Raw genomic sequence first — 70,540 nt, 5'->3', positions numbered from 1 at the left:
ACTCGCTCTAGCGTCTGTCGGGATGTGAAGGGCCTACCATGGCAGAAGGACTTCACTTCTATGAACTTGTGTATGTGAAGCACCAAGGTTGTGGCGAGAAAGTGAACTCGAGCCTCCGCCAGGGGGCGCCGAAGCTAATCGAGAATCTGAAGGATTCCATGTCTCCTTGGTGGGGGACCTTTTGTATTGTTACCGAGGGGTGGGATTATCAAGCGGGGTCGAATGAGGGGGTGCTGACATTCAGGATTAAGTCAGAGTTCTAACCTATCCGAGGTTGTCGCTAGCTTCAGCTGCCCAGAGTTAGCGGTTTTGCTTGTATGATAATTCCTCTATTTTGTTCTAATCATTACCTCATTTTTTTTATGTAGCGGGCTTGCGTTTTAACCTGACGAGCGACGAAGAGTGCAGTGTGGCAAGGATTAGAGGTTGTTGGCGGAATCGCAACCTGCTTGACCTTCGTCTTCTCACCAGTTGGGAGTTGTTGGTCGATCAACAGTTGACGCGCGCCCTTGGTAAGTAACTTCCGCTGATCTGTGCATTAGCTTACTTTGTATCAGGCTAACCCAATGTTTTTGTATAAATTCTCCGCTGGGTAACAAAGCAAGCCGCGACGCTTTTGCTAAAGCCATGGACCACGCAGAGATTAATAATTTTCTAAAGGGTATGTACGCCGTTAGGCTGGCGGCCTAACAAACAGTCGTCAATCCACACACACTGGCGGTGAGCTAGTCTGAGGCTCCTGTGGTGATGCCCATGCCTCACCACTCGCACATCGCTCCCGATGGCGAGACCGTGGTGCAGGCGGAGGTTCGCACCGACCGTGAAGCTGCTGGCAGGAGCCAGGCACCGATTGCGCCTGAGACACTGAAGGAGAGAGTGCCCGCCACTCGGCGTGGGTCCAAAAGGGAGCGGGTGGTTTCGAGGAGGGAAACCGTTACCATTGGAGCCGCAGGTAACCTCAAGGCATGTCACCGCTGTTGCCACACGGGCGGTTATGCAAAGGAAGTGGCGGTAGAATGACGCCGATGAGGCAAAGGAAGCAGCCGATGAGGAGACCATTGGGGCCCGCCAATAGAAAAAGGCCAAGCAAGCTTCGCAGCCGGTGACCGTGGCTGTCGCTGGGGAGGTGCCGCAGGGCGGTCTAGACTCCTTCGCTGCTTATGCGGAGTTTTTGACTGACTCTGAGCTAGAATTTCTATTCCACCTTTGCGAAAGGCTCGGGTTCGGCGGGCTGGATGGGACAGTTTATCCTACAGCTGTTCAGCAGTCGTCATTTAGCTCGGTGTTTGAACATCTGTCTGTCCAGCTGCACGAACTATTCCTGGCGGCGTCGACCCTGCCTCGGGTTGAGCCGCAGCTGAGGGAGGAGGTCCAAGGTCTCCAAAGGGAGTTGCAGGAGGCGAAAGACAAGCTGGCAGATGTTAAGCGGCACCTGACCAAGGCAGAATGCGACGCTCTAGATGCCCACAGCAAGCTGAATGTCTCTATTGAGTGGGACCTCGAGCGGAACGACCACTTATCCTAGCTGGAGCAAGATATATCTCTGCTGAAGGATCAACTGGCTGCCAAGGCTAAGAAAGTGGAGATCCTTCAGCGGGAATCTACCACTAAATCTGCGGGAGGTGACGAGGCTGGAGAGAGAGGTTGCCCAGCTAGAAGCTGAGAGGAGCTGCAAGGAGGTAGCCACTGTGGAGGCGTTCAAGCAGTCTGTGGAGTACAAGCAAGCAATGATGGAGGCGGCGAAAGCTAGCGCCACCGTTAACCTAAAATTGCTGAACCAGAAAGGCGCCATTGACTGGGTCAAAGCGTCCCGGTCTTTCAGCGTATCGAGCCAGCCGCATGTGCCAGTGGGTGGGTCTGCCACTACCCAGACTGGAGGTGCGTGCTCGGGTAGTGGTGAGAGTGACCATGGTCCGGTGGATGATACAAACACTCGGGAGGATGGCACTATGGTGACGCCGAGCCATACCGCTTGCGGCTTGGATCAGACGAGTCGCCTGGTGAATCCACCGCCGCCTGTGGGTGAAGAAAATGCTGCTGCCGTGGCCAACAATCCTTGAAGACTGTACCGTAGCCTTTGTAATGCCGCTGAGGCTCCCTTTTTTTTGTAACGTGACAATATTCTTGGGCGGGCGCCACCGTTAACGTGACAATTTTAATACCACCAGAGTTTTGACTTGTGCTTTTGCTAATCAACGAAACATTAAAGGAATTAAAATTGTTCCAAGTACACGATGTAGCTAACGTGGTCCGCTGAATATTGTTGGCGTTGCTAGTTAACTCTTGTGCTTGGACTTGGTGACAATGGTTTGAATAATTCCTCGTTTCATTGATAGCTGATAGATCAGTGTTTACAAAAGCGGGGTTGTACCCGTTAGGTAGCTTCCCTTAGCTAAATATTGAACAAAAATTTAGCTAAGTCAAGATGCTCTTGGGTAGCGGCATGACTATTTGTAATAGTACCGAAGGTGTTTGGTATTTCAAGGGTGGGTCGTCGTGACGCCATCCTTGTCCATTAAGTAGAAGGTGTCGGGGCTAACGACTTTCACAATTTTGTATGGTCCTTCCCAAGTTGGGCGGAGTACCGTTGGCGGTGGAATGACTTCCTTCATTACCCAGTCCCCTAATTGGAGGTTTCGGGCTTTGACTCTGGCATTGTAGAAACGCGATACCCGTTGCTTGTTTTGCAAGTTGTGCAAATGGGCCTTGTGGCATTTCTCGCCTTGGTTTCGGAGTAGTAGCCCTCAACCCTAGCGGTAGGTTGGGTGACTTTAATGGGTAGGACGGCCTCAGTGCCGAACATCATACAGAATGGTGTTTCACCAATGGCGGAAGTTGGGGTAGTCCTAATGGCCCACAGAACTTCTGGCAGCTTCTCCGTCCATAAAACCTTGGCGTCATCGAGTTTCTTTTTTAGCAGCTTCTTGATTATCTTGTTTGCCACTTCGACTTGGCTGTTGCTTTGAGGGTGAGCGACAGATGCAAAACTCATCTTGATGCCCAGGTTAGCTGTGAAAGATATGAGTTCCTTGTTGTTGAACTATGTACCGTTGTCTGTGATGATTGTGTGGGGGACGCTGTAGTTGCTGTAGATGTTCTTCTAGAGGAAGTGGGTTACCTTGGCGGTAGTTATTGTCGTCAATCGTCAGCGGTTGTAGTCGATGGCAACAATGATGTACTTGAACTGGTCCTTGGCAGTTGGGAATTTGTCAAGCAAGTCCAGGCCCCATGTGGAGTGGATCCATGGGCCAATGATGATTGACAGGGGTTCCGCCGAGGCATGGGGTAGGTCAGCGTATTGTTGGCAAGACCTTGACACCTTTCTAGCGTCGTCACAGAGCGTGGGCCAGAAGTAGCCCTGTCGTATTGTGCGATTGGCCAGTGACCTGGCGCTGGAGTGATTACCTCATTCTCCAGCGTGTATCATTGCTAGCACGACCTTTCCCTCCTCCTGGGTCAGACACTGGAGGTTGGGATGGGTGAATCCTTGGCGGTAAAGTTTGCCATTCTGGATATTATAGCGGGTCGCTCTCCGCTTGAGCTGCCGTGCTTCGATCTTGTCCGCTGGTTGTGTCCATTGCACTTGTATTCGATGATTTCATCCATCCAACTAGGATTGACCTCAATGTTGAAAATCTCCTCTAGGGTTTTGGTGATGCTTGGCTTGTCAAGGCACTCTACCCTTGTGTCCGCTGGACTTTGGTGTGGTTGGGCGGTTGCTAGTCTTGCCAGTGAATCAGCTTTGACGTTCTTTTCCATGGGGATATGTGTGATGGTGTGAAATTTGAATTTTTTTAGTAGTGTCTTAACGTACCCCAAGTATGCCCCTAACTGTTGGTCCTTGGCCTGGAAGCTGTCGTTGACCTGGTTAACGACTAGCTGGGAGTCGCTAAATATGTTGACACTATCAGCCCCTGAGTCTATGGCGAGGAGTAAGCCGGCAATGAGCCCTTCATATTCCGCCATGTTGTTTGAGGCTTTGAAATTAAACTTCAACGCGTATTCCACATTTAATCCCCCTGGGCCAGTCAAGATGACTCCAGCGCCGCAGGCTTTGGCTCAAGTGGAGCCGTCCACATGGAGGTTCCAGTCTGACTGCTTCTGGGGGACTGGTTCCTCAGCGGTTATCATTTCTGTGTTGGCCTCTTGTGCCCCTAGGTTGGGTTCATCCTGACGCTCGGTGAGCTCAGCGATGAAATTTGCGACCGCCTAGCCTTTCATGGCGTCCTTGGCCTGTAGTCAATGTCGAACTCGCTGAGCTCAATGGCCCACTTGCTGAGGAGGCCAGAGTGTTCAGGGTTCTGCATTACCTGCTTCAGCGGCTGGTTTGTTAAGACATGAATTGTGTGGGCCTGGAAGTATTGGTGGAGGCGTCTAGCGGAGACAATGAGTGTGAAAGCAAGCTACTCCAAGAGGGTATATCTTGTCTCTGCCCCATTCATGCCCCGGCCGGCGTAGAATACTGGGAGCTCTTCCTGGCCCTCTCGTCGTACAATGGCGCAACTTACCTCTAATAGGGATACCACCAAGTAGATGTACAGTATCTCCCCTTGCACAGGGATGGAAAAAAGTGGGACTGTTGCCAAGTATTCTTTCAAGTTTTGGAACTCCGCCTCACAGTCTGGGGTTCAGTCGATTTCTTTCTTATGGGTCCTCTTCAGAACTTTGAAAAATGGGAGGCACCTGTCAGTGAGTCTGGAGATGAACCGAGAGAGGGCGGTTAGTTTGCCTTGGAGTCTCTGAACTTGCACCTTCCATTCCGGAGCCTTCATGTTGAGGATGGCCTGCACCTTGTCAGGGTTGGCCTCTATGCCTCGTTCACTGACGATGTAGCCCAGAAATTTGCTAGCGGTGACGCCAAAGAAACATTTTTCTAGGTTGAGGCGCATACCATAAACCAAGATAATGGCGAATATGATTCTGAGATTTGCCACGTGTCTGCTGGCCGTGATGCTCTTGACTAGCATGTCATCTACGTAGACCTCAATGATCTTGCCGAGATGTTCAGCGAACATGGCATTCATCAACCGCTGGTAAGTTGCGCCGGCGTTCTTCAAACCAAAAGGCATGACATTGTAACAGTATAGGCCCTTGTCGGTGGTGAATGTGGTGCATTCCTGGTCGCCGGGGTGCTTCCTGATCTCATTATAGCAGGAGAAGGCGTCCATCATGCTGAGCAGCTTGTGTCCAGCGGTTGCATCAACCAGTTGATCGATGCAGGGTAGCAGGAAGCTATCCTTGGGATATGCCTTGTTAAGACCTTTGAAGTCGACACACATCTGCCACTTTCCACTAGGTTTCTTGACCATGACCAAGTTGGAAATCCACAGGGGATAATTGACCTGGCGGATGAACCCAATGCCCTGAAGCTTAGCGACCTCTTCCCCTATTGCATGATATCTCTCTTCATCAAAGGTCATTCGCCGCTGCTTGACAGGATTGAAGGATGTTTTGATACTCAACTTGTGTGTGATGATCTCAGGGGAGATGCCCGGCATATCAGTGTAGGACCATGCAAAGACGACGGCGTTGTCACGTAGAAATTGAGTGAGTTCAGCGACTATCTCTGGGGCTAGCAGAGCGCCTATGCGGACCGTCCACTCAGGGTGCTCGTTGGAGATGCTGATAACCTTCAAGGATGTCTCCGGGTTGACAGGCTCTTGTTTTACATATTTCTCCTCATCATCCCCAGGGTCCTCAAAAATATTGGCCGCTAGTGCATGGCTTCCTACTGTTAGGATCTCATGGCGGCGCACCGACCGTGCCACCGTTGTTGAGTAACATTCTCATGCCAACTGTTGACTTCCTTTCACACAGCCTGTCCCGTTGGGTGTAGGGAACTTCATGAGAAGCATGTATCCGGCTATGATGCACTTGAGTTTGTTGATTGCCGGTTGACCAATGATGGCATTGTATGAACTGAAACAATTGACCACGATGAACTCCATATGTATTTCTGTTGTACATGGACTAGCTCCAAAAACTAGTCGCATGTAGTCAGAACCCAGTGGTTGCATGACGTCACCGGAGAAGCTGAGCAATGGCTCATGATCCTGGAGTAATTTTCTATTCCGCTGGAGTTGGTTATAACAACCATTGAAGATGACAACAAGGACCCTTCCCATTGACCATTTATCGAGCTTGGCGTCAATCAAGAATGGATCTTCGTGGGGCAGATGTACTCCGCGCTTCTCCTCCTCCAAGAAGGTAATGGGTTCCCAACTAGACTTTGGGAGTTTAGCGGATCTCTCATAACTGATGTTGCAAACTTCTTTGGGGTGGTTAGCGCGTGCATAGCGCTTTCTTGCCCTATGAGACATGTTGGTGATTGGAGCATCGTCGTCAATGGTGTTGATGTGGCGCATGGGTTCGATATTGGCGACCACAAGTGGCGGTTGGCGCACCTTGAATTGTTCCATCTTATCATCACGGTACAAAGTCTCAATAGCTGTTTTGAGAGCGTTGCAATTGTTGGTGTTGTGACCGCTGTCCTCATGGTACTTACACCACTTGCAAATGTTTCTTGGTTTTCCTACTCTTGGGTATTTTCTTAGGGGTGGCGGTGCGATCTGGTCTTTACAATGGTCGTATATCTCTTTATACGAGGCTGTGAGGACTGTAAACACTGCGTACCCCTGGGAGGATTCCGTCTGTTTGTTGTGGTTATCCCCATGGGCTGAGCGGTTTCCTTTGTTGTAATGCTGGCCCTTCTGCCTCTTGCTCTGGTTGTTGCCCTGTTGCTACTCTCTCTCTTCTTATCAGTTGGCGGCGTAGCAGAGGCTTTGTTAGCGATCTCCTAATGGCTGGAGGAGGGCTAAGTGGATTTTGCTGGTGTTGGAGGTGATGGTGGGGTTTCTCCATATGTGATGAACTCTGCCTGTGCATGGATGACGGCTTCGCTCATGACATGCTCATATGCAGCATTTGGATGATTGTAATTAAGATGATAAAGAAATGGTCCTTTTAGGAGTCCTTGCTTGAAGGCTGCTAATGCCATTGTTTTATCTAGATCGCGGCACTGAGATGCTGCCGCTTGCCATCTGGTGACGAATGCCTTTAGTGTTTCCTCTACGCCCTGCTTGACGTTGAACAACTGAGTTGTGTTGTGCTGTCCAAGAAAGGATGAACCGAGAAAGGAAAGCGTTTGATAGTGCGTGGAATGAGTCAATGGATCCCGGTGGGCACTCAAAGAACCAACTCATTGGCTCACTATCCAATGTTTCGCTGAACAAGTGGCAGAGGGTGGCGTCATCAAATCCCTTGTTGTTAGTGACTTTCTTGAAGGTGTCCATATGGACGAAGGGATCAGTCATGCCGCCATAATGTGGTATCTTTGGTGTCTTTGCATGTGCTGGTCTGATGGCCTGCAAGATCCTGGCGGTGAATGGTCCTAGTCTGGACGCAAAGTGCTAATTTGGTGCCCGAATTAGCCTTTGCTCTAATTGCTACATCTTTTCTAGGAATAAGGCAATTGTGTCGCCAGCGGGCCCCACTTGGAGATTCTACTGCTCTAGCTCCCGCCTGGGGACAGGTGGATTACCTTTAGTTCTAGCCCTAGCTACTGAGCGGTTGGTGTGCGGCTGTGACTCTGCTTCCTGTTCCATCATTAGGCGAGGCAGGGGAGGTGGGCCCATTCCCAATAGTTCTGGTGGGTTCAGCAGTACCGGCATCTGTATGATTGGTATGGGTACCAATCAGCCGGTATTGGGTCAACTATGTCTGGTGCTCCGTGATTGCTCTCTCTGTGTTGGGTTAGCGTTTGCCTCCAGCTCCTTTTTTAGTTCGTCGAATTTTGACATTAGTGTGGCCACCTGCTTTTGGGCTTCGGCCTTCTCTCTGCACTCTTGCTCGCGCTCCTTGTTTGCCTTATGGAGGTTCGCCAGTGCCAGCTCATACATAGGGGCGAGATCCTGGCCCGGTGGGTGACTGCTGCCCGGTTAGGCCTCTGCTGCAGTTTGAGTCAGCGGGACCTGGGATGAGCCATAGGGTTCCGCACTAGGGTTGACCGGAGTGTTGAATAATGCACGGTTAACATTAACCGCTGGGTTAATGCTGGCCGTGGGGTTGGTGGGATGGGGGTTGGCAAATTGATCCGCTTGCTCCTCAGCGTTTCCCCCGTTACCGTTAGTCATGGTGATTATTGTGGTGGGATGGCCTTTTGTTTAAGGATTCCCACAGACGGCGCCAATGTTAATGTTTAAGATTGAGCGGTGGCTAAATCTTGGTTAATGCTGGTCCGATGGGCGGACCGCTACTTGTTGTGTGATTGATACTTCCGCTACCTGCCAAGGAATACAAAGGGCATCAGAGGGAGACCGTGTTGGGCGGTCTTCTCTTCTCCAATGCCTAAGTTAGTCAATGTATTCGTGTTGACAGAATAACAGTAGGTAAGTAATAAATGTGTAATTAATGAGGAGAGAGGAGAGGACCTTTTATAGGTGGGGAAGAGGCTGACCTCTTCCATATTTTCAATGTGGGATTAATATGCTTCAGTTCCCAGCTTCTGGAGCTTCTGATGCCATCTTGGCGCAGCACGTGACGGCGCTTCAACGGCGATCCGGGGGTGAGCTGGGGCTTAGGCGGTAGCCTGCTTGGCTGTGTTTCCATAGGTTACTCCATTGGAATTGGTACTGCTGGTGGTAGCATGAGCGTGGTTCATTATAGCTAATTATGCTTGGAAAATGCTCATGTAAGTACAATCTTAAAACATGCACAAAGTATCAAATAACAATATTCATGAGATAGAGGGAATAAAATCATTCATCCATGTACTATTTTGAAAATGTTGCTTTGTAGTTAGTTGTGAGGCCCCAAAATTTTTATTTAATTTTTGAAAGAAAATTTTCGCCAATAAAAATTTGGCAAGGCCACTGAGATCGAAGGAATAAATTTCAAAGATCATTTAGGTAGAAAGACTACCAATTGGTCTATTTAAATGAAGTGTGGGCCGAAGTTCTTTCAGTTGGGCCTAGAGAATTGCTGGAGTGCATTAAGTCAAAAGTTTGCTGAGGTTCCGAGGACGACAAATTGGGTTATAATGAAGTTTCTAGTTTTGGACCAAGTGAAATTGAAAAAATGAAAAAGGAGTTATTGATGAAAAATGAGTCTGAAACCCGAAAGAGGTTAGCTAGGACATTCCGGGTAATTTTGCCACAAGGGCAAATTCATCATTTCGCGCATACTATAAATAAGGAGTTAATAACATGGGAAACCTTAGGAACCTCATACCCTCTCTCTCTCACTCTTTCGGCCGCTTCCCTCTTCTTTCTCTCCCACCACCTTCGCTCTCTGCAGTATCAAAAAACATGGCATCCGATAGCCATTTGGTGACGCCGCCTTCACCAAAAGACAGAATGGAGGACAGTGACCAAGCCCAGGTGATATCAGTGACATGCACCAGGTCTAGCCACCGCACACAACCACCACAGTTCCCTTCGCCTTGCTTAGCCGAAACCTCCACTTCCGGCCATGGATTGAACGAGGATGGAGAGAGCTTCAAAGAGTCTAAACCTCCACTTCCGGCCAGGGATCGAACGAGGATGGAGACAGAATGAAAGAACTTCATGCTTATACTCGCTCATTGAATCAAACAGTGTAAAGCTCACATATACTCATTCTATTATAGTCAGAATGACTTATTGTCTCAATAAGTATTATGACAAGACTAAGAAATCGAATTCGAATCATGTTCATAGTGTTACAACTTATTCTAACTTTCATGAAATTATGAATTAAATAAGAAGCTCCTATTGAGCCTATGTGAAATTATTCAATTGTACAAATTGATATTTATGGTTAAGTATGCCATATTAAAATTTCAATGCTCGGAATATTGTATAAAGGTATATGTGTTCATTGTTGTTCCTTTATATTGTTATTCTTTAGCTAATATCTTTAGGCAAAATAGCAAAATTACCTCCTGACTTTTCCCATGGCAGCCGATTTACCCCCTGGCATTTCAATTTTGATTATCTACACCCTCACCTTTCTAATTGTTGCCGATTTATACCCTATCGTTGTTTTTTAGACTTTCCATCCAATTTTTCGTTAATTTGGTTAGCACGTGAGGGGCTTTTTTGTCTTTTCAACTATCACAAAAAAAAATTAAACAAACCAACACATCGTCAAAGAAATAAATTAAAAAAATACAAAACTGTTCTTCGTTAAAAAAGGAAAAAAAAAAAAACACGCCTTTTGTCGCTTCTTCCTCGTCCATCTCTTCTTCTTCTTCACTCCCTTTATTTCAAGATTGGTCGTTAGCTTGCAACTGATTGCTTAATTAATATTTGCTAGTCACATCAAATGATTGGATGATCATATCACTGAAGGAGAAACGGTCTTTGATCATTTAGGTTTCTGGTTTTCTTTTTCTTTAAAGGTCAGGTTGGTCATTAATATTTCAAACATTCATATGAGAATTTGATCTTCGATGTTTCCAGTTGGAGGGCTTTGTATTGTGTATAAGATTGAGAAGCCATCGAACAAACTAAAATATTTATATGTATGGATATGAAAATTAAAATTACAGCAAGCATGTGAAGGTCATCTTGATTGATTCAAGTTGGGATTGTGTTATATTGATCTCGATAAAAGGAACATAGAGGAAGAGGTCATGTTGAGAAGAAGATAATTGCGAGATAGATAGAGAAGAAGATGAGAGGATGAGGGAAAAAAAACAGTTGTAGGAAACGAATAGCAGTATTTTTTTTATTTTAGGTGAAAATTGCAGAGACGAAAAGGCCCCACACATGCTAACAAAATTAACGGAGAAATTGGATGGAAAGTCTAAAATTTTAACTATAGGGTGTAAATTGGCAACATTTAGAAAAGTGAGGGTGTAAATAATCAAAATTGAAATGTCAGGGGGTAAATCGGCAGTCATGAGAAAAGTTAGGCGGTAATTTGGCTATTTTGCCATATCTTTATCTATAATTTGAGCATATGAAATTAGTTTTATTCTTATCATATGAGGTAAGATTTATTGAGAATATCATGGTTTTGTTGGTATTATCATAATCTTTGCAGGAATGGAAATTTATGATAAGTCCCCTTTATGCAAATCACATATGGTCTCACTTATGTGATCAACACAACCAGGAGCTACTTTATCATAATTTGAATTCAATAGTTTCAGTAAACTCCCGACATTAGTTTGTTTGGGGCGGATATCTTTGCTTCATAACAAAACAATTCAAATTAGTCGGTCAATTGGAATGTGGATTATCCACATAGGGGGTTTCTCGACTCTTCTCCCATATCCACTATAAATGGTACACGTATTTTATCGCATATATGATTGAAACTTACAACTATCAGGAGGAGCATTCAAAATTATGCAACCTAAGACATAGGCGCGTTGCACTTTTTTCCTCATTCGATAAGGGTTATTTTTATTCAACTGAATTTTTGTTACCTAACAAAGTTTTTAACGAGACAACAATAAACGCGTCCTACACCATATCATTAATTGGTGGACATCCATGAGCACAGTCGGGCTTAACGTTCAAGTAAAAAGGCCGGTATGAGTTCGAGCACGATAATAAATAGACCGATCCAAAAATAATATGAAGCATGAATAGATCAGCTTAAAATGGGCCGAATGTGACTCGACCTGGCTTGGTTGCCATCTCTATTCTACTCCCGGTAAATTCGAGAAAAGAAAAATCTGAAAAGAAAATAGAAGGGTCAAACAAATAAGACACACATGCTTGTAGCCTAGTGCATACTATATAGTAAAGTAGCGAACTCAGAATGCCCAACGTTTTGGAAGGGGTAGTACTCCATGGCTCCATCTTTAGCATACTTTATCACCGACCAATCACCTAAAAGCGTACAACGTGCCAATAAGACCATCACTAGAACTGGCCCTTCACTCAGACCGGACGGTCAAAACTACCGGTCTCCCCATCAAACTATCAACCGAAACACTTTCCCTGAAGAGCAATTACACCCTACAATGACCCTTCTCAACCCCATTTTCCCAATTCTGGGTCTTCATTTCCGGACCAACAAACCCAGAGACCCCTCCAACCATGGCACTCGTGGTTTACTGGTACGACTTCGTCTGCTTCGGCATTGTTGGCCTCTCCTTGGTTTGGGCTTTGTGGGTCATCTGGAGGAAGGAAGGAGCTTCGGAGAGAGTCGAAGACAGCACCGTGTATGAGAGCCTTCTGGTGACCCGACCCGATGGCGAGGTGTTCGTGAGTGCATTGCCCAAGGGACATGTTAGTACTTCGCAGCTCTGGACTAGTTGCTGGAAAGGGCTTCACCCTGGTTGGCTCTTGGCCATTCGGTTTGTGTCGTTTCTGGTCTTGGCCGGCTTCTTGGCTTGGGATGTTTTGGCCTGGGATGCTTCCATTTTCATTTACTACACCGAGTAAGATTGATTTCGTTTATGCCCAGCATCTACAGTTTGATGTATGACTAGATATGTTGATCTCGGTAAACGAGTTTGAGTTTGTGTTCCTAATTCTGTGTTTGTTGACAATTGTTTTGCTTCATTACTTTTTGCACATACCCCCATTAGGAAAGTAGATTAATGACTCATCTAGAGTAATCCTAGCTTAAGGATATGATAGTAATAGCAGTTTACGACCTTTGATCAATTTGGTAAGGCAGTTGTGTGAGAGGATGATACTTCAAGCTCACCCAACATTCCGCACCTCATGTGCTTAAGGCACATGACTTTGCAGCTGTTTGATTAAGATACGTTTTGTCTGCATAAAAACATGATAGAACTGGTTACAACTTGTATCAAAATGCTTCTGAAAAGACAAACAAGTTGATAAATTGGTCATAAACTGGTTAATAATAAACATTGAAGAACCTACACACTCAAAGTTCTTAACAATCGTCAGTATTATTCATCATATTCTTGACTTTTCTCATTTTATTTAAACTTTCAAACCATATTCATCCTCAGCACATGTTTTCTCCTTAGATTTGAATCCTTCAAATCTAAATGACTTTCATTTGTTGATGATATTTGACCTTATGTGTTGGTGTTCTGTTAGGAATCTCCTTTATTATTTTTGATGTTGTTAATCTGCAGGTGGACTTTCACATTGGTTATGCTGTATTTTGGGGTATGTCAGACTATTCAACATATCTCATTATTTACTCTTTACCTGTTAGCTGCTGTTCCACAAATTCTCTCTAGTTCTTGTAACCTATTGTCTGCAGAGTTCTACCAAGAGATACATTTATTTTGTATCTATGAACAGTACTTATTTCAAACATAAAATAGAAAAGCCCTACTTATTTCAAACCAGTACCTGCTTTACCCATCGCTAATTTCTCTGTATAGTTGGGGACCATAGTGTCTGGTTATGGATGGTGGTTGTCCTCAAACAAAACCTTCTCTGCAAATGGGACAAGAAGAGATTTGGAAGAGAATAATGCAAGCGTTAATACTTATAGGAAAAATGGAAATAGCGGAACCATCAAATTGCAAAGCCACTATGCTCAGGAGGAGATTCAACTCAGAGCAGGATTTTGGGGATATCTCATGCAAATTGCATTCCAGGTTAGATAATCAAGAAGCCATTTTGTACTCTGTAGCCTATTCCAATAAATGTATATTTCTGTACAGAAATTAACTAATTATTATCTCATCAGAGGTTACTAGAAGTTTATAGTTCCAGTGAAATTTTCATGGGTGCCTTGTGTTTGAGATATTCAGTACGCTAAGAAGCTGATATGTCTTGGTAACAGACTTGTGCAGGAGCAGTTGTGCTCACGGACATTGTCTTTTGGTGTGTCATCGTCCCATTCTTATCAACTTCTCACCTCGGCCTAAATATGGTGTGACTCTACTTTTTTAATATATCCAATTCTTATAGTACATCCATTAACTGTAATTATTATCCATTATCATTTATAACATACAATGCTTCTGCTATTTATTCCATTTTCCCATCACACCTCAATAGATTTATCAGTGACCAACTTGTATATGAGTCTGGCAGTTGATGGGTTGCATGCATACTTTGAACGCGTTTTTTATTCTTCTGGACACCAGTCTTAATAGCCTTGTAAGTTTTCAATCTGGCAGCTTGGAAACTCTTATACACCTGGTTTTTGTATACCATGTCTTTCTCCATATGTTAGTGATATCATTTCCATCTTGTCTTACAGCCATTTCCTTGGTTCCGTCTTTCATATTTTGTTCTTTGGAGCTGCCTCTACGTCATCTTCCAATGGGTCATTCATGCCTTCGGTTTCCCATGGTATGCATAATACTGAAACCTTTTCTCTGTAACAAACTTAACTGATGAGAAAACAATGATTATGAGCCTGTCACTAAAGAGCTAGTAACATTACTTTGAGTATGTTCCAGGTGGCCATATCCGTTCCTCGAGCTTGATACACCATGGGCTACGTTGTGGTATACTAGCTATCCTCTCTTATGCCTTTACCTGCGAGTACTTGTGAGCATAAATAATCTAATGATGTCTTTTCTTTCACAGGTATTTTTGTATGGCCTTGATGCACATCCCTTGTTATGGGATTTTTGCGCTGATTATGAAAGCCAAGTATTCAATTTTCCCCAAATTGTTTCCTCACGCTTTCGTGAGGCCATACTAGCTTAGGTTTTATTCTTGCACCAAGAACTTCATACAATTGGGAGTGGCTTTGATTCTGATTGTTTTCTTGTCTATATAAAGAAGGCAATGCACCGAGCCATCCCCTCTGGAAATTTGTGATTCAGTATTCTACAATACGTTTGTTGGACCTGTGCCATAGCTTTTGTGTCACATTGAAGCTACATCCCATAGATAGTTTTGTTTAAATTATTCGAAATTATATCCGAATTTCAGAATTGGTTTTGTATATCCTGTTTTATAATCTTCGTTTCTGCTTCTTGTTAGAGGTTTGGAATCTTATCAAACCAGCCAGAGATTCCAAATACATAGCTCTATAAGAACTTTGTACTTGTTTATAGATCTCAAGTTCTCAACCATGCTTTCTCTCCTTCCTCACATGGTTTCCGACTAATTAATGGACACATGACCTGTACGCAGGGACATTTTTTTTTTTTGAAATAAAATGTCAAATATATTAATCAATGAAGAAGTTTACAATCAGCTACTAAAGCATCTTGAATAAATAAGGGAGGAATAGTATCCCAAGGCAAACTTAGCTAAAGAATGTGCAACAGCATTCCCATCTCTAGAAATATGCCCAAGCATGGCTCCTAGTATAGATGATAGCCCTTCACTAATATCCTCATAGAGTCTTCCATAAGTAGAAGTAATTGAACCTGAGCTTTGGTTTACAAAACAAGCTAAGTTCAAAGAATCCGTCTCAAAGGATATAGGTGCTAGGTTTTTTGATTGTACCATACGCACAGCCATCCTCCTTGCTACTGCCTCTATCTGTTCCGGGGAGTAAACATTTTCAATATGCTGAAACATGCCCCCCATACAAGAGCCTTATGAGTCTCTAATAATAACTCCAACACCACCCATATGAGTCTGTTTTGAGAATGCACCGTCAAAATTAACTTTGAGCCCACCTGCAGATGGAGGCTTCCACGTTGCTTTCCTGGACACTTGTTCTGGCCCTTTTTTGACCTGATGGAATTGAAAATCATGAAGCCATGCATTGGCTAGAAAGCAGACATCACCAACGGTAGAAAACTTCTCTCTCCAAGTCCTATTATTTCTCTCTTTCCATACAGCCCACACTAGGAATAGAAGCTTATGGAAAGAAGGTTTAGATAAAGAAGCAAAACAAACTTGCAGCCAACCTTTAAAAGAAGAAAATTGTACATTGGGAGAGAAGCATACTTGATGAATCAAGGGATTAGCTACCTCAATTACTGCCTTAGTGAAGGGGCATTCAAAGCATAAGTGTGGCGTAGTCTCAAGTGCATTCGAACACAAAGCACAACTCAAATAAGTTATATTAACATGGCGATGCAATAATCTATCATTCGTTGGTAAAATGGCTTGACAAGCTTTCCATATGCAAACTTTTGCAGAAGCTGGAATATTTGCCTGCCACACCTCTTTCCAAAACTGAACTGAAGACTCATCGTCAGTTGACTCAACTTGTGACTCAATATGAGAAGCTTGAAGAGAAAGAGCTAATTTATAAGCTGATTTCACTGTGAATTGACCTTTTGGATCATAGTGCCATATACATCTATCAACAGCTGGTCTGTCACTCAACGAAATTGAAATAATAGCTTCCACATCTTCAGGTGTAAAAACTTGGTTAAGATACTGAATATCCCAATTAAAAGAAGGAGTAATGAAAGCCTTTACCATAGAATCCAATTCCACATTTAAGCCTCTTCTATCAGGATGAAAAGATGGAACCCTTGGAATCCACGGATCACTCCAAGTGTGAATGGAATTCCCATCCCCTACTTGCCAACGCATTCCTTTAAGTACCAACTCCTTCGAAGCAATAATGCTTTGCCAGGAATATGAAGGAGCTATGGACTCCGGAGCATCCCAAAAAGAATGATGGGGAAAATATCGAGCTTTATAAATTCTTGCGACCAAAGAAGACGGATTTTCCAACACTCGCCACAATTGCTTTGCCAACATAGCAAGATTGTGTGCATATAAATTACGAAAACCCATTCCACCACTCTCCTTTGGTAAACATAAATCAGACCACTTTTTCCAATGAATTTTCTTCTTATCAGTAGAGCTTCCCCACCAAAATTTAGCACACTTCTGCTGTAAATCATCACAAAAGCTCTTGGTAAGAAGAAAACAACTCATTGAATAATTCGGTAATGCTTGGGCCACAACTCTTCTCAATATATCATTTCCTGCTCCACTAAGGAGTTTCCCTTGCCAACCTTGAATTTTCTTATCCAATCTCTCCTTTAAGTACTGAAAAGTCTCTGTTTTAGCTCTTCCCACATAGGTTGGGAGGCCCAAATAACGTTCATGAGAAGGAACAATCTCCACCTCTAAGAAACTGGCAAGATCAGTTTGCACACTTTGCTCCACATTCTTACTAAAAACAATAGAGCTCTTACTAAAATTAACTAATTGACCAGATGCTTCCCCATAAGTAGAAATCACATCACGAATCTGCATACACGCTTCTAAAGAACTTTCTGCATAAAGCATACTATCGTCGGCAAAGAGAAGATGATTCACCGAAAGGGCTCCCTCACAAATTGATAAACCCGGTAACAACCCTAGAGTAGCTTTCTGTGACAAAAGTGCTGAGAAATCTTCTGCTCCAAGTAAGAACAAATAAGGTGACAGAGGATCACCTTGTCTTAGTCCACGTTGAGGAATAACATAACCACAAGGCTTACCTTGGACAAGAAAAGAATAGCGTACAGAAGTCACACACTGCATAACCATATCAATCCATGGAATAGAAAAACCAAATCTCCATAACCTGCCGAAGAAAAGTCCAATCCATTCTATCATATGCTTTGCTCAAGTCCAGCTTTAAAGCCATATATCCATCATCTCCAGATCTTTTATTATGAATAAAGTGAGCAAATTCATTAGCCACCAAAGTATTATCAGTAATTAAGCACCCTGGAACAAATGCACTTTGAAAAGGAGAAATAATATGAGGTAGTATTAGCTTCAATCTATTCGCAATCACTTTGGAATAGATTTTGTAGATCACGTTGCATAAGGCTATAGGCTGTAAATCTGCCATATGTTGAGGGTTCTTGACCTTTGGAATTAGACAAATATGAGTGAAATTTATCTGTTTCAAAAGTTGACCAGAGTGAAGGAAATTCTTAACTGCGAAGGTGAGGTCCTCACCAATAGTTTCCCAATAATGCTGATAGAACAAAGGGGGTAATCCATCAGGCCTTGGAGATTTGGTTGGGAACATCTGAAACAAAGCAATTTGGACTTCCTCAGAAGAAGAAGGACATAGGCATACGTTCTATAAGCAAATACATGTTCATAATTTTCTCAGTGTCTCTACCTTTTGTGGAGCAGTTTTTCAATACGGCAGCTGTGCCGCGTGTATTATGCAGCAGGCTAATAAAAGAGTGAGAGGGGCAATTTTGAAATTTCAGCGTACACTTGCAAGGTTTGTATTGGTACAAAGATTTAAACAAAGAATTATGATTGCTGGAGGCATTGTGCCACGTGGAATGGCAGCTGCACCAAGAATTTCTTCCCTTTTTGTGATTCATGAACTCTACTCAATGTGCCTTGTCTGCTCTAGGTAGGCAGCGGTTATTTTGCTTTGTCAAATGGTTGCTACCGCATAGTGGCAGGGTGAGACTAAGTGTCGTCGGATTTATTTTTCGGCAGCAACATAGTAGGAAAGCTATGCTAAAGCGGGTATTTATGTTATGTTGTAATAGGGTTACATATCGCGTTATCTTTTCACAATGTCACTGCTATGTTAAAGCAAATGGAGTAGCTATTTGTGCACTCTTTGCTAGTTGGTGCTTATTAGAATACAAGTCTCCTGTAGATATTTCTAATATTATTTCAGAACATACTTTAGATGTTTATTGTAATCAGGGGTTTAAGCTCAATGTCCCCCCCCCCCCCCGTATTCGACAGTTTCATTAATTAAGGCTTGAGGGCAGCCGCACCATCCCTTTATTAAAAAAAAAAAAAAAAACCTATAAATGAAGGTGAATTTTCTAAACAGAAGTAAATAACAAAAGATGAACATGCTCCTTTTGTGGCACTTGCAGTTGCTGGAATGAGAAGACTCAAAAAATAGTTATTGTATATGAGGAAATATACAATAATACAAAAAGAAAAATGTTCAAGTCACAACAACATCGGTATAAATTGATAGATTAATTTCACGTCAAAAATTTTGGCTGGCTCTACAACCTTTTCTTTGAAACAATACTGTGTTTGTAACGTCGGTGTTTTCTTTTGTGATAGATACTCAAATTCAAAACCTTAACAAAAATGGGGAGATCTCTAATCTCTTAACGGCAGCGGCCGAGTGGTTGCTAAGCAGAAAGTATATGACATCTTTCCATCTTAACCAATGACCTCTCGATGCTTGAAACAAGTGTGGATTTTGCTTCATATTGCTCATCCTCTCCTATTAGCATCAAAATTTGAGTATCTGGGGGAGTGAATTTAATAATTAAAGTTAGCCATCTTAAATGGTCAATGGTATTATTGTTTTTTTTTTTTTTCGATGACACAATGGTATTATTATTGCTAACGTTAGAAATCTCATGGCCCAGCTGAATGTATCAAGGAAATGTTAGAATGAAAAAAAAAAAAAAAGTTAGAATGAAAAAAGTAATATTTATAGGCGTTGGGAGAATTTTTACAAATGGTCACTCAACTATGACTCATTCGACATTTTGGTCACTGAAGTTTCAAATATATCACTTTGGTCACTCAACTATTACACTGTTAATCACTTAATTCACCCAAAGAGTATTTTTTTATAATTTTTTTAATGAAAAAAATTAACAAAATGACTAAAGTGATTGACAGTGTAATAGTTGAGTGATCAAAGTGATATATTTGAAACTTCAGTGATCAAAGTGTCGAATGAGTTATAATTGAGTGACCATTTGTGAAATTTTCCCTACATGTGTTTGTCTTTTGTTTTTGTATTTCTGTAGTGAAGTACAAGCTAGTTACGACTTCAATTATGACACGTGTGTCTGAACTCGGAACAAAAATATGGAGGCACGAGGTCCGTGAGGTAAGCAGTCAAGTATGAAGAGAGTGAGCAGCAAACCTGGTGGTTTCCTAGACTTTTCAACCTCTGCCTCCTCCAGACACGCGCGTAATTATTGGTTATATTCTATTACTAGTTTCTGTCTACCTTCCCTTGTCTTCCATTTCACCTACCTATCCACAGTCCTGTATTTTAACGTTTCTCATCTTTTCACTTACTCAAGAGAGTTCAGATTCTGCACCATTTCTGGGCCTCTGAGATTTTTCTGGGTTTGTCTTAGCTCTTGCACTTCATTCAGAAATGTCTGCTCAAGGCTTTGGCTACTGGCTTCAATGGCAAGTGGGACTTTGTGCTTTGATTATCACAGGTCCTTCTATTATAGCTCTCAAATATGTCAAGAATTCAAAGCAAGAACCTTTGAATTCTGTTGACTTGTGGAGTACATGTTGGAAATCAGTGGATCCTATTTGGCTTCTGTTCTACAGAGCTTTCGCTTTCCTTTGCTTGGCCAAAATGCTCTACGACTTTTTCGCCATATTCCCAATGTTCACACTCGTTTTCTACACCCAGTAAGTTCCTCAGTGCTTATTGAGAACTTGAGATTGTCAGATTTTGTAATTCCACACTTCATTAAGTAAGTTTTGTGTTCTTTTCGTACAATTTGGCCTGCAGGTGGACTTTTATACTGGTTACTCTCTATTTTGGGGTATGATAAGCTCAATTTAACCTTTTATATCAACAATTTTACTGACTGGATTAGCTAACAGGTGTTCCCTCATTTCAAATTAGGAAGCTGTTAATCTTATGATTTTGATTTGTGTGTGTAGCTGGGGACGATTATATCTGCTCATGGATGTTTTGTTGCAAGGAATGAACTGAAGGGCAAACCCAAGTCAAAAAGCCAACAAAAAGCAGGATTCTTTGGAAATCTAATGCATATTATGTATCTGGTTAGTCCCTTAATTTCTCATCTTTTTGCTAATGGAGTGATGGGTTCTGAGTTTTACAATCCTTGGTATGAATGATCAATAACAAAAGATTAAGTTCCATATTTTGTAGCTGTTCTAGGCTTGGTACTAAAGGGGTACTTAGTATTTGCTTAAATCACCATTATATACATGTGCAGCTTCTGTTTTGAGTATTTTGATGTTTGGTCTGGTAACCGAAAGCTTTCAGCTAATGAACATGTTTTTTGAAACTAAACAGACAAGTGCAGGTGCTTCTATGCTTACAGATATAGTTTTTTGGTGTCTCATACTTCCATTTCTAACCAGTATGGAATTTGAATTGACCCTGGTGAGTCTTTCCAGTCAGATTTTCAAGCACATTAAGTTATTAATAGTCAAAACAAATCTTCTTAACTTGCTGTGATATCTGTTGTTGGCAGTTGATAGGAGCTATGCATGCTGTAAATGCCGGTTTTCTTATTGTGGATACCGCTCTCAATAGACTTGTAAGTTGGAATCCTATCTTACTTGTAGAGTTGTAGAACTTGTATCTTCAACACCAAGTTATTTACCATGTGTAATATATGCTCGATCTTGCCTCATAGTCTCAATCCATCTTGGTTTCAGCCGTTTCCTTCGTTAGGGTTTGTATACTTTGTGCTCTTTGGCTCCCTCTACATCACTTTCCAATGGACCATTCACGCCCTTGGTGTTGACTGGTAAGCATTCCTTTTTGTTCTAGTACCTAATATTATAGAAAAATTATGTTTTGGTTGTGTTAAAATTTCCATTTTGATCCGTCTGTTTGGAATGCCGCAATTTTGGTAGCTTTCATTAAGAGATACTAATATTGTTAAACACACAAGGATAGATAGAGGCTGAGCTCAGAAAGTCAGAAGGAATATGATGAATCGTTAAACACAGAACTAAATTTGCAAAATTCAATACACAGGACCTATTGTTACATAGTTCACCATGGCCGGTATCGCTGGCCTGTAGATAATATCTTAGCTAGTAAATCATACTAACATGTATATTCTCTACCTCTGTATATATCTCTCTCAGGTGGCCATATCCTTTTCTCGAGCTAAATACACCTTGGGCGCCTGTATGGTATGTTGTCAGCACCAACTCTGATATTTATCTGTCAATTTTCATCATCGTCAATTATCGATAAACAAAAAAGAAATCTGAGATTTAACTCTTAATTTTACTCTCTGTATTCATTCCTGCAGTTATTTTGGGTTGGCATTGGTTCATATTCCCTGTTATTGGATATATACCTTGGTCGTGAAGGCAAAAGGTTCAATTCTCCCCAAATTGTTTCCCCGTACATTTGACAGGTTGCATTCATAAGCTCAGACTTTACATACAAAGTGACTGCACAAAATAATTCAAGTGACAGTGTAATGACATTTAAGTCAATGAAGTTATTCATTCCCCTCAAAAAAAAAAAAAAAATTCAAAGTGACAGTGAGAGCTCGTTTTTCATGCTCAGTTTTGTATGTATAATAATTATTGAACTCTCTTCCCCTGTTCTTTTCATTCTTATATCCCATTATCCCCCATCAGAAGGTACAGGGGAAAGCAGGGGAAGAATTTGATATCACTATCTTAAATCATATAAGAATTTAGATGCAATTGTGTTGAAATGCTTGGGCTTTCCATGTATTTTGAGCATTCGAACTTGTTTGAAATTTGTATATTTGATACCAAAAACCCAGCAAATCATTTGTGGCATGCAAATCCACCTACTCTTTGCAGAAGAACTTAAAAGTAATTTGACGAATGAAAGTTCAAAACAGGTAGAAAATACAATATGAGCAATCCTACAGAAATGACAGATATAACCACAGTATATGGGACATAACTTTGGGGAGTAGAGAGTAGAGACTATCCATATAATATTTAGGTGCATTTGCGACAGACCAGAGTAAGAGGCCACAGGTTTGATGCACAGAAAAAGATGTCGAAGATCAAAGTGAAGATTGAAAAGAACGAGCTGATAGAGAAACAAAGAGATCCATCATGTGCTAGACAAGTGAAGGTCAAAGGGAAAGAATGGAAGTACTTTTGATCTATAAACCATTTTGGTTCTTTTCTGGAGCAATCATGAGTATTTGGTCAAGTATGACCAAATGACACAAGTTTTGCTCTTCATAAATGCTATAAGGCATGAAAGTTATCATGATTTAAGCTAAAACAGGAATTTCTTAGCGTCTCTCTCTTATTTTGGGTTAGGGTGGTTCTATTCGGCATTTGTTGAGGAGTGATTCCACTGATAGCTGCTGAGTGAGCAAATCCTTCAACTACTATGTTCACGAAAGACTCTGTTTGCCGGAAGCTACAAAAGAAAATATTGTTAGGGGGAAGTTCGGAGTTATCCAGACTTCTCTCCTCCGACGCTCAAGTCAATAGGGAGTAAAACTGAAGCCATCTTTGAGAGATGTGTGGATGTGAAATGAACAGTACCTCGAGAATGGGGGCAAGGTCCCCTTTTATAGGCGTTGAGGATGACTGGGGTCTAGGCTAGCTGTCAAATCGACTTAACCTGGTTTCATCACATTCGTCTACGTGTACAGACGTGTGCTACTCTTTCCGGGGTTGCTATCCTTTTCATGTGGGGTCCAGTTGAGTTTCCGCACGAGCACAATAAGCCTGAACGCTCGGCAGGTGGACCCACTAGCAAGTCTCCAAAGTCCCCAAGTAAGAGGCTTTTCTTGATTGGGAAGTTTCCCCTGAAGCAAGGTATCTGGGAGTGCGGTGTATATTTGCCAGACACACGCTTCATCCTTTCAAATGGGCCTTCATTGGGCCCACCAAGGAGTCCTTCACTACCTTGTCAACAAAAGTCCTCGTCAGAAAAATATATTGTTTGATGAGGGGGAGGTTGCACTGAAGCAGTCGGCGTCAAGTAGCGATCCTGACATAGTTGCCCAAGCATTGGGGGTTGACATACCGGATCAATGGCGGCATAAAGCTTGTCAACTTGTCCCTTGCATATTCTGAAAGAGTGTTGGTGCTCAGCAGACAACCTGAGTTGTCCGGCGAATGATCGCTAAGCGCATCTAGCTCATTTATGGAGGTTTTGCATGTGGCATAATGCCATACCCATAATCAACATGTGGCGTCATTTGATTCGTCGGGGGTGAGAAGTGGAAAGCGTGCAAAAGTGAAAAGACTTTACCTTGGAAACCGTTCCAATAACCGCTTATTAATGGGACACAAGGCTTGATCTCAAATGTTTCACTCTACGGTCCGGATTCATCCGGAGGATGATATATGAAGGGGCTTGGGCAATCAAATCCTCACTTTTGATCTTCCACTTCTGAGAACCCTACTAGCATAAAACCTTCCAACCTTTGTGTTAATCGGAGAAAGCTCCGTTCCCATCTTCAAAGCTTTCACCTCTTCGAGCCAAACATGTGATTTTATCGTTATGAGGACTTTCTCTTCTATGTTTCAATTCCTGTATTTCTTGATTTCTGCCTTGAATTAATTATCCTGAGCTTTGTGGTTTCTGGTTTTTGAATATTTACATGCTTTATGGGCTTTGATTTTGGTTAATATGTTGTTTCTTGTAAAGATATGGTGCTGTATTTGGATTGGTAATGCAGGTGAAGTGGATCTAGGACTGTGTTTTGTCTTAAATTTGAGGTAAGTGCTGGAATATGGTTTGGATTGCACTCTGGTTATGGGTTTCTGTTCATGTTCCTAGTGTGAAATTTGAAAAGTTTAAGAAGGAAGGGGAATGAGAGACATTAGATCTAACTTAGTGTGGGCTAACTATGTCTAGGTTGTTAGAAGCATGCCTGCAGAGATTATTGATTTGTCGAGTGATACCACCGTAGATATTGCAGAGCTTTTAGCAGATCTTGCCAAACTATTTGCTGAAGTGACCTTTCCTTCTGGTTTAGGTACTCATTTTGCAAAGCTCAAGACAAACCTGAGGACCAAGGAGTCTCGAGCTCTGCGAATAGGGAACCTAACAATGTAGATAAGGAGTCAAGTAGTGTAAAAGGTGCTCCAGACCTTAACCAACCTCTGAACATAACTCTGATTCAACTGATAGGCCCCTTGTTGGAGTTAGAGAATATGCAATCAACTGCCTCTAATAAACCAAAGTCTCCCACAGACGCATACCTTAAGCGACCTGCTAGAGGAGAAGCCTTCCGCGGAAAACAAATGGCAGGATTGAGAACAGGAACACCGTTGATCTGAACAAGCTCGCAATTCGAGGGATAATTTAGATCTAGCTCGATCACTACGATCTTGATGGTCTCGCTTGAGGAATCACTTCGACATCATCAGGCTGGAGGAGAAGCTCTACAGTTGGTAGACCTACCATAAAGGCTTCTACAACAGGTTCAGGCAGATAAGCTGAGTGTTTTGGTATTCGTTAAGGTTAAAATAGTAAAATTGCATTTAAAAGGGCTTAAAAAGAAATCAACTGTAATATCCTGGAAATTCGTTATTCTTTTCCGAGGATTTTTCAGAATTTAATTAGTGGTTATTGGGCGATTTCATGGTTCGTGGATAGAGTGGAAGTGTTTCGGACGAAATTTTATTCGAAAAGTATGGTTTCAGGGAGGGTGCAAAGGTTGACTTTTTATACGTTGGGTTTCTCAGAAAACTTCCTTCATAAAAGTCGTAGAGCGCATCGATACGAGTTTGTGGACATGTGGAACACTGAAATCGGGGTTCGTATGAGAAAGTTATGAGCGACTGAAAATTTGAGAAATTTCTAAAAATAGGAGAAATTCCGGGATTTTTCATTAAATCCCAAATTTTTCCTTTTTTGTCATTTTCTTCCCTAAATTCTCTCTGTTCTCTCTCCTTAGACCCGACGAAGTCCGGCTGACCTGACCCGAACCCATCGCCGTTTTCTGGCAACGTGCGACGGCGGACTCGGCCTAGATCGATTCGCCCGGCCCTCCTCCATCGACCTCTGACGTCAGTTTCACCGATGGAGCAACCTAGAAGAAGATTAGAGACGTGAACAGTAGAGGCGGACCAACCCGGTCAGTTTTTCCATTTTCCGACAACATCTCGGTCGATCCTTCCTGGTTCTGGAATTTCCTCCTTCTCTAGATATTCCCCATACCCGCCTTGAAGGACGATTTTGTGTGTGAAGTAAAAGATCAAGGTTCGAAAATCAGTGGTGCACAACAAATCTAGAGCTTGATCAGACGGCAGAGATTGATCGATCTTGCAAACTTGATCTAGGACGATCTAGGCTTAGCTCCAAGTATGAAAGTTGCTCAAATCTTCATGATGAACATTTCTGGTTGGCTTGATTGTTGTGATTTTGAGTTTGGCTGGTAGGGGTGCGCCACCGCATGTGGCAGCGTTCCAGCCATGTAAGGGACAATTTCTGGTTTTATATATCATCTACTCGTTGATACGAGCGTTTTGATATATAATACATAAGTTTTGGAGATCGAATGAATATGTTATGATTTTTACGGTTTCGAACCATTTCGATTATTCGATATGTGAGGATTTGAGCGTTCAATCGACTTGTGGTTTTGTCATATGGATCGTATAAGTATTCCGGAGACTTTGGGTGGTCTCAGATGTGGTTTCGCCTCGATTAGCATTACTTTTGGGTTGTAGTTTGATTTGGGGATTCGAACTTAAATCGCTTGCTTTGAAATTAGATGTTTTCGTACCACAAGTGGTATTAAGATGTGACCTTGATAAGATTAGGTACGTGGAAAGTGTGTTGAGTGGATTGCAGCAATTAGTGCTTCTCTTGATTTGTGTGTGAAGACGCAACGGGATTCAGAGATGAGTAATCTCACAATGTTCATTTACGAACGGAGTTACCTTTATCGTTTTGAGAGTTATTTATTTAATTGCAAACTATAGTTGGTATTAGCAGGCATTCCTGAGTGAATGACTACGTGTATTGATATGTATATTTATGGGTGATTTTGTTGATTGAGGAAAACAATATGCATGATTGTGCTCTTTTATTGTTTTGTGTGGTGGCTTTTCGGAAAATAAATGTTGGGGAAATGATTGGTTTCTACTGTTTGAAAAGCATGAGATTTGTGTAACATTTTGAGTCTTATGCGACTTCTTTAATGTTTTATTCCGAGGCACTGAGAGGTCCGAGGAAATAAGGTTAGATGGTGACCTTATGCAATATATCGAGTAATCACATCTTTGGCCGGACTAGTGGTTACGATTTCAGTTAAAGCTCTAGTCTGTCTGCCAGTGTATCTCATGAGGTAATGGAGCGAGGTTATATCTAACTCATGAGTATGTGTTTTAAGGAATCAAGGAATGAGTTGTTTTCCTTATTTACGAATTGAAAGAAATCAAGGTGTGAGTTGCTTTCTTTATTTCGTGTTGACAGAAATCAAGGTGTGAGTTGCTTTCTTTTATTATGATTTCAAAGGAAATCAAAGCGTGAGTTGTTCTCTTTTAAGGAATCAAAGTGTGAGTTGTTTTCCTTATCATTTGGGGTGAGTTGCTTCCTTAAGTTGCATTACCATGACTTTGGATATCGTGATTTGGAAATCCGCCTTTGAGAGTCAAATATGATTTCAAACATTACTTGAAGGGTTTTGTTTTGGACTATGATCATGGATTTGAATGCTGAATTGAGACATGAGCATATAGATTTCTTTATGAGTAGTCTTGTTGATGCATGCTATTGAAATAAGTGGAATTGATAGTTGATGTTGTGAAATATGCTTATTGACCGTTAAGTTGAGAGGACTTAAGCATGTTGTTTCTGTTGCTAGATTTTGAGTTTACTCATACAAGCTTGTAAAAGCTTACCGGGTTTATGTTTGTAACCCGGTGCACTATTCCATGATGTAGGGATTTATCCTGCAGGTTAGGGTGAGCGTGGTTAAAGTCGTAGATATTCCTTGCTGTTGCAATGGTAGGTTTATTACCTAATTGTGCTACGCACTTATTAGTCTTCTGCTGTGTAGTGAGCGTTGTGTGTGCAGGTACTTATTGAATTGATGTTTCAGTTTAATTTGTAAACTTTGCCTAATATAATATGTGACTCTAAAGAACGAGTCAATATTTACGTTGTCGGTTCGGGACACCGTTGGTTGCCTTTTTTAAAGGAAAAATTTCTCAGCTAATTTGTATTGGTGTCCGAACCATCACACGCCGGTGCTCTGTATTTGATGAAATTGTTTTATTATTGTGTTTGAAATTCGGGGGGTGACATCAACTAAAAAGATGGGCTTTAATGGATTGTGAATTTAAATAAAGAGGTTCTAATGCATTTCCTCAAATTCTATTGTCCAACCAAATCCTTCAACAAATACCTTTTTTTTTTTTTTTTTAATACAGCAAATTATTTTAGAAGGATGGTGAGATTATAACAAAAACAATTAAAACGAAGACCTCATGAGGACTTTCTTGTGAGACTCACTTTTCAATCATATTTCCGCAAATCAACTGTTAGATGTTTAAATATTCATGTGTAAATATTTACGCAATTTTTTTAACCAAATTGAAAATTGTTAAGGCATTCATAATCGTGATTTATCATTTATGAATATGAATGGTTCAAGTTTGACAGATTTGATTCATCTATTGATTTAGTCTAATTCCTTACCTTAATGATTAGCAATTCAGAAGAAAATTTTTAAAAGAGATCTACTCATGCATATATAAACATTTAAAGCTTGATTTTGGGGTAATGTAATATAAAAATAAGGGAAAAATGCACCAACAGTGTCCGGACACTGTGAGGACTGTCAAAATGATACCCGAACTTACAAAGTTATCAAAGTAATACCCAGACTCAATTTTTCTTATCAACGTAGTACCTGCGGTTGATTTCCGTCACGGAGCCGTTAACTTTACCACGTGCGATGCACGTGAGTCTCAAAATGAGGACAAAAAGACTGATTTACCCTTTATTTGACATTTTACTTATTATTAATAATATATACCTATTTACTTTCTTTCTTTTTATCCTCTCCATCTCTCGTTTTTTTTTTCTCTCTCTCTTTTTAAAGTTTAAAGAGGATCAAAGGATTTCACACCTACCCCCATGGTGACTCGAACCCATGACCTCGATCTTAGGTAGTGGGTGCTCTAACCACTGAGCTAACACCACTTCGTCTCCATCTCTCGTCTTCTTCCTCTGCACTCTCGCCCAATCCCCCCCTTCAACTTTTTCTTTTGATCTAACCAAGAATTTTAGTGACGCACAAATGGATCAAACTAGTAAGATCATTTTCTTGCCTCCTCTCTTTCCCAATTTCTGCTTTCAGCTCTTCAATTCTGACCGAAGATGAGTTAAAGAAAATTGCCGCCTACAAGGTTGTCGAGTCCGATATGATCATCGACCTCGGCTCCGGCTCCACCGTCAAACACGTCGTGGATCTCTTGGGCGAGCTTTTACAATCGGGAAAAGTTCACAACATCATCGGAATTTTTGAGAACACCCACCAACAAGTCATCTCTCTTAGAATTCCATTATCCAACCTCGATGACTACCCGATCCTCGATCTCGCTATCGATGGTGCCGACGAGGTGGACCCCCACCTCAACCTAGTTAAAGGCTGCTGCGGGTACCTCTTGAGAGAGAGAATAGTGGAGGGCGCGTGTTAGAAATTCGTGTTGGGTTCAAGAACATGAACGAATCAAGGATTGCTGAAATTTTCTTCTTTTGCTTTTTAGCCGGGTTCAAGAACATAAATATGATGAATTTCTGGGTTCAAGTGTTGCAATCTAGTTGTTTTCTTGTTCTTTGAATCTCGAATGTTTGTTTTTGTGTCTAACCTTGATGCTGGGGGTGTCTAGCCTTGATAATTTGGATGATAGCCTGAAGGGGAAGGTTTTGGAATTGAAGGAAGAGTTGGACTCTGAATTTGTTAGTGTCCTCAAGTCCTTGGGGTTGGATGTGGAGATAAGATCAAAAAATCAATTGAGCAAACTTTGCCCTCAGAAGTAAAGGCCAAGATTGAAGTCAAGGCCATATTTTTTTCTGCTGGGTTCAAGAACATGAATGAATCAACATTGTTGTGATTCTTTTTTTGCTGGGTTCAAGAACATGAAGATGAAGAATTGTTGGGTTCAAGTGTTACCAACATGAATCTGCTGATGTGGTAGCCTTTAATGGAATTATAGCAGGTCTGTTAATCAAATTTACTTGATTTTGTTGTTTGAGTTTGTACTGTGTTTGAACCAAGGGAAAATGATCATTTACCCGATTTTAGGCTAAAAATTGCCCACTTGCTCCACCAACTGTTTTTTAACCCCATTTACCCAAAACACTCTAAGGGATTATTTCCCCTTTACCCAATTAATTCTTTTTTCTTTTTTTTTGAGACTTTTTTGCCCTCTCCTTCTTTCTCACTTAGAGAGAGAAGTCACCTTCCACCTTGCTGTGCTACGGTGACCAGTGGCCGGCGCGGTCTCCGGCGACCGGTGACCGGACTCCGGCGAACGGTGACCTGATTCCGGCGACCAGTGACCGGACTCCGGCGGACGGTGACCGGACTCCGACGAACGGTGACCGGATTCAGGAATCCGGCTATTATTGCCCCCCAGTAATCATATTACTGCCCCCCAGTAATCATATTATTGCCTCCCAAAAATCATATTATTGACGTCCAGTGAATTGTATGAACTCCCAAAACCAAAATGAATACACTACAGGAACAATTGATCAATTTATAATCATATTACTGCCCCCCAGTAATCATATTATTGCCCCCCAATACAAAGTCTAATGTTTCTACTGCCTCCCAATAGACCACCAAAAATGCACCTTTTTGTAGGATTCACAGATAATTTGACTTTAATACACAGAAAACAACATGTAACTTATCAAAACACCACACTATAGTGATCCATGTCCCTCGTATCAAAGTCTACTGGGGGCCAATAATGTGTCTACTGCCCCCCAATAATTATATTACTCCCCTCCAATAAACATAATTCCGATCAATACAAGTCAAGTTTACATATCCAATTGACCTAAATAGATAATCACAATGTCTGAAATTGCAAGAAGCTGATTAAGGCTTTATTGCCCCCTAGTGATATGGGCACCCAGAAATTGCTCTGGGCACCCACCGGAGTGTGAGGCCGGTGGAGGAGTTGTCGGGGCGTGGGCAAATCGGGTTGGGATCGGTGTCGGATTGGCGGACGGGCCTTGTGGACTACGTGTGGGTCTGGTGCGAGGCCGGGTTCCTCGATTGACATGGTTGTTCCGGTCGAGGAGATCACGGTGGCTGGCTGGAAGGGGAAGATCGAGTTGGTAGTTGGGCTTGGTTTGCTGCCTCGCTGTACTCATCGGTGGAATGGCTTGGAGGTGCAGGTTCGAGGGTTGCCGGGCGACGTCGTATCTGTGGCGACCTGGATCGCATCGGATCGGACTGATCCGATCTGGACTGGGTTTCACAGATCCAAGCTGGGGATCAAATTGCTTGGAGGAGGCGGCGCTTTTATTTGGCGCGGCGGGGATGGCGGAATGACGGCGTTGCCGGAGTCAGTCTCCGGTGAGAGAAGAATTCGGTGAGGGGGAAGGAGAGAGAGAGAGAGAATAAATCGCAGAGGGGAGGGGAGAGAGAGAGAGTCTGTGAGAGAGAGAGAGAGAGAGAGAGAGAGAGAGAGAGAGAGAGAGAGAGAGAGAGAGAGAGAGAGAGAGAGAGAGAGAGAGAGAGAGAGAGAGAGAGAAATATGAGTGTAATTTATAAATTAAAATGAGGGCAATACTGTTGGATTGGGTAAACGAGGTTAAAAAACTCTTGGTGGAGTAAGTGGGCAATTTTTTGCCCAAAATTGGGTAAGTGGTCACAGCCCCTTGAACCAATATTTGGCAAGGCTCACGTGGCAGATAAGTGGGCCCGACCCACAAAGCGTAATGAATATCCGCGGCTAACACATTAAATGTTTATTGTCAAATTAATGAAGAAAAATAACGTGTGCAGAAAGCCATTATTAAATCGGAAGAGATCAAATAAATCACAAGGTTTAATGAATGACAGCAGACCCACAAGTCGTAATGAATGACCGCGGCTAATTAGCTGCGACACATCAAAAAGGTTGATTGTCAGGAGAAACGTTACCGAAGTTTGGGGCAATTAACTTGAATGAGCATCAGGAGGTGTTATTGCCAATCATCAGTTACAAGACCTGATTGATTGCTCATGATAGAATTAATCATTGATAACGATATCACAAACATGAATATTGGTCTATTTGTAATCAATGCGGTCTTAACTCTAAAGACTGAGATTGTTTCTTTTCCTTCATTAAGTAGTTTATCTTCACTATAAAAAGGACCATAGGATTCATTGTTAGAGGTCCTCGACCAAACGCTCTACGCGATTACACAAATTTTATCTCAATACATTTCAACATTTCAGCAACACTTATCAATTTTACGTGTTTATCTTATCGCTTTCTTTACTGGTATTTATCTTTCCTGCACTTTACTTTGTTGCTCTTTACATTCAAGCAGTTTATCTTCCTGCACTTTATTTGCTGCACCTTTACATTCCTGCACTTTACTTTGTCTTTACTTGCACTTTTATTTTCTGTTGTTTACTTTACGTTATTTATTTTATACAAAATACAAAATCACAAAAGAACCATCATCACTTCACTTTCACCTCAATCACCGAGTTACACAGCACTACAGCCAGATAAGGCCGATCGGTGCTAAAGTCCTTACATTCAAGGCAGAGAGAATCCCGCGGCCGAGATCGATCCTTCCTCAGCCCACAATCAACTGATCAGAAGTCAGATCAACGCAAGATCTACAATCTACAACAAAACCTCGCTTGGCCTACCTGCCGCGAGTTGGCACGCCCGCGCACACATCACCACTCCAGAAGGACACGTGTAAGCCAAAGAAGCACTCGGCCCAATGACACGCGGCCGGAACATTTTTTGAGCGAACATACTGTTAATCAAATTTTCTTCTTTTGTTGTTCTTTAAGTTTATATCAATTGATTGGAACTCTAGAGAGAGAAAGATGGCATCATAATGGTTTACTGGGTTTAAGAAGATGAACTTGAATGGGTTCAAGAACATCAATGTTTGCTGGGATTTCTTTTGTTTTTTTTGTTTTTGTTGCTTTTTTGCTGCATTTAAGATGATGAACATGGTTGATCCAAAAAAAAAAAATGATGAAGAGTTTCGGGAAGAGAGAGAAAAATCAGTTATTTTTAATTTTAAATTTATTTATTTAGAGTTTGATGGAGTAAAAAAATCTTTTTTGTCCTTATGTTGCAACTCATGTGGGTCACACGTGGTAAAGTTAACGGTTCCGTGACGGAAATCGACCGCACGTACTACGTTGATAAGAAAAATTGAGTCTGAGTATTACTTTGATAATTTTGTAAGTTCGGGTATCATTTTGACAGTTCTTACAGTGTCCGGACACTGTTTGTGCATTTTTCTCTAAAAATAAATCTTATGAACTATTGATTAAAAAGTTGTTATAAAATTCTCATTTGAATAGTCCTCGTTAAAAGCCCAAGCTCTATGAAGAATACCAAATTGCTATTAAGTTCCATGCCGCTCGCTGCGCAGCCTCCATCCATAAATACGACGCGCGGTTTATTTTAGTCGAGGTAGAAGAAGGGCTCCAGGGAAGAAGACCCACAGAAGGAATAAGAAACAGCGCAGTAATGGAAAACCGCTGCAAGTTTTGGCTCCCTAAAAAGAAGAGATTATGTGCCAATGTTCCCCTCACTGAATCAGTGTAAGCTCAATATCTCTTTTCCTTTTTGATTTGTTGGTTGCTGATCTCTCATATTTTTCTTAACCAAAATCAAATTATGCTAGGTTCTGTGGCAACCACACACCCAGGTCCGACAGCCAGTGGATTCCATGCCCAATAGACCCTTCTCAGTAACCTACTTCTTCTTCTTCCTCTTTATCTGAGCCTTCCACCAAACCATAGTCTCCGTACTCAATTGTTTAACTTGTTCTGTTCTGTTATCAATCTATGTGTTTCTGTAGCTCTGTGCTTGAAGAAAATCTTGAAGGACATCTTAGGAGATGCCCATTGCTCAAACAAGTGGAGTCTCTGACTCACCAGCCCTTTTACCAAAAGGGTATCAATGCTGGCAAAGAAGAAGACCAACAAGAAATAGAAACAGCCAGTAGTACTAGATTGGAGGATTCGGCATTGGCTGATGACCCCAAGTCGGAGGCTTTCGGTTACATTCTTTCAGAGATGAAGAGGACTGTTTATAGTATGTCTGTGCCTGATTTCTATAAATTAATCGAAAAAATTGAGTCTGTTCATAAGTCCATATGCAAGGATATTCAGGAGTCGTATAAGGTACCGGAAGCTTGCGGAATGTGGATCAAAAGAGAGGTAGACAGGTATGTAGAAGCTGGAATGTTTAGTTTATCTTGGTGGGGGTTGTTAGATTTATGTAAGAATAAATTTGTTGTCTGCAGAAAATTGCCATTTCAAGAGAAACATGTTATGCAGCAGGTGTCGATTCTTGGAAACATGGAAGACGTTGGGTTAATAAAGAGTTCCATAGCAAAGGAGAGGGCTGACTGTGATGATAGCAATGGTTTCCCTGTGAGGGATGACTGTGATTATAGCAATGGTGTCCCTGCGGTGGTTGAGTTTGGAGCGGGGAGAGGATACTTGACACAAATGCTGGCAGATTGTTATGGCATTAAAAGGGTCTTTTTGGTTGAAAGGAAGTCATACAAGCTGAAGGTGAGTTTATACAATGTATCCTTTTCCTAAGTCTAGATCACTTGTCTTTTATTATAATTAAATAAATTTGAAGGTGCTGATCACCCTTGTTTTGTTATGACTATGCTACTTGTAGGCTGATCGATCCTTGCGACAGAAAGAGAGCTTGATACTGCAACGTTTGAGAATTGACAGTAAGGTTTTCTGAAACTTTTGTCATGCCCAAAGTTGTTTTGTAGTTCCATTTCTCCACGATAACTTGTACACCAACTGATAATCTCATCAGGGGATATGATAGATAAATGTTTAGGGAGACAACTTATTGCACTTACTTATCTTGCTAAGGATCTTCATTCACGCAAATATGCAGATAAAACTTGCATGCATACAAATGTATGTTACTGTGTTTCATTTCGCATTTGGTTATTCCTATGGTTACTATTTGGAATTAACTCTCTGGCCAACACCAAAGACCATTTGTTCTTCAAACACTAGATTTGTGTCCATAGGTAGAAATCCTAGCGTGCAATTGTGGTTATTTATTAATATATAATATATAAGATGGTTCTATTGCCGTCCAAAAGAAGCTACTCTGCATCTTTAATAGCTTTTAGGTTTTCTTCATTTATATCTGTGGGAATGCATATGTGCTCAGATTGTGATCTACCTAAATGAACTTTGTTTTACTCAAGTACTGGTGACTTTTTGACTTTCTTAACTTTGCAGCTTGAAACTCTGCACCTGCCTGTTTCTTTTCCTTTCCTGCTTTAGGTGTATAGTTGACCCTTATTTTTTCCTCTATTTCTTCTCATCCCTCTAAATTTATGATGATTGCATGTTTTGCATAGAGGAGCAGCCACTCATGTGAACTATATTACTGTTGCGTGACTGAGTAGCAACTTTTGCCTGTTCATCATCTTAGGGCTTGTATAACTTTAGAACTCGGCAAGCAACTTCTCATCTAAAGTGCTGATTGTGCTCATATTTTGTGTTTTACTACTTCTCTCCACTTGTACTGTAGTTCTTGCGTACTTCTCGAACCAAATGTGATTGCATTTATTATGGTTTATGGAAAATTACAATGGAACTATATGGGAACGTCGAGTGTACGAGCTGTTGTTAGTTTTACATCTTGAACCTGCACTTGTTTGTTTAGTTAGTAAGGGTGACAGTGTCTCATTGTATATTCCAGCAAAAAAGAAAAAGAAGGTGTCTATAGTATACCTATCTACAAAGCAAACCTGTCCATAATGCTATGGTTTTAGATGAGAGATTATTAATAAGGCAATAGCAACCCAGGAATTTTGTTTTGCCTTTTTTGTGTTCCCAACTCAATGTGGTAATCCGATATTTTTGAGTCTTTTACATTACTCAAACTAGCATGAGGGAGTAGCTACACCATTTCTTTGGCACCATGTCAATTTGTTCCCCTAGGGACTCTCACAAAGCATATATTCATCTTCTACCACTAGTTCCAATCAGAAGAAGATTGTAAAATCATGATCTTGCTCTGCAAACCAGAAATGAGAATAAGAAACTGAAGATACAAACCAATTTGTCTTAGTTTATAGATCATTCATGTTGCTAAATTGATTTTCTAGCATGATAAAAAACAGTCATTGAATAATGCCTATTACAATGTTTGAATTGGGGACTTAACGGCCTTTCCACCTAACTTTTGCAGTTGAGGATTTAAACCTGAATGCCGTTGAGTCATTGCGGGAAGGTACTTTCATTTCTATCGGTAAACATCTTTGTGGGCCTGCAACAGGTAAACATATTTGTGGTTAGATAAACTTGTGGTCAACACTCAAAGTAACCATTACGCATAGGGAGAACATGAACTTCACTGATAATTATTGTATTTAATGTGAGTAACTATCACATGTGAGAATTTCTGTTTCACCAAACAATTTAAATAAAATATTTTTCTTATGTATTTTGTGTAGATTTGACTCTGAGATGTTGCCTTGGGGAACAATCCAATCAAAGTAATGGTGGAGGGTGTGTTAACCCGAACCTAAGAGGTCTAGCTATTGCCACATGTTGCCATCATCTTTGCCAGTGGAAGCACTACATAAGTAATCAATTGATCTCACCATATAATTTATGAATTAGAAGTTAAACATCGCATACAAATTACTTGCAGATATATTTTCATAGTTGAATGGCTGAATAAAATTGGATTCCTTGCAGATAAGAAGTATCTATTAGAGTTGGGGATCACAAAAGAGGAATTCCATGTCATTATATGGTTCACTAGTTGGGCAGTGGATGCTGATCATGGCACAGATCTTCCTGACGTTACTGATTACAGATCTTCCATGTAATCATGTTGAACTTTTGTTTACTTGAATGCCTAGCATCTAGAATTTCTATTCTTTCACTTTCTCTTCCTTTTGAATGGTTATTTATAAGTTGGCAACAAATCTTGTGCAGCGGAAAGAAGCAATCCCATGGAGATAATGGAGTTGAAGACGTTGTGAGAAATATGAAAGCAGTTGAAAGGGCTGCGTTAGGGTTCATGTGCAAGCAGATTATAGACACGGGTAGGTTAATGTGGATGAAGGAACATGGATTGGAAGCGCAGTTTGTCAAATACGTACCATCTAGTGTCTCCCCTGAAAACCACTTACTAATTGCTAGAAGCACCATTCTTTCTTGAAACAGTTTTGTCTTCACTGGTTTTCTAGAATGAGATTAACGTACTTTTTTGGAGGGAAGTTCTAAATTGAGATTGTAATGTTTACGGAAGCTATTGTTGTACTGATCTACTGAACTCTGTATTGAACTCACATTTCATTTTTCAAAATGGAGTGTTGATACTTGAGAATACCTTTGATAATTTCTACTTCAACTCTCTGCTTGTCCCCAACTTAACCATGAAAACAAGGGTTTGCCCGATTCAAATATTTAGAGATGAGAGATAAGCAGGCCCTTAAAGTCAGGCCAAGTGGCTCCACCGGAGGTTGAAGATTTAGGTTAGAAACTTCAGATTAGACTAGATCAGAAATTCGATTCTCTCCGTGTGATCTATACCTCTCGGGAAGCGCTCCATCTTAGACCTACTTCCCCAAGTTATATATATCAGTGCTGGCAAAGCTTCAGTACAGTCAAATATCTATTTTTTTAAGTGTTGGAAATCAGATATCGTATTCCATTTTGAGAAATTCTTAGGTGAGGGTTTCCCCACCACGTGGCTTTAGGGTCCCCCAATCAGAAGAAATGAAAATTTTCATTTTTTTCGAAACTGCCTCTGCTCCTTCAAGTGCAATACCCAAAACACCCCCCTGCTGGGCACGCAAGACTCTCTCTTCGATTTTTCTTTGTAAATCGTTTAGTCTTACTTACTATTTTCAAAAGTTTCAAACGAAATAATCGTTTTGTCTGCCTGAATGTGAAAATTCGAAGATGCTTCGTGATCTAGTCTGCTGCAAATCGTTTTGTCTGCTGCAAACTACATACGTCATACATATTTCGTTCCAAATCGTTTTGTAGCTGCAGAAATTTTTGATGAACTTCTCGCTGCCGAAGCCAGCTCAATCCCCTGAATATACATTATTATTATATTTGTTTTTGTTGGAAATCGGACATCACATTTGACCAACTCACTCACCATATTCAAACCACAGATTTCGTGCGTGCTCGACAAGACTCGAAATCTTTGTTTTTTTTTTTAGAAGAGTCGCAAGAATCCAAATCATTTTGTCTGCTGCAGTGTGAAAACTCGAAGATGCTTCGGTCATTTTGTATTTATAAAGCCTGGAGAATATCCCAAACAACTACACCGACTCACTCTCTCACTCTCACAAAATCCACTCTATCTATATCCAAAAAAAAAAAAAAAAAAATCTACCCTATCCAAAATGGAGCCCAAGGGCACTCTCATCTTCTCCACCATTGGCCGACCCCACTACTGTTAGAGACAAGATCAAATAAAGCTTTATGAACTCAAAGACACAAACTGGATTGAAAGACCTTGATCTTATTCAATGAAAAACGTCGGGCTTATAAAGCCTTACAAAGCTAACAGAATGAGAAAATACAGCCCACGATAGTTCAACTACTACTACGTGGTAACTTAAGCAAGGAATTTGTCAAACAAACAACCACTATCCTAACAAATAGGACATTATTCTAACAGAAAGCAAGATAATTAAACTAAAAGACTTGAAAAACAGTCCACTTCACTTCATTCCCTCCCTTAAACTAACTACTGTTAGTTTACTCCTGGCAACTTGCACACTCCTAGCTGGTCTCGAAGCCTCAGGAAAGTCTCCAGTTTGAGCGGCTTTGTTTGTCAACAAGTCTGCTGCTTGATCACTGGTTCCACAGTGCACGAGTTCAATAACTCCATCCCGAGTCAGATCTCTCAGAAAATGAAAGCGCACATCTATATGCTTGCTGCGTCCATGCATAACCGGATTCTTTGAGAGCTTTATGGTAGAGGAGTTGTCACACATTACTGTGGTGCAAGAATCTTGTGAATGACTTAGCTTATCTAAAATCCTCCTCATCCATACCGCTTGACATGCACAAGCTGCAGCTGCTACAAACTCAGCCTCGGTTGTAGAAAGCGTAACAATAGGCTGTTTTTTTGAACTCCATGCTACTGCTCCTCCACTCAACATAAAAACATACCCAAATGTGCTTTTTCTATCTTCTAAGTCCCCTGCGTAGTCACTGTCAGTGAAACCAACTAGTTTCTTGTTGCCTCCTTTCTTGTAGCAGATGCCATAGTCTACTGTCCCCTTCAAATATCTCAAGGCTCTTTTTGCAATTTGCAGCTGCAGCTGCGTTGGTCTTGCCATGTATCTACTGATTAGGCTCACAACAAACATCAAATCAGGCCTAGTAGCCGTGATGTACATAAGACTACCTACTATTTGTTTGAAGTAGGTCTCATCAATCTTCACTCCTGCCTTGTCTTTCCCAACTTTGACTCCAGGCACAATCGGGTTCAACACTGCATTGCTCTCTTCCATTCCGAAGCGCTTCAACACTTCCAAAGCATACTTTCTCTGTCCCATATATATCCCATCTTCTGTTTGTAACACTTCTATTCCCAAGAAAAATCTCATTTTCCCCAGATCAGTCATATAAAAAACTTTCATCATGGACACCTTAAACTCTAACATCATTTGCTCATCATCACCAGTATAAATCAAATCATCAACATAAACGCTGACAATTAAAAATGTTACCTCCATTACTTTGCTTGACAAACAGGGTCTGCTCACTATTGCATCTCTGGAAGCCTTCTTGGATGAAATGAGCCTCTATACGACTAAATCAAGCTCTTGGAGCTTGTTTTAATCCGTATAAGGCTTTGTGTAACTTGTAGACCTTGTGCTCACCACCCTTTTCTTCATAACCCTTCGGTTGTTCCACAAAGACATCCTCACTTAAATCTCCATGTAAAAACGCGGACTTCACATCAAGTTGGAAGATACTCCAACTTTTCTGAGCAGCTAAAGCAATGATTAGACGAACCGTATCCATCCTTGCAACTGGAGAAAACACCTCCGTATAATCCACACCTCGTTGTTGAGCATAACCCTTTGCAACTAGCCGGGCATTAAACTTGTCCACCTCACCAAACTCATTTAGTTTGGTCTTATATATCCATTTCACTCCAATTTTCTTGGCCCCAGCTGGTAATTCCATCAAGCTCCATGTTTTATTTTTCTCAATTGCTCTTATTTCAGCATCCATGGCCTGCCTCCATTTGGAACTTGCTACTGCCTCCTCATAAGTTAGCGGATCAGTAGAAGCTACAGGGGCCATGTTCAACTCATTATCACTTCCTGACAGATCTTCACCAGAAACATAATCCCTCATCCAACAAGGAGTATATGTCTCCCTTCTCTCATTTGGATTCTCTTCGTCTGCTGTGCTCGGGGATGAGTTTTCTGAACTTGCAGCTCTTGGTGCAATGCCCTATGTACCTTCATTGTCACCTTCATTTTCATCACCATTTTCTTCGATTTCATTTTCTTCACTACTGCTTTCTTCTTCTCCCCATTGCAGGTTCACGGCCACCTGCTCAGTGTAGCTTGCATCCCAGTTCCATTTGCTTTCTTCTTCAAAAATCACGTCCCTGCTCACCACAATTTGTCTTGCAATTGGATCATACAACCGATAACCCTTGGATTCTTCACTTACACCGAGTAGTACACAACAAAAACTCTTGTCTTCAAGCTTGGATCTTCTTGGATCTTTTTATTAATGGAATTGTAAATCTCAAACAATCCCAATTCTTCTGAGCTCTCTCTCAATCTCTCACGCTTTTTCTCTTCAGTTTTTTTTTTTTTTTTTTTCTCTTTGGTTTTCAGGAAAAGGAAGTATTCCATTCCAATTCAACAGCCACTCTAACAAACGAAGTGTAAGATTATGGCCAATCTAATAGGGATCTTGACCAAAAGCCCCAAAATGAGCCAAAGTTATCTCACTTACCCCAGCAACAGATTTTTATTCCCACATACACAATTTAATAGAAAATGACCATTTTGCCCTCAGCCCAATTAAACAATTACAACCCTTGCCACTCAACACCAATCTCTCACACATCCCGATCTCTCTCTCCTCTCTCTATGCCCCTCCCTCTCTCCCTACTGACCTCCGGCTCCGGCGCACGACCTAGGCTCTCTCCCCCCTCCGGCGCTGGACCCAGGCCGTCTCCCTTTCCTCCAGACTCGGGCCGCCCACCACGGCTTCGTCACCGGAGGAATCGACCTCGACGACTCTGTCCAGATTGGAGTCGACCTCGACGACTGGCTGGTCCTAGTCCAGCACCACTTCACCGTCGATCATAGTAACGACCACAACGCCGAATTCAAAGTCGACAATTTCTCCGTCGACGACGACGGCGGTTCCACTCCCAAGTCCTCCTCTGCCGTGGCGATTCGTCGAACACCTCGAGCTACAGGTCCACCAGTAGCATCCGGAAACTCGATCTCATCCCACTCCAAAGCGGTGACTGACCTCGGTGGATCGGCTGGTCCAGGTGACGTAGAAGAGGTGAGTGAGTGAGTGACGTCGGTCAACGACAAGAGCTTGGCCTTGGAGTCCTCGGCGTTGGAAACGTCGCACTAGATGTACTCAACGGAGGAGAAGAAGAGGAGCGAAGGAGGAAGATAAGGAGTGGAGAGAGTGAGGGGCTGAGAAAGGCCGGTAGATGAGATGAGGGGAATAGTAGGTGTTTTGAATCTTTTGATTTCTGAGCAGCCATCTTTTTTTTCTCCTTTTCTTTTTATTTTTCCTTAATTATCTATTGTATGGACTTGCAACAACTAGTATTAGAGAATCTTTGAAGATTGGAGCCTACTCATCCTGCATATAGTCCATACCTTGACTTGTTTTTTTATGATTGAGCTGCAACCCTCTTGCTTTTTTTATTTTTTTACTTTTTTGGTAAAATAGGGGGCAGAAGGTCGAAAAGGAAAGAAAAAAAAGGGAAAAAACAAGTTTTATTGAGGGACAATAGACGTCTATTGGGGGGCAATAGACGTCTATTGCGGGGCAATAGATATTTTAAATTAATGTAATCTCCTCTTTTTTTTCTTTAATTAAAGTTATATTTGTGTAATTTTAGAAAAATTAGTTCTCATTTCGGTAATCGAAACGTCTATTGGGGGGCAATAGACGTCTATTGGGAGGCAATAGACGTTTTAAAATTGATATAATTTCTTCGTTTTTTCTTTAATCAAAGTTTTATCTGTCAAATTTTAGGAAGATTAGTTCCTATTTCGGCTACCGAAAGTTCTATTGGGGGGCAATAGACGTCTATTGGGGGGCAATACATGGCTGATAGTCGTCTATTGGGGGCAATAGACGTCTATTAGGGGGCAATAGACTATCGGGGCAATAGACGTCTATTGGGGGGCAATAGGAGGCAATAGAGGTCTATTGGGGGGCAATAGATGTCTATTGGGGGCCAAAAAACCTTTCCGGTGAGATTTTCAACAAATTCCGGTGACCGGAATCCGGCGGCCGGTGATCGGAATCCGGCGAAAGTTGGCCGGAATCCGGCGGCCGGTGACCGGAATCCGGCGACCGGTGACCGGATTCCGGCGACCGGTGACGGGCTCCGGCGAAGTCTCCTATGGTTTCTTTCTCTTCTATTTTCTCTCTCTCTCTAAGTAAATAAGGGGTGAGGGGTAAAATGGTATTAAAAAAAAATTAAAAACAAAAAAAAAATCTTAATGGGGTATTAGGGAAGACTCCCTTAGAGTGTATTGGGTAAGAGGGAATTAAAAAAACTCAATGGGGTTAGTGGGAAAAAAATCCCTAGAAATGGGGTAAATGGACAAAAACCCTATGATTTCAATCCAATCCTATTATTATGTATCCCATTCCAATCCAATCCAATATGTGTAATAATCAATTTAGTAGCAAAAATGTCAAAGTTCCCATCTGGGCTTGGTGGTTGCAGCGAGAGAGAGAGAGCCATCTGGGCTTGCTGGTTGCAGCGAGAGAGACAGAGGAAGGGAGGGAGATCTGGGCTTGCTGGTTGCAACGAGAGAGAGAGAGAGAGAGAAGGAGGGAGGGGGGGGGGGGGGGGGAAGATCTGGGCTTGCTGGTTGCAACGAGGAAAAGAGAGAGGGGGGAATACTAAATTGCCCCTTATAAAATAAATAATGGCATATGTGTTAACGGTGTTAGTGACGTCATGTATAAAAATTGGGTCGGGTTTAAAAGTTCATGTACTGAAGTTGGGTTTTATAAATGTTGACCACCTTAATTCGGAGTGACATTTAGTTCATGTACTGTTCTTAAAATTCTCCCTTTAAATTAAATATTTTTCCTATGTATTTTGTGTAGATTTGACTCTGAGATGTTGCCTTGGGGAACAATCCAATCAAAGTAATGGTGGAGGTTGTGTTAACCCCAACATATTGCCACATGTTGCCATCATCTTTGCCAGTGGAAGCACTACATAAGTAATCAATTGATCTCACCATATAATTTATGAATTAGTAGTTAAACATCGCATACAAATTACTTGCAGATATATTTTCATAGTTGAATGGCTGAATAAAATTGGATTCCTTGCAGATAAGAAGTATCTATTAGAGTTGGGGATCACAAAAGAGGAATTCCATGTCATTATATGGTTTACTAGTTGGGTAGTGGATGCTGATCATGGCACAGATCTTCCTGACGTTACTGATTGCGGATTTCATCTTGAATCCATGTAATCATGTTGAACTTTTGTTTACTTGAATGCCTAGCATCTAGAATTTCTATTCTTTCACTTTCTCTTCCTTCTGAATGGTTATTTATAAGTTGGCAACAAATCTTGTGCAGCGGAAAGAAGCAATCCCATGGAGATAATGGAGTTGAAGACGTTGTGAAAAATATGAAAGCAGTTGAAAGGGCTGCGTTAGGGTTCATGTGCAAGCAGATTATAGACACGGGTAGGTTAATGTGGATGAAGGAACATGGATTGGAAGCGCAGTTTCTCAAATACGTAACCATCTAGTGTCTCCCCTGAAAACCACTTACTAATTGCTAGAAGCACCAATCTTTCTTGAAACATTTTTGTCTTCACTGGTTTTCTAGAATGAGATTAACGTACTTTTTCGGAGGGAAGTTCTAAATTGAGATTTTAATCCTTTACTGAAGCTATTATTGTACTGATCCTTCGATAATTTCTATTTCAACTCCCTGCTTGTCCCAACTCAACCATGAAAACAAGGGTATGCTCAATTCAAATATTTAGAGATGAGAGACAATCAATAGGGGTATACCTTCGATAATTTCTACTTCGGATTAGACTAGATCAGAAATTGACTAGTCTCTCCATGTGATCTATACCTCTCGGGTCTTGGACTCTTAGAGCTATCTCCCCGAGTTGGATACACATCTCAGTGCTGACAAAGCTTCAGCACATTCAAATATCTTTTTTTTTCTAGTGTTGGAAATCAGACATCGTATTCGATTTTTCTTTGTAAACAGTTGCTATATTCATAAGTCTCAAACTACATACGTAGTAATCGTTTTGTGACATTTGTCTGCTGCAATGTGAAAACGTAAAGATGCTTCGTCATGTTGCACCTATAAAACCTGGAGAATATCCCAAACAACTGCACCGACTCACCCTCCACTCTCTCGGGAGAAGATGCTTCGTCATTTTGTACCTATAAAATCCACTCTATCCAAAATGGAGCCCAAGGGCACTCTCATCTTCTCCACCGTTGGCCGACCCCACTACGGCTTCGACCTATTCTCCCTCCGCCTCAGCTCCTCCCATCTCCCCCTCGAACACCGCCTCACCGACGGCAAATCTATCAACTTCAACGCCCAATTCTCCCACGACCACCACCAATCCATCGTCTTCATCTCCGAGCGATCCGGGTCGCCCGCCATTTACTTAACCCGACCCGGAATCCCCGACCCCCAACTGCTGCATTCCGTGCCCGGAAGCCTCTTCCACGACCGACCCATCATCAAGAACGGCAAGCTCTACTTCATCTCAGCTCACGAACAGCCCGACCGGCTTTTCAAGAGCTGGTCTGCTCTCTACTCCACTCAGCTTGATGGTGAGAACGAAAGGAAAACCACCCGATTGACTCCGCCCGGGTCTGTCGATTACAGTCCGGCCGTTTCTCTCTCCGGCGAGTTCGTCGCCGTCGCTTCCTACGGCTCTCGTCCCTGGGACGGCGAGTTTCACCAGCTCAATACCGACATCGTCGTCTTCCGAGCCTCACAGCCCGGAGAGCGTGTGGTGGTCTGTGAGCGCGGCGGGTGGCCCACTTGGTCCGGCGACTCCGTCATCTACTTTCACCGCCAAGACGACGACGGGTGGTGGGCCATTTTCCGAATTGACTTCCCCCAGGATTTCGAATCCTCTGCATACCCGTTGACACCCACTCGGGTCACTCCGTCGGGTCTCCACTGCTTCACTCCGGCCGCCATGCACGACGGAAAACGAATCGCCCTCGCCACTCGCCGCCGCGACACGAAGTTCCGACACGTGGAGGTCTTCGACGTCGACACGAAGATGTTCCGTCCGGTCACCTCGACGCTGAACCCGGATTTCCACCACTACAACCCATTTGTTTCCCCGGACTCCGAGTTCCTCGGGTACCACCGATTCCGCGGCGAGTCGACTCAGTGGGGCGGCGAGTCGATCATTCCTCACCTGGAGCCGGTATTGTCTCCTGTCACACATCTCCAAATGCTGAGGCTTCACGGCTTCTTCCCGTCCTTCTCTCCCGACGCCGATCTCGTCGCGTTTAATCCCGATTTCCAAGGAAACACCGGCGTCAAAATCGTCAAGTCCGACGGGTCAAAGTGTTGGACTTTAATCAAAGACCGCACGGCCTTCTACAACTGCTGGAGCCCCACAGAGAGACACGTCATATACACATCCATAGGCCCAATCTTCCAGTCAGCAAAGTACACGGTCCAGATCGCGCGAATCGAGTTTGACCCGTCTGATCTGAACGGTGATAAGGAGGACGTCCCATGCAACGTCAAGATCCTCACTCGCGAAGACACAGGGAATAACGCCTTCGCTTCCTGCTCCCCAGACGGCAAGTCGCTCGTGTTCCGATCCGGTCGGACCGGCCACAAGAACCTCTACATTGTCGACGCCGTTAACGGCGAGTTTAACGGCGGAATCCGTCGGTTGACGGAGGGGCCGTGTATTGATACCATGCCGAGCTGGTCGCCCAGAGGAGACCTCATCGCCTTCTCTTCGAACCGGCACAAACCGAACGATGATGCTGTGTTCAGTATTTACGTCATCAACCCGGACGGCTCGGGGTTACGGAGGATCCACGTGGCGGGAGATGACGTGGACAGGGAGAGGATCAACCACGTGTGCTTTAGTAGGGACGGGGAGTGGCTTCTGTTCACGGCTAACTTGGACGGCGTGACGGCTGAGCCGGTGTCGTTTCCGAACCAGTTTCAGCCGTACGGGGATTTGTACGTGGTGAGACTGGACGGGAGTGGGCTGAGGAGGCTGACGTGGAATGGGTACGAGAATGGCACGCCGACGTGGCACACGGGTGATGAGCTGGACCTGGGGCGGCTGCGTTTGGGTCCTTCCGAAGCTGGAGATAAACTCAAGGGTCAATTTGAAGAACCTCATTGGATTATCTGAGAAGTTCTTCGTTTTTGGCAATAAGGGGATTTGGATCTTATCTAGAGAACATATAAAAATAAAATAAAATTACATTTCAGCTTACATAGATCGAGTCTGTTATGTTATATGATCAATATAAATAACACGTAAATTTTTTTTACACTATCGCTATGGTGAAATATAGGCGTGAAACACAATCTTTCTTGCAAAAGAGTGGAGGCTCATATACTTTTGGAGACATAATTGATATTGGATCAATACATTTATTCTATTTATTCCACATAAAGGATTCAACAATCACTTGCCCAAAAGAATTCCATTTTCTAATATTTAGTAGGTGAACAATTGATTCAATAATTGTTCACCCCAAAAGTACAACACACGAGACTCAATATTTCATGAGACGGTGTGGATTTTGTTGGTTCAAATCCTCTTCTGAGGCATAATTTGAATATTAAAAATAATGAGAAAATAAATGTACTGAGATCGAGAGTTTTGCATAAATTAAGAACAATGTACACGAAAGAAATTGTTGATCATGTCTTTCGATATTAGCTAGCATGACCAAAGGTTTTCTCGGTGCTATAACACATGTACAGAAATCCATCCTCGTCCTTGTAGGAGTCATAGACAAAGTTCATCATACTAGCTGCAAAATCTCACACACAAAAAAACTTACAAGTTACAACATGATTTTATCGAACAAAATTCTCTTGCAGGAAAATTAAAACGTAAATTGAGACACATAATTTAATTTCACTAGTTACCTATTGGGGGTAAAGTATCCTTTACAAATACGAAGAGAGCTTTTCCAGGGGCCAGATGAAGTCTCTCGCTCAAAGTATAAATGAATTGCCCGACAGACATATCCCGGGGGACAAGATATCTATAGATCAAGGAAGAGATAATCAGAGGTCATCTACAGTGATGTTGTTAAACTAAATAAGTTTATTTGTGTGTTAAGTATTCAACCTATCAGTCAAATTAAACAAGCACTCTACCCTCTCCAAACTACCTTGTCACTAACCAATTTTCTAAAATCTAGAATACTTGTTTAGTCAATTCTCAGAAGGTAGCTACTTGTAAACAAAACTTAATGGAAGTCAGTCCCAAAATTTGTCCCTATTCCTTTATTGTCTGGCAGATTAGAAATACAAAGAATCCTATCAGTTACAGGTTAAACAACCATTCTAAAATCTATACCCTAAAAACTACCTTCTTTAACAAATTTGGTAGGCACTAGTTAAGACCAAACACAATTCAAAAACAGTGTCGTGTTGTGAATGATCAGAATTGGTATTTTCTAGGTCACCCTTTAAAGCTTATCTTCTAAAACATCAATTGAATATATGAGATTGTCATCTAAGCCCTCGTTTGGTTCACAGAAAGGAAAGTAATTCCTTTGTCTTTCCCATGAGAAGGGAAATGAAAGGAACCACTTTCCCCCTTATTTTCCCTTCCTTCAGGAAACGATTTCCTTTCCTTTTGCATCCCAAACGCAGGAAAGGTATTCCTTTCCTGATGCTTCATTTCCGCGAACCAAACGTGGCCTAAATGTGTTAAACAAATAATCAGCCATTAGTTTGTTTTTATGAGTATAAACATTCTACCCTCTAAAAGCTACGTCGTCTACTAAATATTTGGATAGACCTGCTGGCAAAGCAATACTACTCTTCCTGAATAAGTAAAACAAACTTGAAAGAAACTACTCTAACCCTAATTATGCATATCTTCATCTGTTTAGACCTGAATATTATCCTGTGATCGATTCTTCTACCCTTTGTTCTGTCAGTTCAATTCCAATTACAAACATATATAGCTATCCCAATTTAGATTTCAGAAAAAATTATATGATGCCATTAAGATGAGAATGAAATACTATGTTTGTGATCTAGTGCCGGAAAGAATTAAAGGGCTGTGAAAACTAACCTTCTCTTTTCCATCTGAGGAAGGTCGCACTTGGCATACTTTTCAACAATCACCTGTAGCCATAGAAGGAACATGTCATGGTTAGTAATCCATGCATGTACGCTTAGTTAATTAATCTTCAGTTGTAATTAGTAACCTTATCAAAGAAAATTGATCAATAAAGCAGTTGGGGTAGTTCTTACCGGAACTCGATCAGGGTATTTGGCCTGAACATCCCGCGATTCTTGCACCCTTTGCTCTGTCAGTCCGATTCATATTTCAAACAGAGACGAAATCATATCACTAAACTCAAATTCTAAACAAAAACAAAAAAACAAAAATAAGAAGAGAAAATTGAAGAGGCGAAAACAAACCGAATGTAAGCTCGTCCTTGAATGATTTTGTTCTACCCATCTCTTCTAACTCTGCGTTGTCGATGGTCTCTTCGAAATTGAGAGAGATAAAACAAACACGAAGAAGAAGAAGAAGAAGAGAGTGCCGCAAACGCAATGCAAACAGAAAAGACGGCCTTCCAAGAAACCTTATATTAAATGCGCCAACGAATTTGATATCGGGTCAATCTCTAACAAGAACGGCCCAGTTTTTTCAACCCGACCCGGCCCGGCCCATTAGCTCTTAAACCCTTTTAGAACGAAGGGGTTTGAGGTTTCAGTAGCAGCTGAGTTGTGAGAGAAAGCAGAAGGCAATGGCTATGGAGAAGAAGAAGAGTGGCTCGTGGCGTCTGCAGAGTGGTCAATATCTTGGAGAAGTCTCGGCCCTGTGTTTCCTTCTCACCTGTCAATAAGGGAGCTTCCTTATTTAGTGGCCGGGTCGGGTTCGCAAATCTTGGTCTATGATTTGGAACTGGGAACAATGATGAGGTCGTTCGATGTTTTCCAAGGCATTGTGGATGTATCTACTTCTACTGTGGTTCTTCAAGTTCAGCATCCTGGTTAGTTCTATTTGAAATGATTGATTTGTTTTTGAGCTTCTGTTTTTTGTGGTTCAACAATTGAATTTTTTTTATTCAACTGTAGAGAGGACGCTTCTGTATTCAATGCGGTTATGGGGTGAAACTATTGAAGTTCTGCGCATTGCATCCGGTACTATCTATAATGAGGTGGCTAATCTTGCCTTTCAATAATTCCCCCCACAAACATAAATGATTGAATTAGTCTCCCTGCTGTGTGTGACTGTAAATGTTTTTTGAGAAGCATGGTCTTATCATTATTACTTTTGCTGAAACCAACTAATACTACTTCGCCCATAAACGAATTAATTTGTTGATCTTTCGGACTTTCTGAACTCCTTTTGTGAATTGGATTTGCACAGATCATTGTTTGGAAAGTGGCTTCTCAGTCTGATGATGCATCATGTTTGACAACCAAGTAGAACACCGCATTGATCAAAGCAATTCACTCTCAAATGGTGTTCAGCTTCATAATTGCCAGTATGAAGCTATTCATATTAGCAAACTTGCTGGACATGAAGGTTCAATTTTTCGCATATCGTGGTCCTCTAATGGATCAAAACTGGTTTCCATATCTGACGATCGTAGGTGAATTAGTTGCTTAAATTCTATGATCTTTATGATATATATATATATATATATATATATATTAATGAGTGTTTCAATCATTAATTTGCTCTCTTTGTTGGCACAGTGCTCGTGTCTGGGCAGTTTTTACTGAAACAATGCATTCTAAGAAGCCAGCGGACTCCTTTGGGCTTATGTTATTTGGTCACAGTGCCCGAGTTTGGGACTGCTGCATTTTTGGATCAGTGAGCTTTACAAAGTGTTTGAACATTGCCTTTTTGTACTAACAAAGAGACTATGTTAGTGGAAAATTAACTCCCAGTGAAGGCAGATATGTCAAATAGAGTTGTCATTTATTGGATTGTCAGTCCAGTCTATCTTCGATGTGTGTAATATTCTCGGTTATATGAATTAATTTGCCTAAATTTTATCTTCTACTCAACTGAACTTTATTGTTCTAGTTCTGTTTTGCACATGGTTAATTCCACAATGTGCAATAGCCAAGTTGGTCTACACTACATTATAATATTCTTATAAGTAACTGAACTTGATTGTTCTGGTTCTGTTTTGCATATGTTTAATTTCCCCAATGTGCAATAGCCAAGTTGGTCTATATGACATTATAAATTTTATCTTCTATTCAACTGAACTTTATTGTCCTGGTTCTGTTTTGCAAATGGTTAATTTTCACAATTTGCAATAGCCAAGTATGCTTAGCTAAGAAATGATAAACAATGACTAGTGCAATGCTCAGTGACACAGGAGACGATAAGCATCTCCCTTCAATTATAAAGTACTTGCCTAAGTTAATATATATATAACGAGCGGATCATTTTGAATTGATGCCTTCGCTGAATTTGAATAGATTTATCGTTAATTGTTTTTATATCCCCTCAAGTTCAAATTGCAGGTATTGGTATGTGGAAATATACGTGGAAATCTTGTTTTGTTTTCTTTGTTAAAGAGTGTGTTGCTGGGCACATTGGTCGCATCTGATGTCAAAATATCTCCATCAAGTTGTTTCAAAGGAGCTCATGGGATATCAAGCATCTCCAGTGTTGCTTTTGCTAGACTAAGTTCTAATCAGACTGAAATATGCTCGGCAACGCAAAATTTACTTTTTGATATAATACTTTTTTTTTTTTGTAGCATTTGTTTGTGTGTGTGTGTGTGTGTATCTCTCTCTCTCTCACTCTCTCTCTCTGTATAATGAGAAATTTTGGTGCAATATATTGTTCCCTTATCCTTTAAAAAAATAAATAAATAAAAAATTAGAAACATGCCGATATATTATCATATGTCATTCATGATTATGTAATTGACTTCTCATCTCAGACTGCATGCTATCTGGAATATGACAAAGATAGGAAGGATTTGGAATTTATAGGGATGAAACAAGTGAAGGAGTTGAGTCTTATTCAATCTGTCTCTGCATGCAATAGCTCTGTGAACAAGCTGTCAAACTGTCATTATGCTGCTGGTTTTGCATCAGTGGATTTTATAATTTGGAATTTATTAACTGATACCAAGGTAAATTCTCTTCCTGCTCATCATATTGCTTCCTCTAAGATGATTTATAAGATACTTGTGTTTTTTATTTTTTGGTGCCTAAGTGCATATTTGTTCCAGGTCTTCCAAATCCCATGTGGTGGATGGCGGCGTCCTCATTTCTATTATCTTGGTGATGTACCAGAGATAAAAAACTGCTTTGCATATGTTAAGGTTCGTATCAGCCTGCCTATTTTGATTAAATAATTTCAAAAAAAAAAGCACTGTTAAAAGGTAGGTACATGAAGCGGTCAAAGGTGTTTTGTTGTCAACTTTCTTTTGATACAAAGGAGGGTTAAGACCCAGGAGAAAAGAATGAGAGTCAACATTGACCCTGGGTGTGAGTTGAATTGCTCTCTATCACCAAAGCTACAAGCCTCACTTTATTTTAATCTATAACAGGCCATTATATGACATAAATTGTTATTGAATTGACTTGCTGCAAGGCACATAATTTTAACTTTTTAGTTAGTTAATCGCTATGCGTGTGTTTCATTATTTTCACTTTTTGAAAAGTAAGGTTCAAAAATTTTCTAGTAATTTTGAGTTTATGCTAAAAGTCTGCACAATATTCATTTCCTTTTTCAGGATGATATCATTTATATTCATTGACACTGGGTTCTGGTCTTCTGGATGGGGAAAGGAAGGCATTCTCTAGGAACTTGCATATGCAATTCCATGCGAGAGAGATGCATTCCATATGCTTTGTCTCAGAAGAATTGCAACCTGGAGTAACTGGGAAGGATAATCTGTTTTATAGATCTAGTTGGATTGCAACTGGCTGTGAAGATGGAACTGTGAGATTGATATTTGCTGTATAGAATCTGAAATAAATGCAGTCAATTAGCTGAATTTTGTTGGTGATATAGTAGAATACTTGATTTATTTTTTAGACCTTAAGATGGTCAACTGAGAGTATACATGCTTGCTGCATGTATGTATCTACAGAGAAATGAGCAAATGCTTGACATTTTAATTTTTGCAACCCTGCCCAAGTCAGTAAACTGATTAAATGTTTATGCAAGAGCAGCTAATCGTGTAATGGTTTACTTAGGTATATGCCAGATGTTGAGAATTGGTCTGGATCAAAATTGCTTGGGGAGCATGTTGGTGGATCAGCTGTGAGATCAATATGCTCTGTGTCAAAGATAAACATACTTCAATCAGATATGACAGGCATTCCCAATTTGAGAACTGGTAACAATGGAGCAACAGAGAATAGAGAAACTCCGACGTTATTGATTTCTGTTGGTGCAAAGCGGGTCTTGACTTCTTGGCTACTAAGAAATAGGAAAGTAGACAAGAAGGAAGAAATAGTATGTGATCCGCAGCATGACAACACTGGAAATGGCAATACATGTTTGTCCCCAGAGTCGCCTTCAATGTCATTCCAGTGGCTTTCTACAGATATGCCAGCAAAATATTCTAGTATTCAAAAACTTCCGAAGAACATTGAAAAAAGAGCTGATCAAGCCGGGGATGTTTCTGATGGGAAAGATGATGCAGCATCAGAAAAGGGAAACAAAGAGTTGAACTCCTGCATTAAAGATAAATATGAAGATGACTGGAGATACATGGCTGTTACTGCTTTTCTTGTAAAGTGTGCCAATTCCAGGTAATAAAAAACAACTAACATTTGTCTTTCTTGTCAATTTCCACTTTGGACCTATTACATTGTCTTGCATTGCCTTTCAGGATAACTGTCTGTTTTATTGGTGTCGCTTGTTCTGACGCCACCCTTGCATTACGGGCTTTAGTTTTGCCCTATAGGCTATGGTATTTATGAAGAGCCTTTGCTGTTTCTTTCTTAATGTTTTTTTCATGGACCCACGTATGATATTCTCTTTCTTCATCTCACTGTAGGTTTGATGTTGCTTTTCTGTGTCCTCTATCATCACCAGTTCTGTCCCTACAGCATGTCATCCTTCCTGCATGTCTACCTTCTGAAGGTTAGCTATTATTGTAGTGTCTAGAAGTTTGTGCATTAGTAGAACTTTTTGACATATATAGTTGGAATTGTTGATCCCCTCTATTCTGGACTGTAACATTGGTCCCTATTAGTTACATAATTTCCTCGTGTTGCAAATCGATTGATGTAATTTTAAGAATTTGGTTATTCAGTATCTCCCTTAATTGAATTTGGTCCGAATCAGAAACTGCATCTCAGTTCTGGAACTTGGTTTAAGAAGCAGCTTTTTAAGTGGCATTGACCATTGCAACTATGCCATTAGAATCCAAGTGCTGTTCCTCTGTCTAACCATCAAATAAAGTGTGTTTGGTATCTTCTTGGGCTTTTCTTGCTATCTCACAACCCATCCACAGTCTGGACATTTTAGTTGAATGTAAGATTTAAATCTTTTGACATTTGAAATTACATTTTAAAATGTAGATTGTCACTTCACCCAAGGCTTTCCCCTTGTCATGATTTTTGTATTTTTTAAGCATATGCATGCTAGGGTCGAGATTATTCAAAATGTTTGTCCTGATTCTTAATATCTTGATTTTTGGTTGCATTACTGAAGTGTTGCTTCTTGTCACTTTGATTCACAAGCAATTGGCAGATTGGAAGTTTGTATATTCTCATCAGTGGGGCCACTGATGGAAGTATTGCCTTTTGGGACATCACTAGAAGCATCGAAGCTTTTATGCAGCTGGTATCAGTACTTGATACAGAAAAGTTTATTGACTGTCAAAGGCGGCCGAGAACAGGGAGGGGAAGTCAGGGTGGACGATGGTGGAGATCTTTAGGCAGTAGCATGTCAAAGAATAGGCTAGGTGCCAGTTCCACCACTGTTAAAGCTGGAGGGGAAACTGATGAGAATTTGCCAAAGCATTCTGGGGATGGAACTTCATCAATGCTAAATGATAATGGGAGCAGTAGAACGGCTTCTTCACATGCTATTCAGACTGCTTCCTTAGATACAGAAGCAAGTGCTTATGATTCCTCATCGGACGTGTGAAATATCACCTTTGCTTGTCTTCAAGGCCATTCACCAATCTGGTGTCAATTCTGTGCATGTTTCAGATGTAGAGGGTTGTCTAAGTCCTGAAATCGGTTTTCGCTATAATTTAATCAGTGGGGGTGATGATCAAGCCCTTAGCTGTCTTACATTTGAATTGTCAGTGTCAACATTAAGCTCTGAATTTGATAATATGACGCTGGAAATCAAAAATTCAATCACTGAACTTGGAGTTGCGAAGAATTTAATTCATTCTAACCAAGACAAGAAGAAGAACTATTGGATCCGATTCTTAAATCATGATAGAGCCCCCTCAGCTCACAGCTCTGCTGTAAAAGGTAAAGGCATATATTTCAATCCTAATTTCATAATGCCGTGTAGAATTCGTAATGAGCATAAAGAGGTCTTGTGTAGTTGAACTCCCTTTTTTCTTTTTTTAATACCCCTTCTTACTTGAATTTTGATCTTCTAGTTTGTGGTCTGCTAAAATTGATCATGTTTACTAAGATACTTTAATTTATTTAGGTGTTTGGACAGACGGATCTTGGGTTTTTTCAACTGGTCTGGATCAGCGTGTCAGGTGCTGGCGTCTTCAGGAGGAAGGTAAATTAATCGAGTATGCTTATTTGGTCATCAGTGTGCCCGAGCCAGAAGCACTGGATGCTAAACTGTGTGGTAGGTGAGTAGAGTGTCTTACTGGACAATGATCTAGCATTTGATTAATATAAAATTTAGCTGATAACAATTAACAAATATTGTTTGTTTTATTTAGGAACAAATATCAGATTGCAGTAGCTGGGAGGGGAATGCAGATGCTGGAGTTCTCTGAATTTTCTGGCATCAGTGATATAACCCAGTAAGAGGAAAGGAAAAGTCAATTGTTTTGTTAATTATTTAGGTTTTGTTGGCTACTATATGTTGCTTAGGTCCAACGGTTTTAAGTTTTATTATAGTATGTTCGTTTTTGTTTTTGCAATTAAAAGAAGTTCGGTGTGTTGATAATGGTATGTCTTACCTTAATATTATTTAAGAATAAAATTTTTTGCAGCAACATTGAGGGACCTGGTCTATGTATTTAACATCTTCATTTAGAATGCAATGACCATAGGTGTTATTAAAAATAAATACTCATTTAACCTTAAGATACTCTTTTTACTTTTTGCTTGGAATTCTTTTCGTAGAAAAATCGTAGGTATTATTAACCTTGTGGGATGACAAAAAGAAGTTAATATTACCAATATTAAATGATTCACTGCCCTACTTTTCTCTTCTTTTCATTTTTAATCGTGCCAACCATTCCGTTTTAATTAAATCTCTCTCTCCTCGATTTGATAAGGATAGGAGTATTCAGAACTTTGTTGGATTTTCCTCCTTTTTCTCAGAGTATTCAGAGAACATTTCCTTGTTTTTCTCCCCCTAACTAAAACATCTTGGAGAGAGTCAGACATGATATTTATGCAGGGACGGGTACCTACAAAACAAACAAATTAATGTAATTTCATTTTTCAAATTTGATATATCTGGACTTCCCACAGGGTCTTATGATTGCTTTGGTTAGTTCTGTTAAGCTTTATTCATTCTTCTGATTATTGGCATTGGGTATTGCAGAACTAAAATGATTATATGAGATTTTGAACCAGACCCATCTTTGTCCGCTTATCTACGAAAATGATGCCAGGTAATTCAGAACTATTTAGAAAAAGACTAGAAGTACTGGGTTTTGTAATGATTCATCCAGCAGCCACAAACATCTTCCTTCTTTCCATATTGTTTTTTTTTACCTGCTAATTCTGATACCAATAGATACATTGTGAATCTGTGAGGGCAAAGCATGCTTTTGACAATATGAGAAAACTCTGGCAACTAGGTTTACAAAAATGAAGTTCACAATCAGACCCAAAATGTGGAAATCTTTGTTTCTTTGCTTTAAATTTGTGATAGGCAATTGGACTTCAAAATTGTTTGGATTGAGTTATTAACAATGTGCCCTTTGGAAAACAATGATTATTGAGTAATCAAGTGTATATTATTTATAGGAATTGTCGACCATTGATGATCAACCTGCAACTAATGTGGAACTTGAACCAGAAACGTTTGAAGATGGGAAAAATGGAGGTCCTTCATTCCATTCTGATCTTTACGATACGGTATTAGTCCACGAGATAGCTCAATGTTTGATTCCTGGATTAGCTACTGCTTGTGTTGATAAGACATCTGGTGATATCTTCGAGACCCCTGCTTCTGTGGCGGCCGATGTGAGAAAGGAAATGGTGGAGTATGTCACTCAAAGAAATAAGAATTTTGTTGCAGAATCTGTTATCCTAGAAGGCGGCCAAGATCGACAAGTGTCTGATCATCCCTATGGCATCATTTCTAATTTTGTTTGATGACTTTGCAAGCTCCAAGAGATATTTATTTAGTTGGGTTTTGAGGATGGCTGCTAAGTGAAAAGAGAGAAGATAAAATAGATGTTTTTGTTCAAGAGATGGAAATAAATGGGTTTTGGTTGGTTGATGAAATAGAAACAATAGCACAGAGTTTGCTAGAGAATGTCTGGAAATAAATGGGTTTTGGTTGGTTGATGAGATAGAAACAATAGCATCGAGTTTGCTAAAGAGTGTCGACCTTAAGAATGAGCATCACTGCAATATGAAATTTCACACCCCGAAGGAGCTTGAACAGAATTTTCCAGATTATGGCTATAGGTCTATGAGTTGCACAGATGAAGGATGTAATGCCATATTTTGTGCATGTCAGGTGTATAAACATGATGCAACATGCTCCTTCAAGAATCAAGATAATTCCACGCGAACAAAACTGCACCGACACGATCATGAGACGTGAGATGGATAGACATTGTATTACCGTCTGTCCAATGAAGCTTGTTAGTTGTCCTTTCTATGCAGTGGGATGGCAATCCCCAGTACCACGTTGTAAGCTTGAGCAGCATCATTCAGATGATCCATTCTCACATGCTGTTTGTTTTACAAAGTATTCATAAGGAAGCATCGTTGGAAGATCTGGAAAGAAGGCTGGAGCAACTAAAAGAAGTGAGTTCTTTAGATCTTGGTTGCACTTTTGTTAACTATAGTTTAAGGGCAAACAACACAAAGATCTGCTATTTGGCATTACAAGATTTAAACATAAACAGTTATAGCATTGAATATGAAAAATAACTACGCTCTTTTTGGTATACCTAGAAGTCTGGAACTACCTTTACCATTCAACCCCCAGAAATATTGATATTTCATTTTTCAAATATGTGCAGGTGTCAGTATAGGCTTCTTAGTTTTAGTGGTCTTAATTTCGTGGATATATTGGGAAATGAACAAAAGAAATCAAGCTAAAAAAGAAGTGCTAAGAAAACGGTGGCTTAACGTTACAACGACAACTCGCTAGTCATTGAGGAGCCGTGGAATCAACAAAAATCTTTACAGCGGAAGAACTTGAGAAGGCCACAAACAATTATCATGCAGATGAGATCCTTGGTGAAGGAGGCTATGGAACGGTTTACAAAGGAATTCTACCCTGAATACATTCATTTCAATCAACTCACTGAAAACTCGCTTTGGAGTTGTCCTGGCAGAGCTACTAACGAGCAGAGTGGCACTTTCTTTTTCTAGACCTGACGCAGAGAGATGCCCGGCAAGTTTCTTTGTTTCTTCAATAGAGAAAGATTGCGTGATTGAAATTCTTGATGCTTGAAAAGAACATAGAGACAGCTCTCTGCTGTGCTTATCTCGCAGAAAGATGTCTGAGGATAAAAGGAGAGAAAGGCCTACAAGGAAGTAGCCATCGAATTGGAGGCAATGCAAATTACAGCGAAGCATCCATGGGGAAGTAATACAAATTCATGTACTGAGGAGACCTACTTGCGGGGTCCCCTATCAATTTAGAAGCTTACATTGTTAATGTTAACGTGATGATGATGAAGGCTCTAGTGGCACTACTAGTGGGTATGACAGCATGCAAATTCTGACCTATGATGGTGGGAGTTTTAGGTAGCTTGTTTCAATTTGGGTCCTCATCGAATAAACTAGACTACGTAGTTTTATTATTTTGTATAATTGATTAATTTTCGTCATACAAAGTTTGATAATTTGTAACTTAGGATGAGGGATTTTCTGTTCCAGCCAAGCCATAATAGGTAGGTTTGTAAATGTGGAATACTGTCTCACATTAGAAATTTGTGACTGTTCAACACTTCATAAAGATTTGGGTCTTTTCGTCTATTGTTATTGGAATTGTATGTGTTGTAGGAGAATGAAATTGTGTGTTTATTATTGATAATAGGAGCTCTTATATAAGGAGGTACAAGGTATACAAAAGGTAAGAGAATCCGAATACAATTGAATACCTATAACACTTTCCTATTACAATCCTAAACCTTAGTTTGTAGAGGCACACTATGTTGGCATCCTTCAACACTCCCCCTTGTGCCGCTCAAACTTGGTGATAACGCTTTGATCGTTGCCTCGTTAAAAACCTTGCCAGGTAACAAAAACCTTGTGGGACAAAAATAACCCTGATCGAAGGACAAAAAGAGCACAACACGTCATTCACTCTTCGAGATCGAACATGTAGACATCATGCCTCCTCCTGATGTCAATATCTCCCCCTGATTGCTACAATCATGGGAGTTCGGATAACTTTCTCAATCCGATGCTCTTCACATGTTTCTCGAAGGTGGATTTTGGTAACGACTTAGTAAATAAGTCCGCTACATTATCCTTTTATCGGATTTGGTTCACTTCAGTATTTAGAAGTGCTTGTTGTCATTGTGCTAAGTACAATAATGCGCCTATTGTACATAAGTAAGCACTTCTGCTATTAACATGTCTTCGTCATCATCCCTGGGACGAAACAGATCCCTTTTAGGGTCAAGACTACGGACGACCATGGTGCATCTTTGACTTTATCAAAAATGTCTATTGACACGGTATACAAGTTCTGAATCTAGACAAAACCGTGTTCTCCCAAGGACCTTCCTCTCAAACTCGGATTTCAGGTGTTTAGCGGTTTCCCTTAACTCTCAAGGGTTCCAATTATGTTTATCAACATAAACCGCGACAATTGCAAATCCGGAACTTGTCATGGAAACGCGTGGGCATAGTTCATCATATCCCTTCCCAATCAAGTAGTCATTTTTGTGAGCATTTCAACCTCGTTGCAAATACGCTCCGTGTTCTAGAGCCACTTGACTTGGGTAAATAAAGTCCACAAAAACCTTCATTATATTCCGTATCTAGATCCCCATAGAGATACGTAGTGACCACATTCGTAAGCTGCATGTTCAGATGTTTGGAAACTACCAAACTGACAAGGTAGTGGAGTGCAATGACATCCATTACAAGAGAATATATCTTCTCGTAGTTGATTCCAGGGTGTTGTGAGAAACCTTGCACCATAAGGCGAGATTACCATATCTTTTTCTCATCACGCTATCTAACGAAGACCTATTAATGTCAATAGGTTTTATGTTAGGAGGTGTTGGCATCTCAGGCCCGAAATCATTCCTCTTCGTTAGTGAATCCAATTCAAGCTGGATCACATCTTTCCATTTAGGCCAAGTTTCTCTACGTTGGCATTCTTCAACGGAGTAAGGTTCGATGTCATTGGTCTCAATAATTCCACGTCCTCATGTACACTAGTGTAGTTCGTAGAGATCTCTATATTCTCAGGAATTGGTTCTAACATTGAGGCGTCCCTCAACGATGTCTCTTGGACATAATCACAATAAAAAAATATTCTCATGAGACGGATTTTGAGTATCAATGATCAATGGATCAAGTTGTGCCAAACTTGCTCTCTTCTTAGGGCGAGAATCCATCGAACCTATGGGTCTCCTACTCTCTCTAGCGGAACCCTTGGCCTATGACGCCATTATGCCACCTTTTTGGCATCACCATACCACCATCCATGGTGGTGTTGCCGTACCCATCTTTTGGGTGGCACCATGTCCTCGTGTGGGGACATCAATCCTTGCAGGCATGTTTGCAGCAGGTATATGTGATCTCGTCACTTTTAGGGGATCAAGATGAGACATAGTGGGGACAGACTACGACAATTCCTGTTGTTCCTGTTGAACATTGACGTTCTAATTTCCCCCTAACGACGAGAAGACTGTCTCATCAAAGTGACAAATAGAGATCGCCTGTCAAGGGTTCTACATAGGGGACTTATAGTTGGAGACTCATGTCCAACAAATATATATATGCATTCGTTTCAATGACTCATGTTGATGCGATGTGGCGGCGCAATTGGCACATGAACCGCTCACTCAAATATGCATAAATATGAGATATTAGACTCGAACCCAGTCACTAGCTGTAACGCAAATAAAAGTTGAGTGGTTGCTATGAGTCGTAGACGAATTAGCATAGCTGCATGCGATATTGCATAACCCAAGCGGAAATATTGGTGCGCATTACCAATGTCCGGGCTACCATCGTAGTCGTTTAATGGTGGCTTTTCCGCGAGACCAATTGGGTGTGTACATGGGAATATGATACTTGATATCAATACCCAATGATATGCAATAGTCATCGAAAATTGTCGATGTAAACTATCTAGCATTATCAAGTCAAATTGACTGGATGGGATGATCTGGGTCGTGAGCCCGTAGCCATATGTTATGTGCTAGGAGTGTAGTATAAGCAGCATTATGAGTGGATAATGGCACAACACGGGACCAGCGTGTTTGCGTATCAACCAACACCATAAAACATCTATACGGTTCGCAAGTTGGTTGATCAAATCCACAGAATTCCCTTAGATTCTTTGTGAGAATGGAATTATTTCCTCAATCTCCTTTGCATAGGATGGTCTCAATCCTAAATAACGGGCTTTACAGAACGAAACATGGGCCTTATAATCAACCAATAAAGGTTTTGGTTAAGCCACAATGTCACAATAGACTTGAGAAGTAGAGAGAGGAGTTTATGGCGTCAATGCCATGTATTTGCCGCAGGGGGTAGGCGGCGCCGGCCATGTATGGCTGGTCTTTGCACAATCATGGCGCCATGAGGCGCATATGCAGCTCCTCGAATTTCTTCGTTCTGAAAATGGATGTCCGTGTAAAGTCTTTAATACACGGATCATCATGTTAAAGCCTATATGTGTCAGAATCCCATAAGTCGTCTCTCATGACATGGTTGGATTCAATAACTCAAATAGTGGTTGCATACAACCCACTAGAGCGACACATAAGTTTCTCTAATACTTGTTTATGTCCGTAGTCATTAGAGGTGATGCAAAGGAACTCTGTCCATTCTCATAATGTGTTTCCACATGAAAACCATTGGCTCTTATATAATAAAGTTCGAATTAAGGTATGTCCAGGACATTAAGTAAAAGAATTGACACTTTATTAATAGCCAATGATTACATCAAAGTTTCCAAAATCTAATCCAAAATAAAATCAAACTAAGACACATTGTAGTACTCTATCCGTTTGGTAATTCCAATCAAATATGACCAGGAAAGTAGAGAGAGATGTTGGTGGAGCGAGGCTCTCTTAAGTACCAATAAGCTCAATGACTTTTCTAGACATCACATTTTATTGGGTCCGCCACATAAGAAAGAGTTAATACAATTGTCATTTATTGACTAAGGCATATTGCCATTACAAAAGTTCTTGGAAAATAAAAGGACTAATCTAATCAAAGTCTGCTGCATCCTTGTGCACTTCATCTTCAGCTTTGAAGTCCTCTATGGTGAGATTGACATCTCCACCATCTTCTTCTTCTTCTGCAAGGTACACTTCTTGCTCCCTCAGGTCCCTATATGCCCTGTATCTTGTAGCTAGTTCCTCGCTTGCCTTGCATTGCTTGAACCAATGCTCAATTGATCCACATCGATGACACTCATCATTGTGGTTGCCTCCCTTTAATTAAGGTGCACGTTGTGCATGTTGCGGGCGTTCCCTAGGAGGGTTGGTGCCACCACCACGACCCATTGAGCCACCATTATGGCTAGGGATACCACGACCCCCTCTCCTACGTGTGGCATTACCACCACGTGTATCCACACCAAACTTGCGGTTTCCTTCCTGGTTAGGGCGGTTATATGGGCCCATACGTCCCTCATGTCCCCCATTCTTAGGGTACCGCTCCTTGCGCCCATCTTTGGGTGCATTATAATTCGCCTCATGAACGCTCTTAGTTCCAATGGGCCTTGAATTATAATTTCTCACGAGTATGTTACCATGTTTCTCAGCTACAGATATAACATTGATAAGCTGATGAAACCTCGTGATCCGTCCAGCATTGACTTTAGTACGGTATTGCTTTGATACCACAATGGCTGAAACGGGGAAGGTGGAGAGAGTTTTCTCAATTAGCTCTTGCTCTGTGACAGGTTGTCCACAAAACCTCAACATGGACTGTATGCGAAGAGCTTCTGAATTATATTCAGCAACAGACTTGAAATCAGCAAAGCGCAGGTTGTTCCATTGAACCTTCAAGTCAGGGAGGAGGGAATCTTGGACATTGCCAAAGCGCTCTTCTAGCGCTACCCATAGCTCTCTTGCATTCTTGATCGACATATACTCCAATCTGAGTGCCTTGTCCATATGGCGTCGCATCAAGATAACTGCTTGAGCATGCTTTGTAGGTGTTCGCAAGAACACAAGATTCGGGTTAGGTGCCTGGATTATGGGTAATATTCCCTTTGAAGTGAGATGGTTCTCAACATCGATTACCCAACTGTGGTAATCCGAGCCTGTTGAGTCAAGTATGGGAAAGTCGAGTCTAGGTTCATTCGACATCCTGAAAATAAGAAGAGAAGATATATTAGTTTTGGAGTTAAACTTCCACGAAAACTAAAACAATAAGATTTCCGAGCTATGCTACCAAGAAATCAATTTCCAAGAATCTCTTTTGGATTAGACCAAACAATAATGTTTTAATATGGTCACAATTTGATATTACAGACGCTCTTAGTCCAAGCATTGTGAACGTTCTTAGTTCACACGAACACTCTTAGTTTGTTTAATTATGAACACTCTTAGTTCGTTAAGCGTGAATCCCCACAATTCCGCTTTGTTAAATATCAAAATCATTTGGCAACATATATTCCAATATTTGCAGAAAATAAAAGGAATTTAAATACAAGAAAGCAGCAACCTTAATTATAAAAACTTACGTGATTGTTCTTGGCTTGAAGACAGGCGCGTGTTGATGCAGGCGTGTAGCTAAATTAAGAATACTGGAATCTGGTCGGAAATTGGCAGTTAGTGGGCTGCCCTTCTCCCTTCCTTTTTTTTTCTTCCTCCTCCTTTTTTTTTTCTTTCCGGGCCCAGCCCTTCTCCCTTCCTTTTTTCTTCTTCCTCCTTTTTTTTTTTTTTTCTTTCCGGGCCCAGCCCTTCTCCCTTCCTTTTTTCTTCTTCCTCCTTTTTTTTTTCTTTTTTTTTTCTTTTCGCGTCTTCTTTCTTCCTTCTGCTTTCTTTTGTTTTCTGGTTTGTTTTTTTTTTTTTTTTCGCTGGGAGAAGGTGTACATCTTCGGCAGGCAGGCGGGCTGGCAGGGACGCAGGCAGGCAGGTGTGCAGGCAGCAACACGGGCTGCGTAGGTGTTGTGGGGGCAGCAGTAGTGCGCGGGTTGCAGGCTGCAGGGAGGCCTGCTGGAGGCTGGGCTGCAGCTAGGGTCTTATGGGCAACGAGAGTTTACAGCAGATTTTTGGGAGAGAGATTTTTAGGTTTTTTTTCTTTTAGGCTAGGGTTAGAACTCGTGCTGATAACGTGTTGTAGGAGAATGGAATTGTGTGTTTATTATTGATAATAGGAGCCCTTATATAAGGATTACAAGGTATACAAAAGGTAAGAGAATCTGAATACAATTGAATACCTATAACACTTTCCTATTACAATCCTAAACCCTAATTTGTAGAGGCACACTATGTCGACATCCTTCAACAGTATGTTCTTTTCTGTGAGATTTTTAGTGTACTCTCACTTTATAATATCAACAAATTTGGTCAACAAGGGAAAGCCAAGGTTCTGATAGTCAAACCACACGTGTCAAATCATCTGGCAATGGAGAATGAGTTTGTTATAGCCTTCTATTAGTAGACTTAGTTTAGATAGATTGAGGTCCAGTTTGAGATTGCTGTGCTGTAAGAAGAAGCACTTCTGAACTTGTTGTGTGAGGAAGCACTTCTGTTTTTGCTGTGAGAAGAAGTAACTGAGTGTTTGGTAAATTGTTTTTAAAAGTGTTGTAAGAACGAAAAACAATTTCTGAGTATTAGGTAAGTTGGAAGTGAAAAGTGCAACTAAAAGTAACTTCTAATTTTCTGCTGCCCACATAATCGCTTCCACCCAAAAGCAATAATTTGGAGTTTACCAAATAGCAAGCACTTTTAATTTGGACCAAAAACAGGTTTCAAAAGCAATCCCAAACTGAGCCCAAGTCTAACATATATTTGGATATAAAATTCTAAACCGTGTAAAATTACTAGAAAAATAGCACATACCAGTAGCCTTTCTTCTTTCCTTCTTATATTTTCTTAGATTTCTTGCTAGCCTTCTTCTACCTTTTGTTGTTTCACCTTGAACTTTGGCAATTAGGATATATAATATCTCTAAAGAAAACTTCTTGAACTTACAATATATATGGAGCAAGTCCAGAAAATCCAAATTTTTTTTTTTGGTTACAAACGGGGCCTAAAAGACCCAAGCAAAAGCAACAGAAAAGCTAAGAATTAGAGCAGGAACATCTCCTTGCTCTAGAGACAGCAGAGATGTCATCAAGATAGGGCTGGGCAGCATGAACAGGAGGGTACTCAAAAATGATTAGACCAAGCTCATGATTAATGCTGTTCTTAGCCAAAGAGTCAGCCGTCATATTGCACTCTTTGAAGATGTGAGAGAGTTGAGCATTCCCCATAGCATCCATAATATTTGAGCAGCCCTTGAGGAGGGAACCGAGAGGGTGGAGAGAGAATACAGCTTTCTGCATTAGCTGCACTAAAATGGCAGAGTCAGACTCAATTTCAAGGTGAGAGATATGAAGACTCAAGGCAAGTTTAAGGCCATAGAGTAAGCCCCAAGCTTCAACATCAGGGATCTCCCCAATTCCCAAATTAACTTGGAAACCAGTGATCCAATTACCAAAATGATCCCTGATAACACCCCCAGCACCAATTTTGCCAGTTGACGAAGATCTAGTCCCATCAATATTTAACTTGTAAAAATTAGCAATAGGTTTCTTCCAAGTAAGCACAGTATATCTGTGGACTGTATCAGTATTTAACTTGAAGTTAGCACTAGTCCATTCTTCAGCATAACTCCAAATTACTTTGTCAAGACAAACGGGCATGATGAAATTTGGCTCAAAAACATCCTTATTTCTCCATTTCCAGATGAACCAGCAAATAAAGATAAAGAGATTGTACCATTTGATATTGTTCTTGATCACAATCTGGCAACACAATTGGGCAGCCACCCATCCATTCCAATCCAGAGAGAAAGAGTTAAGGATAGTACCAGGTTTGAGAAAAGCATTCCAGATAGCAAGAGACCTAGGACAATCCCTGAACAAGTGGAGGAGAGTTTCATCAGCAGTCTTGCAAATAGGACATAAGGAGGTGGAGGTGAAACCTCGTTTAACTCTTTGAACATTAGTTAGAAGCTTTCTATGGAGGGCAGCCCAGAGGAAAGTTTTCAGCTTAGGAGGGACATTACTCTTCCAAACAAATGTCCATTGAGGATGCTAAAGGCTGAGAGAATCAAAGTTAGAATTATAGGCAGACCTGACAGTGAAACAACCATTAGATGTAGCTCCCCAAATCAAAGAGTCACAACCACAATTATCAAAACCAGTGGGAATATTAATAATTTGATTGATGATGTCACCTGGGACCATGGAGGAGAGAAGATCCAAGTTCCAACCATCATTAGTCCAAAAATCATTGATGGTTGCATTGATATTAATGTCAGCAGTAAGGAGAGCCAGGCTGATGAGGGGTGTGGGGAGAAGCCAATGATCAAACCAAAACTTGATTAAGCTACCATCACCAACACGCCATTTTAGACATTTCCTAAGGAGCACAGCACCATGAGAAATGCTTCTCCAAGTGCTGGAGCAATCAGGAGGGGGTTTATAACTTGTATCAATAATATTGGAGTTCTGCAGATATTTGGCAGCATACATTGAGGCCCAAAGAGTAGTGTCATTTTGAAAAATCCTCCAACTGGCTTTAGCAAGCATAGCTTGATTCATCTCAGCTGTTTTCTTAACCCCAAGTCCACCCAACTGCTTAGGTTTACAAAGAGTATCCCAGTTCACTAGATGCACCTTCTTTTTCTCATCAGTGTCACCCCAAATAAAATCTCTATTGAGTTTATCAATTTTGTCACACAAACTCACAGGCAATTTGGCTGTCTGCATGGCGTAGTTAGGAATAGCAGAAGTCACAGATTGCACCAGGGTAAGCCTGCCAGCCATACTCAAAACTTTACTTGATGACATTAACTACTGATTGGTCTGTAATCCATGCTGATTGATGGTAATTGCATACATAACTTTCACCTCAAAAAAAAAGAAAAAAGAAAAAAGAAAAAAGAAAAAAGAAAAAAGAAAAAAGAAAAAAGAAAAAAGAAAAAGAAAAAGAAAAAGAAAGAACACTCACGGACATGACTAACAGCAGTACTCATGTCCCTTTTATTTTACAAGACATGGGGATAGAGAGAGGGAACACATACATAATTAGTTCCAATCCAATAGGAAAAGGCTCTGAAGGCCGAAAGATATTTACCGACCATCATGGAAGGGCTTTTGGGCTTGATTCTGCATGCTGACGTCATACTCTGCACTGCTAATAATCCCGGTAGACAGGGCTGACCCTGAGGGCTGCCGCCTCAGGCCACCAGCTCCTGGGGGCCTCGGGAGTTTCTGTATGTACATTACATATAGTGTATATATATACTATGTTGTTTCCTAAAGTAGAAATGGCGCGTTGCTCCAGTGGAAATGTTGTTATCCTGTGCCTTCCCCACCATGGTTCGAATCACAAGAATGGTTTATTTGATTTTTTTTTAAATTTTTTTTCAATCACCTAAGTGACTTCAGAGGGCCTAGATTTCGCAGTTTTAGTTTTTTTTTTTTCAATTACTTGTGTTAATTTTTCTTGGACCTCGTGGCCCAGCCAACTTCTTTTTACACTTTCAGTTTTTTTTTTTTTTCCAGTTACTTATGTTAATTTTTCTTGGACTCCGTAGCCCAGCCAATTTTTTTTTTTTTGTCTAGTGAAAAAAATATGGGTATGACAAGACTATATGTATTTTCGCAGCTAAAAATGTAAGACGAGCAAGGTTTCAGTGATGCTTACAAGAAAAAAAATATATATTTAACTAATTTTGTAATTCAGAAATTTATGTAGGGAGTAGATATCCATATACTTTTGTTTTTTTTATTAATTTCTGATTTTCTTTTATTCAAAATACATAATTTTGTACTGTTATTTGGCGAAAATTTTTTTATATGTATATATAGGAGGCCACATTTTAATTCTTTGCCTCAGACAGTTAGAATCTCAAGACCGGCCCTGCCGGTAGAGCCACCATCGTCTTCACCACTAACCTCCACAATGCAAGTGTTTGAAAGTGACTCGAGAGAGTGGTTTGTCTGTTTGGAAGAGGAGGCACGAAGCTTCTTTCCCCTAGTTGCTTTTCCAAAGTTTTCAGTATTTCATCTAGCTTCCTCTCTACCACTTCCATGGGAGGTCTTTCATCTCCTTTCACACCCAAGCATTCTTCTGTGACCTTGGCAACTCTTTCGATGATCTCCGAATTTCCATCCTTCACTATTTCATGTTAAATTCATGATGCAACACAACATACATCAATAACTAAGATCAACACATATAACACATATACAAGTACAATTAAACAGCTGCACAATATCCACACAACATTTGCAGAATAGCTTTCCTAGTGGAACATGGACTCCACTTGGATCAATAACACTCTAGATCCCTGCAGAAACAGCTTGGCCTAGGTTCAACATCTTGAGCAGCTGGAACGAGGATTGAATAGCAGCAGAACTTGAGCAAGAAGCCTTATGTATGTCAACACCAACTGCTTCAGAATGTGGCTGAACAATATGCAAAAACTGGTGTTGAATACAGGGACTTTGCTCCCTATTTATATTAGCCAAAAACACGAGTTGGACTCATCCCATAAGGAGTCTAACACCGACTGAATGTTTATGATTTAGAGAGGCTTAATTTTATCACAAAACTTAATGCTAATCAGGTTAATTAGCCAATGGATTCCCTACTTCTACTAGGAGATATACACCCAAATAGATAACCGGAATTAGAGTTATAACTATGTACTTCTTGTTATTTATGCTTAGTTAAATCAATTGTTTAATCTTAATGTATATCAGATAATATTCAGTCCACATTTTTCCAACAATCTCCCACTTGGACTAACATTGTCTGCTTGCTATATAATTGAACCAATAACCAGATATAGATAACAAACTAAAGTGTGCACTAAAATACATAACTACTCATTACTCATTCAGCTTGGTCTATTTGCAGAAAATAATGCAGAACCTTAAACCAACTATGATTAAATAACCAGGCTGATTAAAGATCACTAACATGAATTTCTGCAATCACATAAGCTCTAGGTGATAACAAGAGAAAAATTTGGATAAGTATATCTACCTGCAATATCCAATGCTCATAGTCCAACAGAATGACTTTGATGACTCAAAGTCTTAACAGCAAAACTGAAACTCTAGTGAACTGGTATTTTGCTTAACTGAAAACTGAATCTGCAGCATTTCACAATGCAGGAAGGTTCACTTGATAACACACACAGATATTTTAAGTTTAAAAAATTGTAAGCAACAGTAAATGCAGAAAACTAAAACAATACTGAAAACAAAAACACATATATGAAATACCTCATTTTATTTAAGTCTACAAAATCAAAAATTACAAGCCAAGTTTAAAGAATGCAGTAACTGAACTAAGAAACCTATTACAAAATAAATTCTAAAAAATAAAAGATGGCTCCCATTGAACTCAAGCTTCCAAATCTAATAGAATTCCCATGTTCTTGGTATGTTTCTGAACGCTTGTAACTGACAATGCTTTAGTGAAAGGGTCTGCAAGCTGTGACCCAGTATTGATGTTCAAGACATTTATCTCACCATGTTGAACTCTTTCTCTAACACTATTGAATTTTAAGTCTATGTGTTTAGAGTTGTTGGACCTTTTACTATTTTTACCAAAAAATACTGCAGCCTCATTATCACAAAATACTTTCAATGCATCTGAAACAATTGAACTTAACACTTTAGTGTGCATTAAATTTTTTTTGATCCACAAGCCTTCACAGACTCCTTCATAAATGGCTATGAACTCAGCCTGCATGGTGGAGGTTGAAATCAATGATTGTTTCATGGTTTTCCATACAACAGCCCCTCCTGCAAGTATGAAGACATAACCAGATGTGGACTTTTTGGAGTCTAGATAATGACCTGCAAAATCTGAATCAGTATAGCGAACAAGTTTAAGCTTTTTAACTTGTTGTAAACCAACATGTGAGATTTTTTTTTCTACAAGTATCTAAGCACTTTCTTTCCTGCAACCCAGTGCTCATGACTAGGATTAGATTGAAACCTAGATAAAATTCCAACTGCAAATGATAAATCAGGTCTAGTGCAGACCTGTGCATACATCAGGCTACCAATCAACCTAGCATAAGGCTTGCTTTCCATATCAAACATCTTCCCCCATTTTTAGAATTTTTGTTTTTAGACAGTTTGTCACCTTTTGTCATAGGTGCATCATCTGATGCACAAGTCTCCATTCCAAATCTCTTCAACACTTTTGTGATGTAATTGTGTTGAGATAAGCCTAATAAGCCTTGTGCCCTGTCTCTCTTAATTTCAATTCCCAAAACATAGGATACCTCACCTAAATCTTTCATGTCAAAATTTTTAGACAGAAAAGTTTTAGTATCTTTAAGCAATTTTAGGTCAGTGCTAGCTAAAAGAATATCACCTACATACAGTATAAGAAAAATAAAATTATTCTCAACTGTCTTAATGTACACACATTCATCTACAATATTTTCTGAAAAGCCAAAATATGAAATCACTGAATTAAACTTCTTGTATCATTGTCTAGAAGCCTGCTTAAGTCCATAAATTGATCTTTGCAATTTGCATACATGATTTTCTTTTCCAGTTTTCACAAAACCTTCAGGTTGTTTCATATATACGACCTCATCTAACTCTCCATTCAA

The 70,540-nt window shown here is 40.8% G+C and overlaps 6 protein-coding genes and 1 pseudogene across 7 annotated transcripts; 5 read left to right on the top strand and 2 right to left on the bottom strand.

Moving 5' to 3' along the window:
- Positions 1-11,891: 11,891 nt before the first annotated feature.
- LOC112193874 lies at positions 11,892-14,869 on the top strand. Its single transcript, XM_024334125.2, has 8 exons — positions 11,892-12,376; positions 13,052-13,085; positions 13,307-13,525; positions 13,714-13,803; positions 13,968-14,033; positions 14,137-14,228; positions 14,339-14,386; positions 14,469-14,869. Exons 1-8 carry the CDS (start codon positions 12,033-12,035, stop codon positions 14,584-14,586), a joined length of 1,011 nt encoding a protein of 336 aa, XP_024189893.1. The 5' UTR covers positions 11,892-12,032; the 3' UTR covers positions 14,587-14,869.
- Positions 14,870-19,726: 4,857 nt separating this feature from the next.
- LOC112191411 lies at positions 19,727-22,219 on the top strand. The gene is made up of 8 exons (XM_024330756.2): positions 19,727-20,189; positions 20,293-20,326; positions 20,448-20,570; positions 20,827-20,916; positions 21,008-21,073; positions 21,195-21,286; positions 21,633-21,680; positions 21,803-22,219. The coding sequence occupies exons 1-8, from the start codon at positions 19,921-19,923 to the stop codon at positions 21,921-21,923; spliced, it is 843 nt and encodes a 280-aa protein (XP_024186524.1). The 5' UTR covers positions 19,727-19,920; the 3' UTR covers positions 21,924-22,219.
- Positions 22,220-33,048: 10,829 nt separating this feature from the next.
- Positions 33,049-37,088, top strand: LOC112191438 (tRNA:m(4)X modification enzyme TRM13 homolog). Of its 2 annotated transcripts, none has more exons than XM_024330788.2 (9): positions 33,049-33,271; positions 33,355-33,420; positions 33,532-33,900; positions 33,979-34,252; positions 34,368-34,425; positions 35,916-35,957; positions 36,181-36,312; positions 36,428-36,557; positions 36,671-37,088. In XM_024330788.2, the coding sequence occupies exons 1-9, from the start codon at positions 33,198-33,200 to the stop codon at positions 36,894-36,896; spliced, it is 1,371 nt and encodes a 456-aa protein (XP_024186556.1). In that variant the 5' UTR covers positions 33,049-33,197; the 3' UTR covers positions 36,897-37,088. The 2 variants fall into 2 exon arrangements, with proteins under 2 accessions (XP_024186556.1, XP_024186555.1); XM_024330787.2 differs by having other exon boundaries at positions 33,050-33,271; positions 35,916-36,002.
- Positions 37,089-38,418: 1,330 nt separating this feature from the next.
- Positions 38,419-39,441, bottom strand: LOC112194469 (uncharacterized mitochondrial protein AtMg00810). The gene has a single exon (XM_024334704.1). The coding sequence runs from the start codon at positions 39,439-39,441 to the stop codon at positions 38,419-38,421; it is 1,023 nt and encodes a 340-aa protein (XP_024190472.1).
- Positions 39,442-44,305: 4,864 nt separating this feature from the next.
- On the top strand, positions 44,306-46,485 carry LOC112192252. The gene has a single exon (XM_024331906.2). It carries the CDS (start codon positions 44,355-44,357, stop codon positions 46,341-46,343), a length of 1,989 nt encoding a protein of 662 aa, XP_024187674.1. The 5' UTR covers positions 44,306-44,354; the 3' UTR covers positions 46,344-46,485.
- Positions 46,486-46,738: 253 nt separating this feature from the next.
- Positions 46,739-48,762, bottom strand: LOC112192253 (autophagy-related protein 8i). Its single transcript, XM_024331907.2, has 5 exons — positions 48,608-48,762; positions 48,437-48,492; positions 48,255-48,307; positions 47,093-47,211; positions 46,739-46,974 (listed from the first exon to the last, which is right to left on the bottom strand). Exons 1-5 carry the CDS (start codon positions 48,645-48,647, stop codon positions 46,877-46,879), a joined length of 366 nt encoding a protein of 121 aa, XP_024187675.1. The 5' UTR covers positions 48,648-48,762; the 3' UTR covers positions 46,739-46,876.
- An 85-nt stretch (positions 48,763-48,847) lies between these two features.
- Positions 48,848-57,621, top strand: LOC112194468 (annotated as a pseudogene).
- Positions 57,622-70,540: the final 12,919 nt, after the last annotated feature.

The sequence above is a fragment of the Rosa chinensis genome, chromosome 3, assembly GCF_002994745.2.
Source record: "Rosa chinensis cultivar Old Blush chromosome 3, RchiOBHm-V2, whole genome shotgun sequence".
Taxonomy (NCBI): domain Eukaryota; kingdom Viridiplantae; phylum Streptophyta; class Magnoliopsida; order Rosales; family Rosaceae; genus Rosa; species Rosa chinensis.
Note: the sequence above shows the minus strand (reverse complement) of the source record. Positions and strands in the feature narration are given on the sequence as shown.

Coding starts and splice junctions, on each gene's coding strand:
- LOC112193874 (XM_024334125.2), top strand. CDS start 12,033: ATGGCACTCGTGGTTTACTGGTACGACTTCGTCTGCTTCGGCATTGTT. Junction 14,034..14,136: donor ACACCAGTCTTAATAGCCTT/GTAAGTTTTCAA, acceptor CTTGTCTTACAG/CCATTTCCTTGGTTCCGTCT. Junction 14,229..14,338: donor CATGCCTTCGGTTTCCCATG/GTATGCATAATA, acceptor AGTATGTTCCAG/GTGGCCATATCCGTTCCTCG.
- LOC112191411 (XM_024330756.2), top strand. CDS start 19,921: ATGTCTGCTCAAGGCTTTGGCTACTGGCTTCAATGGCAAGTGGGACTT. Junction 20,327..20,447: donor TGGTTACTCTCTATTTTGGG/GTATGATAAGCT, acceptor TTGTGTGTGTAG/CTGGGGACGATTATATCTGC. Junction 21,681..21,802: donor ACACCTTGGGCGCCTGTATG/GTATGTTGTCAG, acceptor TCATTCCTGCAG/TTATTTTGGGTTGGCATTGG.
- LOC112191438 (XM_024330787.2), top strand. CDS start 33,198: ATGGAAAACCGCTGCAAGTTTTGGCTCCCTAAAAAGAAGAGATTATGT. Junction 36,313..36,427: donor CCAGTGGAAGCACTACATAA/GTAATCAATTGA, acceptor GATTCCTTGCAG/ATAAGAAGTATCTATTAGAG. Junction 36,558..36,670: donor ACTGATTACAGATCTTCCAT/GTAATCATGTTG, acceptor AATCTTGTGCAG/CGGAAAGAAGCAATCCCATG.
- LOC112194469 (XM_024334704.1), bottom strand. CDS start 39,441: ATGGAGGTAACATTTTTAATTGTCAGCGTTTATGTTGATGATTTGATT.
- LOC112192252 (XM_024331906.2), top strand. CDS start 44,355: ATGCTTCGTCATTTTGTACCTATAAAATCCACTCTATCCAAAATGGAG.
- LOC112192253 (XM_024331907.2), bottom strand. CDS start 48,647: ATGGGTAGAACAAAATCATTCAAGGACGAGCTTACATTCG. Junction 48,308..48,436: donor AATACCCTGATCGAGTTCCG/GTAAGAACTACC, acceptor CTATGGCTACAG/GTGATTGTTGAAAAGTATGC. Junction 46,975..47,092: donor GGATACTTTACCCCCAATAG/GTAACTAGTGAA, acceptor GAGATTTTGCAG/CTAGTATGATGAACTTTGTC.